The sequence below is a fragment of the Lepidochelys olivacea genome (assembly GCF_965140295.1).
Source record: "Lepidochelys olivacea isolate rLepOli2 genome assembly, chromosome: 2".
Lineage (NCBI taxonomy): Eukaryota > Metazoa > Chordata > Testudines > Cheloniidae > Lepidochelys > Lepidochelys olivacea.
In genome coordinates this window covers 110,479,457-110,536,802 of record NC_140412.1, presented here as the reverse complement: position 1 = coordinate 110,536,802, position 57,346 = coordinate 110,479,457, and the positions used below count along the sequence as shown (strand labels likewise).

General features: G+C 44.1%; 1 long non-coding RNA gene across 1 annotated transcript; it reads left to right on the top strand.

Moving 5' to 3' along the window:
* The first annotated feature begins 8,195 nt into the window (after window positions 1–8,195).
* Window positions 8,196–42,228, top strand: LOC311515489. Its single transcript, XR_014710159.1, has 4 exons — window positions 8,196–8,600; window positions 38,005–38,182; window positions 39,481–39,661; window positions 40,790–42,228. It is a non-coding gene; the product is annotated as an uncharacterized lncRNA (long non-coding RNA).
* The last annotated feature ends 15,118 nt before the right edge of the window (window positions 42,229–57,346 follow it).

The following is a 57,346-nucleotide window of genomic DNA, read 5'->3' as shown; positions in this document are numbered from 1 at the left end:
CTGGACACTACAGTGCTAATAAACAATGGTCACATAAACACCACCCTATACCGGAAACCTACTGACCGCTATTCCTACCTGCATGCCTCCAGCTTTCACCCTGACCACACCACACGTGTCCATCATCTAGTAGATCCATCGTCTACAGCCAAGCTCTGCGATACAACCGCATTTGCTCCAACCCCTCAGACAGAGACAAACACCTACAAGATCTCTGTCAAGCTTTCTTACAACTACAATACCCACCTGCGGAAGTAAAGAAAAAGATTGATAGAGCCAGAAGAGTTCCCAGAAGTTACCTACTACAGGACAGGCCTAACAAAGAAAATAACAGAACGCCACTAGCCGTCACCTTCAGCCCCCAACTAAAACCCCTCCAACGCATTATTAAGGATCTACAACCTATCCTAAAGGATGACCCAACACTCTCACAAATCTTGGGAGACAGGCCAGTCCTTGCCTACAGACAGCCCCGCAACCTGAAGCAAATACTCACCAACAACCACATACCACACAACAGAACCACTAACCCAGGAACTTATCCTTGCAACAAAGCCCGTTGCCAACTGTGCCCACATATCTATTCAGGGGACACCATCACAGGGCCTAATAACATCAGCCACACTATCAGAGGCTCGTTCACCTGCACATCCAAGAATGTGATATATGCCATCATGTGCCAGCAATGCCCCTCTGCCATTTACATTGGTCAAACTGGACAGTCTCTACGTAAAAGAATAAATGGACACAAATCAGATGTCAAGAATTATAACATTCATAAACCAGTCGGAGAACTCTTCAATCTCTCTGGTCACGCAATCACAGACATGAAGGTCGCTATCTTAAAACAAAAAAACTTCAAATCCAGACTCCAGCGAGAAACTGCTGAATTGGAATTCATTTGCAAATTGGATACTATTAATTTAGGCTTAAATAGAGACTGGGAGTGGCTAAGTCATTATGCAAGGTAGCCTATTTCCCCTTGTTTTTGCCTACCCCCCCCCCCCCGGATGTTCTGGTTTAACTTGGATTTAAACTTTGAGAGTGGTCAGTTTGGATGAGCTATTGCCAGCAGGAAAGTGAGTTTGTGTGTGTATGGAGGTGGGGGGGGGGGTGAGAAGGCCTGGATTTGTGCTGGGGGTGGCCCACCTTGATTATCATGCGCATTGTGGGGAGAGTGGTCACTTTGGATGAGCTATTGCCAGCGGGATAGTGAGTTTGTGTGTGTGGTTTTTGGGAGGGGGGTGGGGGGGTGAGAGAACCTGGATTTGTGCAGGAAATGGCCCAACTTGATTTTCATGCACATTGTGTGGAGAGTTGTCACTTTGGATGGGCTATCACCAGCAGGAGAGTGAATTTGTGTGGGGGGGTGGAGGGCGAGAAAACCTGGATTTGTGCTGGAAATGGCCCAACTTGATGATCACTTTAGATAAGCTATTACCAGCAGGACAGTGGGGTGGGAGGAGGTATTGTTTCATAATCTCTGTGTGTATATAAAGTCTGCTGCAGTTTCCACGGTATGCATCCGATGAAGTGAGCTGTAGCTCACGAAAGCTCATGCTCAAATAAATTGGTTAGTCTCTAAGGTGCCACAAGTACTCCTTTTCTTTTTGCGAATACAGACTAACACGGCTGTTACTCTGAAACCACTCTTTTGAAAATGACCCTGTGAAAGTAGAATGAATTATATTGAAATTATAATTCATTAAAGAAATGCTACTTGAAGGGTTTGTTGAAATATAGTTGTCAGGAAGAGAAACATTAAGGAGTGTGAGACAATGAGTCCTCAAACTAATTAACTTAGAGCTCCTACTGAGCTAGGAGATTGGTAAACGTTAGTATGCAAATAAGATATGTATGTATATTTGTCAGTTTCTGCTTCCTTTTGTCTCTTATGTTAAATTGGCTTTGGCTTATTTGTATAAATAAGTTAGCTTGAGCCTCAGAGAGGGGCTCACATATCTGGGTGCATTGGCAAAGTGCTTTGCTAATAAACAGAGTGGTCTGACAAATTATGTGAGTCCTGAATCTGACTTTGACAACCCATACAAATGACATGCCAATTACACTGAGAGAGATTCCTCTGTAGTTGTTGCAATCACTCTGATCTCCTTTGTTTTTATATAATGTTATGATGTTGGCATCCTTCTTGTCTTGTGATGCCCCTCCATCCCTGCAGCAGGCAAGCAAGATATTGTGCAGACAGTTAGTCATAACTCTCCTCCCTGTTTCAGTACTCCAGAGGGAATTCCATCTTTTCCTATAGCAAATCCTGGTGCTAGGGAAGTGATTGCCTCTAGAGCCTTGGGATCACATATAGTGCTACTTTAGAAACAGTGGTTTCATGTGAATAGAGTTAACGATAGTGTTCCACCTAGTGTTGCATGTGTTTGCTTCTCTCGATGATGTCTCCATTAAGAAATTTGAGTCGGGCAGTCTTCTCGACTGAAGGACCTGTTGCTTTCTTGATTTCATCATACATTCCTCTTAGATCTCCATTCTCAAAGGAAGTTTGTATTTTCTTGCATAAATCGATCCAGTATGATTGAGTACATTGCCTTGCTGTTCATTGCAATGCCCTCTTGGACACATGTCTCCAGAGAGGGTCATGTTGTGGTGGAGATGTGCTGTGCCTTTTGCTTCAGTAAGAATTTCTTCAATTTGCTGCAAATCAGTCTTTCTCTTGTACAGTAGTCTAAGCAGAGTCAGGATGAGCTCCACCCTGTGGTGAGTTGTGGCAAGTTGTGGAAAAGAACTTCAGGGGCTGATCTCATTTGCATAGGCACACCCACCCCGCCTAGCATGAGCCCATAGCTACCCAAATGGTCACTTTGGCTGCTGTGGGATCCCCAGTTTCTCTGTTATTGGGACAGGAAGAATAAATTATTATTATCCTGATTATGTGAATCAAGGACAGTGGAACTGTACTTGGCCTTTTGTTATGATGGAGGGACTCACCATCAACTAAGTAGCGCTAGGCAAGGGACATGGGTTCCAAAACTCAGTGAATTGAGAGAGGCTGGGGACAGGTATTAATACCTGGTGGTATGGACCCCCCTGGTAAGGGCCTTACATGCTGATTGCAGTTTCTCCACTGTGGAATATCCTAGCTAATTTTGATTCCATTAGGAGTCTAGTTACAGGCTGCTGAGCTGAATTCACTTTGGGCCAATGGTGCAGCACTGAGGCTCCCATACTATAAGCTGAAATCACAAAAGAGCTAAACTTACTAAGAGCTGAAATTACTGAGTGTTGCGTTAAGTAGTGGGGGAAGCCTGAAGATATATTGCGGAGCAGTTTGCGGGGTGGCTGGCAGAGCAGAGCAGTTTGCAGGACAGCTGGAGCGGCTCATGGGATGGCTGGCAGAGCAGAGTGGCTGATGGAATGGAGCAGTTTGTGGGATGGCTGGTGGAGCGGAGCGGAGTCCCATGGAGAGGTGGGACAATCGGGTTTGGACCCCTTAACCCCCCCATCTCTGTTGGATCATATTAAAGAAGTTCTGTATTAAAATCACAAATGAGTTTGATTCCCCATAGTTTAAATTCCAGGGTATTACTAATTAAGAGGTCTGTTGGTTTTTGGTACTGTTTCTCTCCCTCTATGTGTGAAACTTGCAAGCTGCTAATTGTGTTAGTACATTCTAAGACAGAGTCTGTTCTCAAACCAATTCTTTGTAACAACAACTACTCACACAGAGAGAGACTCAAAGAAATACCCTGTAACAACAGAAACAGCACCCAGAGACTCCCCGCCCTTTTGTTGTATTCATCTTGCTTTGTTAACAATTGTGATTAAAATAGAGATAGAGGATGTATGTGGATGGATGCTTGGTGTGGATAATAACTGAACGATCAGGGAGGTGCCAGCCTAAGAATCCAGTGTCCATCAGCTGAAGAAAGCGTCAAGTGAAAATAAGCAGAGGACCCCCGGAGGGCAGACTGGAATCCACCCAACAGCCTCAAGAATGGGGGAACCAAAGAACAAGATAACATCTGGCAGCACGGAGCCGTCAGGAATGTGCCATCTGCTGATTGATTCAGCAACAGCGTGATGAAGCTATTCCCATAGACTGGCATAGGAATAAATTCCTATAAAAATGGACTCTAGAAAGTGAGAACTTTGGGGTCAGATGAGCATCTGACAAGGCCCTGCTCCCTCCTCATGTCCAGGCCACCTGGCCAGTGGCTTGGCATGAGCAACTCTAAGGCTGGTAACTATGATAATAACCTTGCAGAACCTGTGTGTGTGTGTCTGTGTATGAATGAATATGTGAATAAATATGAAATTGAATGGAATGTTATAGCTATAACTAACTGCTTAATATGATTCTTTCTGTATTCACAATAAATGTGGCATTTTGCCTTTTCCCCTTTAATAAGATCCTGCTGGTTTTTATTTTATTGGTATAACATCTCCACCCAGGTTGGGAGGTAAAACACTGCAGATAAACTTTCGAACTCTGGTGCTGCACTGACCAGGGACAGAGACTTTTGCGTTGTTGGACTTTTGGGACTTTGGGTTGCTGGACTCAAGAACCAAAGGGAAAGGACATGGCCCAATTTGCTTGGGGTGGGTTTTTTGCTCATGGGTTATGTTATGAATCCTGTTGGTGGTGTTTCCCCAACATAATGCCACATTGTTTCTCTCTGTTATTAAAAGGCTTTTGCTACACTCAGACTCTGTGCTTGTGAGAGGGGAAGTATTGCCTCTTGGAGGCACCCAGCAAGTATATATTTGTTCCAGGTCACTGGGTGGGGGCTCAAGCTGGTTTTGCATTGTGTTATTGGAATGGAATCCCTAGATATTGAACCCGGCCCTTGTTGCTGCCAACTCTGATGGGCAGAAGGGTTACAGTAGTTTTACCAAAAGCTAAGGTTGCAGCTATATAGATGCTTATTCTGAGTGAGTTCCATGCTGCATCAGCATTCAGGGGAAAGACAAATGATAGTAGCGAAGTTCCAAGGGAGACTGTGGAATCCGCGTCACTGGAGGTTTTTAAGAATAGGTTGGATAATTTCAGGGGTGGTCTAGGTTTACTTGGTTCTGCCTCAGTACAGGGAGCTGTACTTCATAACCTCTCAAGATCCCTTCTAGCTCTATATTTCTATAAGAAATGAAAGGCAGAAGTACCTCATTATTAAGCCATAGGCCACACAAATGGTAGGGAGAGATGACTGAAACTAATGTAACACTTTCCATTTATTGTAGGATGAGCAGGTTTGGACTTGATCTGAACTACGATGGAGAACTTCTAAGTGAGGTGCTCCAGAAAGTGTGACAATTTAGGCTCTAGTGCTGTAAACATACATGTAATTATTCAACTCACTTGAGTAGGGCAGTGGGAGTGATCCACCCATGTCTTCCCCTCCCGGCTTCTGGTAGTCAGAGGTTTATGGTCGCTGCAAGCATAGGGATGCATCCCTGAACATCTTGGCTAATAGTCATTGATGGACCTATCCTCCATGAACTTACCTAGATCTTTTTTGAACCCAGTTATACTTGTAGCCTTCACAACACCTCTGGCAATGAGTTCCACAGGTTGACTGTGTAAAAAAGTACTTCCTCTTGTTTGTATTATACCTGCTGCTTATTAATTTCATCAGGTGGGCCTCTTGAACCTGGTGTGAAGCAGTACATGCAATTTATCCCAGAGGGTGGTACTTCTCTGGAGTTGTTTACCAATACCATTACTTGTGACATGACATTTAAATGTCACTTAATTGTTATACAGGTTATAACATAACTGTTATGTGTCTACTAACATAACTGTTATACAGGTTATGTTGCTATAACTGTTTTAAATACAGTAAATCAATACCATTTATTTTTGTACATAAGAGGTAGATGGGAATGTTGTGAAATGGTCTAGGAAAAATATTTGGCCTTCATTATAAAAAACTGCCTGCCTGAAGTTCAGCTCCTAAATCCATATTTAGATACTAGAATAAATGGCCAGATTTTCAAAATACTAAAGTACCCATCAGTTCCTACTCGGAGCTTTATGTATAGAGTGGAAACCTGCTGCAGTGGGCGGAGTGATACTACTTTTTAATAATATGCATACAATAAATACCTTTACTCCTTTATCTGACACTGATCTCCTTTGTGTCCTTGTGTGAGTCACTTAATCTCCCCTCCATCAGTTTCCCATCTTTAAAACAGGAATACAAATACTTGCTCATTTACCTCACAGAGGTGTTAAGATAATTAATTAGTTCATGTCTGTTAAGTGCTGAAAAAATTTAAAGCCTCATATAAATGCTAAGTATTATTATTAACATTAGAAGCTTTATACAGCTTTTAAACCTAAATGTCAAAATTGTTGCCAGAATAAAAATCTAAAAATGAAAAAGATAATTGGTTGACTTAATAACACAAATAATTTTCAAAACAGTAGAAAACAGAAAATTATTGATACACTAGGCAATTACTTTATATCATGGTTAATCAAGAATTGCCTAATCTTATAGCACAACTGCTCACTGCAGGTTTATACAGGATAATTTAAACTTGCTTTGATTGTCAAGAATAATTGATTTGTGAAGTGTTTCCTCATGAGATTCTCCTGGACACTAACAACATCCTGACAATATCCTGTGTTTTTCTCCTACATCTATTGTATATTTGTAGAACAGCAGAATATAGTTGCATTCAAACTGTTCATATATATATTTAGGTATTATCATTTATACGAAATAGTAGTAAAACATAAACTGATCTAAATAGTTCCAGCTGCAGCTGCTCCTTCTACTGCAAAGGGCAAAACATAGATATGTATTATATTTCCAACCAAGCACATGCAAAGATCAAACTACATCCTAAAGCTGTAAGATACCCCAGATATAGACCATGACTCAAAACTGAAATTGAACTGGACATTTTCTAAGTAGATGCTACAAACCTTTCATTAGATTATATGCTCCATACATTGAAAATGAATGACAGCACTGAATTCTGGCAACCTTAGCTATCTGTGCTTGGGTGGTACCAGAAAGTGGCTATATATAATGTAACTGGCTCTTATAGGATAAAGTGAAATTCAATCATATACTCTGAAGTTTGGAGATTACTGCATCGTGTGTATTTCAAAATGTACACAAATTAAAGTAAAACCTCTGAAACTGTGTATTCAGGGAAAGCACATAAAGGTGTTATTCAGCAGGTCTGATATTTACAGATAAATCTACTGTCAGAGAGCTCTGCACACAGATCTCAGTACAGCTCTCTTAAGAAATGCAGAGCAGTGGAAATTATTCTGAATCCCTCTTTGTTTGCTGCAAAGATCTGGGTAATGTGGATATGGCTGAGAAATTGGTTTCTAGATCTGCATGGTTCAACACATGGGATTAAATTCTGTTCTCAGGTGCATTGGTGCAACATCACTGCAAACAATGAGGTTTGGTTAATGCAACTATGATAGGAGCAGAATGTGGCCCAGGATGAGCTTTCAGACAATTGCTAGCCCCTTGTCACCTTTGGCATAGTTTTTGTAATGAATAGTGTGTTTGTAGGTGAGTCACTTGTGCAAACATTATGTAACTTGTATTTAAGATAAAGGGACACTGTCACTTTACCATTTCCCCCTTCATTTAGGGGTATTTTCCCTGATTCTGCAAACCTTTATTCACAGATACTAGGCCTTTAGATTTTCTTACACAATTATAATAAAACAAGGTTTTACTAAATCTAACAGCAATAGAAAAGTTTCCATACCTATTACTGTAATCAAACAATTCAGCGCTGAGAATCATTACACCAGCTGTAATTCAAAGTGAAATTCACCAAATTAATTTTCATTGTCCAAAATGAAATACATACATGAAGTAAACAGTGTAAGGAGTGACAATCTGGATTTTAAAAAAGTTTTTAACATTTATAATCTAAGGTCTGATTAGTAACAGGGACAATAATAAGTGGTTTGTTGACAATACATGATTTAAGTTGACGTTCTCCAGAATACAAAAGGCTTTTCTTTTCAGAGTGAGCCTCTTTCTTTCTGCTCCCCCTCAAACATTCAATAGCTGTGGGACTCCTCAGACACTGACTCCTGGCCTGGTTTCTATACTGTACTCATGAAATGTAAAAATGAATTTTCCCTTTGTAAGAAGAGAAGGAGGAGGAGGAGGCGGTGCTTTCAGACACACACTGCATGTATGAATTGCAATGAGGAGACTTTGGGTTGTGTATCCCTTCCCCAGACTTGCTCAGGGCACAATCTTAGTCCAAGCCGGAAAGATGTATGTGGGCAGAGGTGGTCCTGCAGCTGCCCACCCCAGCTCCTGTCAACTGAGATCCTGAACTTGCTGCTGTTGCTGCTAACATCCTCCTCTGGAGAGGAGAAGAGAGAAGGGAGGGAGCTGAGTTAGGGAATGATAGAGGAGAGAAAGAAGTGAACAGAATAGAGGAGTGAGGGAGAAGGAGGGGTATCTGCAAGAGTGAGGTTTTTCTTTTATTACCTGAAGCTGTTGTCAGTTCTCTCCTGTTGTTACACATCAAGCAACTATTGAAATTGCAAGATAACAGGAGCTGGTTAAGGAAGAAACAGCCTCAAAGCTTAAAACTTCATGCCATCCCCTAACTGCTGGGATAGAGGAAGAAAGGTAAGAAACTAACTGGGGTTATCCCTATGCAGCTGGGCATTTTGTTCTAATCTAGACCTTTATACAGGCTTTTCCAGAGCTGCTGTAGTATGACCCCCCCGCCCCGTCTGGAAAGCTCCCTTTTGCAGCATGTCCGTTTCACACGGCATCGGAAGACATTGCATTCATATTTGTGGCGAAGTGAGTTCGTGTGGCGGAGGGGTGCAGCGGCTTGTTACTGTTACACCACTGGCTTAGTGCTGCAGCTGCGCCCACAAGCGCCTGCCGCCTGTGGTGTCAGCGTTTCCATTATAGGCCATGGCTGCTACTCAGCACACACACAGCGTCAAGCCAGGATTTTCTCATGAATTGGTTGAAGGTAGGTAGGAAGCCAGGGAAATTTCTCTCTTCATTCTTCCCCCCAACAAACAAACAACTTTCCCCAGGCTTGTAAGTAAATAGTCAGTGATTTCCTATTGAAGGAACGTGTGTCCCCCCCGCCCCCCCCCCCCCGGCCCCAAGATTTCTCGGTGGTTTGCATTATTAGCAAAATATGTGTCTTTTCTATGGTCTGCAGCTTGGCGATCTTTGCACAGCTTCCCCCTACTCTAGGAATTTTGCAAATAAAAGATGGATTTTCGTTATTTCTCTTATGAATGCCTCTATAGGCTCTTTCTTTTTTAAACCAGTATACTGATTTGGCGATTTTATTCAGGTGGGAATTTTATTTTACATATTTATAACAAAATATTTACATTTAAGTTCAGTTTAAAAATAGCTTTGATTTAAAGTCCAGTTACATTTTGAAACACACATTTAAAAACATAAAAGACAGGTATTTTAAATGTGGTTGGGTATGCACTCCCTGCCTTTTCAGAATGCCTTTGTTACTGCGTGCACAGTGCCAAGTTAGGACCTAATCCTGCAAACACTTCCTATCTGGGTGAGCAGCAGACACCACTGTTTTGGTCTGCTTAATGTATCCTCTCTACACATATGCACACCATATATGATTTGAAAGCTTATTATGTCTATTTTAAGATGATGGTGGAGTTGTTAACTGGTGCTGCTACCACAGAAACGGGGGTAAACAATGAAACCATCAACATGTTAAAAATGACCATTTTGAAATATTTGCATACATTTCCATTACTTTAATGACTACATATATTTCAGGACATAAAATTGGATTTCTTTGTGACCCCAAAATACCACAACAATATAAAGGCTAAAAAAAAATTAAATAATAAATTTGTATTGGTATCATTGAATGTATTAGTGCTGGTAACATTGCTAGTCAACATCATTATCATCATCTAGTTCATCATTATGATCTCTGCCAAGAATGCGTGGGTTACCACAGTTTTCATTGTCTTGGCACGTACACAGTTCTGTGCAGAGAAGATTGAACTGACTACAGCAACAGTTGACTGTGCAGTGATCCCTACTTCAAGAGGCACAAAAAGGGTCTTGTAGAGGCTCAGAGGCCATTGGGCCTTGAACAATACAGCAAGTAGCTCATCATCCATATTTTCCCACCCGAGTTGAAATGGTGATCCAATATCTGGCTTACCTATGGCAAGAACATCCAAATCTTTGTTTGCCAAGATACTCTTTTGACATGCTCTTCAAAACTGTCCTCACGCAGTGGGTGTTTGGCCACTTTCTTGTCCTTTTTGATAGTTAAATTGAGATGCAAACAATTCAGGTCTCTGTGGGGCTCCTTTTTTTCTCATTCTGGGCATACAGCACTGCTACCAACTTCCTTGCTGGAGAAATTGCAGTTTGTCAGTTACCCTCTCCCAGTTTGGCAAGATCTCTAAAGAGGTAAGTTCCCTTCATTGTGACAACATTAAACACATTTTTTTTTCCAGTACCAAATAGGGATGACACAGAGTCAAATGCTGTTAATGAGTGTACAGCAGGAAGTATGTTACAGTAGTCAGGAGTGAGTGCATCACAAATTGCATGCACAGGTATGAAGCAATGCTTGTCAGTTGTGCTGGTAATGGTGCCTGTTTCAGTCCACATGTTATCTAAGTGTTCCATATTTGAAAAATAGTGAACAGCAAAAACCAACATCTTTCTAAGCTGATCTAATTATAGGGTGACCAGATAGCATGTGTGAAAAATTGGGATGGGGGTGGGGTGTAATAGGTGCTGTATAAGACAAAGCCCTGAATATTGGGACTGTCCCTATAAAATCGGGACATCTGGTCACCCTAGCTAATTACTATGGTTCCTTTGACACCAAGAGCCCCAAAAGCCATATCGGCACATCCCGCAGGCAGAAGCATCCTTATATCCGCTTTCTCTTGAGTACTGTACAAGTCTTGGGCTTCTTCAGCATCTCTACTGGTGATGGACTTTGCTACTGCACCATTAGAAAAGCCTCCAGCAAGAAGGAGTGTCTATGCTGGGAGTGCTCACCTGTTCTCAGATGCATTTTGAACATATATTCACAGAAGAATTTTACAGCAGACTGCTTATTGGATGTCAAGTTTAGAAACTTTTTCCATGGAGACACAGGGTGTCCGTCAATCACCTGGCATTTCTTCCGTCCAACCTTAGATCCTAACCGGTGCTGTCTTTCTTCAGTTTTCACTAACAGTTGTCATATCTGTCAAAAACTTCAGTTACAGAATTAGCTTTGTGAAATCCTTTAGGACCTGCCTCAAGAACTCAGCAGCCAAATTCCAATGTGGTGAATTTGCTTCCAGCCATCATCATGGCACTTCTGATGTACACTGTGGTTTCTTTGTTACATACTCTTAGCTCATGGATTCTTTCAGTTTGAGCTTCCAGCTGATGCCCTAATTCAGCTTGGTCTGTTCCTCTCATTGTTCCATCAGCATGGAAGAGGGACATAGGCACAGGTCCTTTTGGGTAACTAATAACACTTGTCACTGAAACATCATTTCTGTATCTTGCGAAGGAAAAGTTTATGGAGTGATAGCTGTTCTGATTGTCCTTCCCTTGTTGTGGTGTTTAGATGTTGCTTGTAATTATTAGAATTGGGAGCACTAGCTGTTGGGAGTCTGGAAGGACAGAAAACAGGAAGGAGAAGGGAGGAGTTGAGAGGCTGGGAGAAAGCTACAGAGGGTGCAGCGGCAGCTTGGTAAAGAGGTTTCCACTTTAAAAATAAAGTCCTGATGAAGCTTGTTAGTACCTTGCCTGGTTGAGAGGCATTTTGAAGACGAGGATGGATCTTCTGCCTCTGAACCCACCTGCACCCTTTCTGCAAAGCCCAGGTAAGCCTCCAATTGCTTTTACTACCTGGATCCATGTGTTTGAGACTTATCTGCTTGCAATTAGTGCTACAGAGATTTCTGAAGTAAGAAAGCGTGCTTTGCTAATCCACTGCCTTGGAGCTACACTTTTCCCCTTGCAGATGATAAATATGAGACTGCACTCACTGCATTAAAGAATTTTTTTGTGCCAAAAGTGAATGTAGTAGCTAATCGCTACAGATTTCACCAGTGTGGGCAGAAAAAAGGGGAAACTATAATACAGTATATTGCTTCCCTGAGGAGTCTGACTGTAATTTGTGACTTTGGAAATATGGCAGATGAGATGATTAGAGACCAGCTCATTGAGAAAACAACCATGCTTCACGTAAGAGAATGCTTACTTCTAGAACCACAACTTGCACTGGAAAAAGCAATAACCATTGCTACTCAGATTGAGCCAGCTACAGCTGAAGCCAAAATAATGAGCATGGATACAGGAGGCACAGTCCAGGCTGTGACTCCTTTGAAGAAAAGTTCACTACCACTGCAGACACACAATTGCAAGAGGAAAAGTAATGAAAAACCACCAAATCAGCAAATTCAAAATACAGTAAAAGCATGTTTCCGCTGTGGATCCCCACAACACCTTGCAAGCTACACAGGATGTCCAGCAAAAGTAGCTCAGTGCAATCATTGCAAAAAGACTGGACATTTGGCTAAAGTATGTCGCAGTAGCCAGTTCAATCAACAGGTGCATGCAGTTACAATACCAGATGTTACTGTGCTGAGCGTGGACAAAATCACTACTGCACATATTTCAGAACAGATAAAGTGCACGGTAAACGTTTCTGCTACACCCTCAAGCAAACCACACTCTATTCAGCTAACGTTGGACACTGGCTCAGCAGTATCTATACTACCTGATTCCATCTATTTGCATTACTTTAAAGATGTGCCTCTTACTGAACCCAAACTTCACGTGGTGTGCTATTTGAAAAACCATATTCCAGTACATGGCTGCCTGCCAGTAATAGTTACTTTTGGTGATTGCTGTGTAACTGCAGAGTTCTACATTGTCCACAAAGGCACTCCTATCCTTGGCAGAGATTAATTGGCTGCTTTAAATCTCAGGGTAGTTAATGGACGAATTGATCTTCCTCAGCAAAGCACTGTTGCGGTACACGCACCAGTTTCAGCTGGGACCCAACACCAAGTTGAGAAGAAACTCGGCTGTGCTTATGGGTTTCTGCATAAAGTTAAATGTGGAATAATGTGATGGCTGCATGACAGAAGTTATGGCACTTACCATTTTCAGTTAGGGAAGCTGTTTCAGAGGAACTTAGAAAACTTGTTCAAAAGGACATTATTGAAGAGATCGACTCCTTGGAATGGGTTTCACCTATGGTAGTGACGCAGAAGAAGGGTGGAGGCATTCGCCTTTGTGTGGACTTAAGGGAGCCAAATAAAGCTATTGTAATTGACAGTCATCCTCTTCTTCACATAGAAGAAGTATTTGCAGAACTCCGTGGAGCAAAGATGTTTTCTACTCTTGATTTGCAGAGTGCATACCATCAGGTTATGTTGCATGAAGATAGCAGACACCTCACAGCATTTATTACACATGAGGGACTATTTCGTTTTAAACATGTTCCATACGGTCTCACATCTGCCCCAAGTGCCTTTCAAAAAATGATGTAATTGATTCTGAAGAATCAACATGGAGTTCAGTGCTATCTGGATGATAGTATCGTGTTTGGAAATACTTCTGAGGAGCATGACAATAACCTGCAGTCTGTACTAAACTGCATCAGCACAGCAGGCCTCCAGCTCCATAGGTCCAAATGCAAATTTAGACAAACTGAACTCTCCTTTCTGGGACATACTATTTCACAGACTGGACAAAAACCTGATCCAGATCATATCCTGGCAATTTCAAATGCTCTTCCTCCAACAGATTTGCAAACCTTACATTCCTTCTTCGGTCTTACCTCCTGGTATGCAAAATTATTTCCCAATTATGCTTCTGTCATTGAACCGTTACGGGAATTACTAAGAGAAGTTCAACCTTAGTGTGGACAACAGATGCACAAGCTAGTTTCAAAATGGTGAAAGACTTGATTGTACATAGTCCAGTACTTGCACTATTCAGTCCTGCATTGCCCACAATTATAACTACTGATGCTTCTGATTATGGACTTGGGGTTGTTCTCACACAACTGCATGAGGATAACACAGAGAGGACTGTTGCATTTGCTTCAAGGACACTAAGTAATGCTGAGAGAAAATATTCTACAGTCGGAAAAGAAGCACTTGCTTGTGTCTGGGCTACTGAAAAATGGAGAACTTACCTGTGGGGCCGCACGTTGAAGTTGCGCACAGACCACAGCCCTTTGACGACGTTGCTCACCACGAAAGGACTGGGAAGAGAAGGATACCATATTGCTCGATGGTCTGCAAGACTACTCACTTTCAATTATCAACTGGAATATAAGCCTGGAAACCAAAATGTGGTCGCTGATTGCCTTTCTCGCCTGCCTTTGCCTTCACCAGATGGTCCACTGGAGGATGAGGATGTAGTGGTTGCACTTATTACAAGCACTCTCACTGCAGTTACAAGAGAACAATCTCAAGCTGCTTGTTCAGCGTGTCCAATTCAACAAAAACTATGGGAATTTCTGACAAAGAGATGGCCCAGTCACCCTAAAAACTGTGACCCAGTCTTGCTGCCTTACTTTAGAGTTTGGGATGAACTTTCTTTGTTTGATGGCTGTGTGCTACGAGGTACACACCACCTCCTTGTGCCAGAAGAATTACAGTCATAACTCATACACCTGGCACATGATACTCATCAAGGAATTGTCCGAACCAAACAATGACTACGGGATGTGTATTGGTGGCCAGGGATAGACTCTCAAACTGAAGCACTCATAAAATCCTGTTTCAGAGAAACAGCCATGTTAGTCTGTATTCGCAAAATGAAAAGGAGTACTTGTGGCACCTTAGAGACTAACCAGTTTATTTGAGCATAAGCTTTCGTGAGCTACAGCTCACTTCATCGGATGCATCACGAAAGCTTATGCTCAAATAAATTGGTTAGTCTCTAAGGTGCCACAAGTACTCCTTTTCTTTTTATAAAATCCTGTGTCACTTGCCAAATGCATGATAAGACAGCAGTGACATGTACCTCTCCATTACAGCCTGTTCCTCTTCCTGAATCTACATGGGAAAAAGTGGCGATTGACATTGTAGGACCCTTTGACACTGCTCCTATTGACTGCCGTTATGCCATCACTTTAATAGACTATTTCAGTAAATGGCCTGAGGTAGCATTTACATTGCAAATCTCTTCTGCTACAGTAATTAAGTTCCTCTCTTCAGTTTTTAGCAGAGAAGGTAACCCCAAAGAACTGGTTTCAGATAATGGGAGTCAATTTACTTCCCTGGAGTTTGAAACTTTTCTAGCACAGAGGAACATTTTACACAGAAGGTCATCCCTATATTCCCCTCAAGCCAATGGGGAAATCGAACAGTTTAACAGAAGTTTGAAAGAGAGTTTGCAAACGGCTAAACTGGAAGGGCGATTTTGGATACCCTTCAGTACTGATTTCTTGCAAGCATACCGGGCTACACGACATGCCACAACACAAAGATCTCCCACAGAGTTACTGCATGGGAAACAGATGAATACTAAACTGACCATTGCTGGATTGTTAAAGGCACAACCTGATGCCCCAAATGAGGATGATGTGAGAAAAACAGTTGAACAGAACCAAGCAAAGTCTAAGGCTTTCACAGACAAGCAGCGGGGTGCTAAGGAACCAAAGTTTGAGTGTGGTTCCTTCGTTAGAATACGAAAACCTGGAATTTTACGCAAAGGGGACCATAAATTCACAGCTCCTCTTAAAATCATAGAGAAGAAGGGACCTTAAACCTATCGACTTTCTGATGGGTGGGTATGGAATGCTTCTTATCTTGCACCTGCCTATGCGCCAAGAGGAGATTATACCAACACCCAGTCTGCATTGGATGACTTCACCGTAGTACCAACATAACAAGACATTGCACTGGACCCGGGGCTTGAGAGACAGCCTGTCAGACCCAGACGACCACCTGTCTGGACTAGAGACTATGTTATGTAGTATCTACAGTGTTTTCAGTGTAATATTTCTGCCAACAGTATAGTGTCTTGTTTCATATTTGTTTCTGTGGTTAGAACAATAATGTTTATTTTAATTGGGAGAGTTTCTTAAGAGAGCAGGGAATGTGGTGTTTAGATGTTGCTTGTAATTGTTAGAATGATGTAAGCAGTGTCAGGATGAGATCCACCCTGACATCTGGTGGTGAGGTGTGGCAAGTTGTGGAAAAGAACTTCAGGGGCCGATCTCATTTGCATAGGCACACCCACCCCGCCTAGAATGAGGCCATAGCTGCCCAAATGGTCACTTTGGCTGCTGTGGGATCCCCAGTGTCTCTGTTATTGGGGCAGGAAGAATAAATTGTTATTACCCTGATTATGGGAACTGTGCTTGGAACTGTACTTGGCCTTTTGTTACGATGGAGGGACTCACCATCAAATAAGTAGCACTCGCTAGGCAAGGGTCATGGGTTCCAAAACTCTGTGAATGGAGAGAGGCTGGGGACAAGTATTAATACTTGGTGGTATGGGCCCCTTGGTGAGGGCCTTACATGCTAATTGCACTTCCTCCTCTCTCCACTGTGGAATATCAGAGCTAATTTTGATTCCATTAGGAGTCTAGTTACAGGCTGCTGAGCTCACTTTGGGCTAATGGTGCACCAGCACTGAGGCTCCCCACTACAAGCTGAACTCACCAAAGAGCTGAACTGACTAAGAGCTGAAATCACTGAGCATTGTGTTAAGTAGTGGGGGAGCCTGAAGATATATTGTGGAGAAGTTTGCGGGACGGCAGGAGTGCCTTGTGGACCGGCTGGTGGAGCAGTTCGTGGGACGGTGGGAGCTGCTGGTGGGCCGCGGAGTGGAGCGAAGCAGTTTGTGGGGCGGCTGGTGGAGTGGAGCGGAGCGGAGCAGAGCGGAGCGGAGGCCTATGGAGCTGTGGGGCTGTCAGCTTCAGATCATGTAAGGTGCCTTTTACCCCTGCCCCCATCTCCACCCAGGTTGGGAGGTAAAGCTCTGCAGATAAACTTTTGAACTCTGGGGCTGCCCTGACCAGGGACAGAGACTTTTGGGTCATTGGACTTTTGGGACTTTGGGTGATTTGGGGTTGCTGGACTCAAGAACCAAAGGGAAAGGGCATGCCCCAATTTGCTTGGGGTGGGTTTTTGCTCATGGGTTGTGTTATGAATCCTGTTGGTGGTGTTTCCCCAACATAATGCCACATTGTTTCTCTCTGTTATTAAAAGGCTTTTTGCTACACTCAGACTAGGTGCTTGCGAGAGGGGAAGTATTGCCTCTTTGAGGCGCCCAGCGGGGGTGGTATATATTTGTCCCAGGTCACTGGGTGGGGGCTCGAGCCGGTTTGCTTTTTGTTATGGAATGGATCCCCTAGATATTGAACCCAGCCCTTGTTGCTGCCAACTCTGACGGGCAGAAGCGTTACAATTGGGAGCACTGGCTGTTGGAAGTCTGAAAGGACAGGAAACAGGAAGTGGGGGGGAGGAGTTGAGAGGCTGGGAGAAAGCTACAGAGGGTGCAGCAGCACCTTGGTAAAGAGGTTTCCATTTTGAAAATAAAGTCATGTTGAAGCTTGTTAGTACCTTGCCTGGTTGATACAACACTTGTCAGACTTAAATTTGGTCTTCTTGGCCATCTCAGCAAATGTTTTTATGCCAGATTTCTTGGCTGGGCTGAAGAAGCTACATGTCCTATCAGAAACAAGTGCACCACTCACAAATGTCTCCATTTGTTCTTCACCAACGTCTGCTATTTTCACTAGACACTCTTGTACATCTGATGTTACAGGCAGTCCAGTAGATATGTTGACAAGTACCTCTGGATGGGATTCAGGGTCTGGGTTTGTCCAGTGGCGGATTAACACATAGGCCCGTTGGCCATGCCCAGGGGCCCCAGCCAATTTGGGGGCCCCCACAGGACTGCCAGAACCTATGTAGAAGTGTGTGTGAGGGGTCACTGCACCAGAGCTTTGGCCCCAGCCACACTCCTGGACCTCTTCTTATCCTGGGATCCTGCCCCAGCTCCTCCTCTTCCCCCAAGACCCCACCACCAGGCCAGAAGTTGGAGTCAGGTGCGGGGCTGGGGTGCCCAAGAGTAACCCCTTGCCTGTGTCCCTGCCTCCTGAGGCATGCCGCCCAGGACAAGTGGAGGGTCTGGGGCACCTCACAGCAGTCCGGGGTCCCTGGGTGGCTCTTAACACACAACCTTGCTCCAGCTTCCAGTCTGGCCAGGGAGTGGGGCTTCAGGAGGAAGAAGAGGAACAGGGGGTGGGGCTCCAAGGCAAGAGCATTGTGAGGGGCCCAAAAGTTCTTTGTGCCTAGGGCCCCAATAAATCTTAATTCCCCTCTGGGTTTGTCATATTGTTGATGAGATCTGTAACATGCTCCTCATCCCTTTTCAGTGCACAGGCAAAGAATTGCTTATTGACTTTGTCTTTGCTACTTGTTGTTAGGCCACTTCTGTCTCTCATAACATTTTTCATATTCATAATATAAAGCTGTGTATTCCCATCTGTAACATTAATACTGACCTGTGCATAAGTATTACTAAATTAAAAAAATAGTTTCTAGAATATTTCAAAGGCTAATACTGCATGCAAAGGCAATTACAAATGAAAACAGTGTATGTTCAAAAGCTTACAAATGGAGAAGCATTACGTTAAGAATTCACATACATTTATATCTACCCACTATGCAATATAAACTATGGGCATGCAATCTACCGCTGCTGGTGCACACCCTTCAGTGTGAGCCTGATCTGATCAGCAAATTTCAATTGAAAATGTAGAAAACTATTATAATCACTTGTGAGATACTTTAACATTTAAGAAAATGTGATGTGAAAAAACTTAATGGTAGTATTTTGCAAAATGTTGATATACACCATTTTTGCCACATGCCAAAAAGTTTAATCGTTTCTGAAAAAAATACCTGCCCATGCAAATTCGATCAATTTTTTTAATATATAGTTGTTTGATAGCTTTAACCAATAAACACCATATTAAGGTATTGAAATGAACTTAAACTCTAGTCATAGTCATGTTGCAGTGTGTCTGGAACTGTGCAAAAAATGACATTTTCTCATTTTGGGTTCCATTGTTTCACCTCTCCTACAGGCTTACAGTACCATTTGACAGCTCCACTTCATCTAAACATACATAAAACAAGCTTTCAAATTATATATGATTTAGATGTGTGTAAGGTGGATACATTAAACTCCAAAGATTTTTGGAGAATTGCCACATACGTACTCAGGCAAAGAGTTTAGTGCTATGACTAGTTCCAATGATTTTGCAGGACTGGGCTCTTCGTGTGCATTCAGAAATATAGAAACAATAGATAGTGACAGATGTTACAGTCTCTTAGTGTTTAGTGTCAACATTCTGAATAAAAAATGCTTACTAAGATTGTCTAAAGGCACACAATATGTATATAAACCTATATATGATAGATTGTACATGCTTCTTTAGTAACGTCATGGCCTGTCATATACATTTTCATCTGAGTCTTTTTTTTAAATTAATGCAGTTTCCCAGTGGATCTGTGTTCACTCACATACTAAAGTAATTTTAATGGTTTGGCAAAGAAGTCAAAACAGTGTCCTTAACTTACCTTTTTGTACTATACCTAAGATTTTGTTTTTAATATATTATGTAAAGTTATCCATTGTTTGATGACCCTTTCAGTACTTAGATTCAGTGAAGTAAACTAAGGGTAGTCAGACAAATTCTGCTCTCACTTCCCATGGTATAAATCTGAAATACTGTAACTCCATTGGTTTCAGTGGAATAACGCTGGATTTACACTGATGTAACTGAGTGCAGAATCTGGCCCAGAGCTTCAGTTTTCTGGATTTTTGTCAGTTTAAGACAGACTCTTGACATTATTTTAATATAGGATTTATCTGTAAATTGAGTAATCCATGAGTTGACTGGTTCTCCTCTTTGGTAGTCTGGAACTTACATAATTGTGAGTACACATGCAACACATGGTTTTAATAGGGACAAAAAACCACAATATTGTTTTGTGTGGCTAAAAGCTACAAGCATTCTTTTCTGAATACTTTTCTTCAATGGAAACTCTGATATGACAGGACTAAACACTTTAGGGAAACTATTATATATATTTTTGTCTGAAGAGAAAAAAGCCTTGGCAAATCCACATCTAGCAAATCAAAATGAGATGAACTCTTAAAATATAAGAGGTTCTTGGAGAATTATTATAATAAGATCCTAGAATAGAGAAGTACCTGAATATAAGGAGGGCCACATTTGCCTTGGTAACTGCTGCACCTCAAAAGCTTCACAAATTTCTGACATCTCACTGCCTCATGGGCCTCTCTCTATTTTGGAAGCAGTAGAGTTTCTCAAACAGTGGATCAGCATCCCCAAGGATGTTATGGTGGGTCTCCAGGGACCTGGATCGTGAGATAAAGTCGCAGAGTTCAGAGTCTTAGAAATCAGATCCACTTTTTGGTTCCTGTTCTATATTAGTTTGTCTTTAAGAAGTGCTCAGATACTACAGTGATAGTACCAGATAAGAACCTACATAGGATATAGGACCAGAAAGGATTTCCTGGGTCATCAAGTCCAGTGAGCTGCTATCACAGGCAACCCTGCCATATAATCCTGTTTGAAAATGTGTCAGGATCCATCTTAAAACTAGTTAGGTTCTTTGCCCCCACTATGCCTATTTGGAGGCTGTTCCAGAACTTCAGTCTTCTAATTTGCAGCCTACATTTATTCATAGCCAGTTTCTACTTGTTCTTGTGTGAATATTGTCCTTAGGCTTAAATAGCTCTTCTCCATTCCTGGTGTTTATTCTCCTGGTGTATTTAAAGAGAGCAATCATATCCCCTCTCAACCTTCATTCTGGTAGACTAAACAAGCCAAGCTCTTTTAGTCTCTCCTTGTAAGATCTCCATTCCCCTGGTCATCCTAGTACCCTGTCTCTGCACCTGTTCCAATGTGAAATAATCTCTCTTGAACATGGGTCATGAGAACTGTAGACAGAATTCCAGATGAGGTTTTACCAGTGCTTTGTACAATGGTAGTAATACTTCCCTATCTCAATTGGAAATACCTCTGATGATACCTCCTAGAATCACATTTGCTCTTTTTATAGCCACATGACTTGTGTTCGACTAATACATCCAGGTCACTCTCTTCCTCTGTCATTTCCAATTGATAAGTTCCCAGTTTATAGCAAAAATCTTATTAGTCCCTATGTGCATAACCTTGCACATTGTACCATTAGATTTTATCCCATTTCTATTATTCCATTTCTCTAGGCCATCCAGTTCTTCCTGTATAATATCCTATCCTCCTCTGAGTAGATAATGCCTTCCAACTTTGTGATATTAGCATATTTAATGAGCACACTCCTATTTTTTGTGTAAATGTCATTAAAGGAAATATTAAGTAAGATTGGTCCCAAGACCAATCCTTGATGAACTCCACTAATAACTTCCCTCCAGATAATTTTTTCTTTTTTAAAGGAGAATCTAATTTATACTTTATTTAGAAAATGAGATATGTGACTTTACTTGGCACAGGAGATCACAGATCTTGGCTCTTCATCAGGCCAAATAATTCATTTGAAAACTGGGCCTAGTGAATGAACCGTCTTTGTCATTGCTATGAACTCTGTACAAAAACATTAGCCTGGAAATGCAGTCATTGTACACTTCTTCATAAGACTCTGCTTGCCTGATGGATTAGTGCTAAAAATTGCTTCTCTGTCTTCACTGAACTTTATTAGGGAACTCAAATTAAAACTGGATTAACTGCAATTTCTGTCTGCAGATTGAGAAACACTGGACTGTTCTCACCTGAAAAAAAAATATGTAAGTTTCATTATTTTTTTTTTAAAAACTAAGTACGTGTTCTCCTGACACAGTGAATCTTTCTCTATTCATTCAGGGGCAATATGCCCTTGAATATCATTACAGTATTTCTAAATACTTCGAAAGCCCTTTAAGAATGTCCTTGGCTAGTCATTAGCTGACTTGCTATCTGCCTCAGGATACTCTTCTTCCTGGTGTTGCTATCACTGAGGTCATCAAAGGCGTTCATTTGGGGAGACCGTTCTGCAGATATTTTTTTAATAGTGACAGTAGTGCACAGAAGAGGGAATCCCAAATGCATTTGATGGTGTAGTAAAGGGAAACACTTTTTTCCTCTCTGACACTGTGATTAAGTTCCACGCCTGCTGATTTGGGGAAAACTGTGGCGCTTCCATGGCCAGAACCCACACAGCTATAAAAAATTTGTACTTTTCAAAATCGGTATGTATTACCACTACCTCAAAAGCCTTCATAACCTTGATGTAGGCAGACATAATCTTACTGTCTTTTAGCATTCTATTTGAATCCAGCCCTAATCTTCTGGAATTGGTCACAGCCTTTGTCAATTTTGAGAGCTATAAAATAAACTGCAAAAAGTCCAGATTTATGTCACGTTAAGAATTTCTGACGCTTCTCAAATAAAATACTTTCTGTGAATTAGCCAAACAGATCACATTCTTTGGCATAAAAACTTATTCCTCATCTCAAAAAACCTTCTTTCTATCAACATCAACTCCCACTTAAAAATAAAGCTATACGGCCTGGGGCTGAAGTGGGCTCTGTAGCTGTGCCAGAAGATGTTGGTTTGCACCTTCTTCAGACGGTGCCTGGCTTTTCTGCAGCAGGTAGCTTTTGTGTTCATCTAGAAGAACCACATGCAGTATGACTGCAGTAATCAGAGTTATTTTTTGTTCCTGTCAATAACATTTCTCAACCTTTCAATAGGAATGAACTTTTATTTCACATCAACTTTTTTTTTTTTAAATCACTCTGGTACGCATTAGGTCACATTCTGCCTTCATTTACACCCTATGCAGCCTAAAGTGAGAGGAGAATTTGGCCCATTTTCTCTTTCTACAGACTATTTGTCAATAATTTTGTATACTTAAGTAACTAGATTTTAGTTTTCTTATTATTTGAAAAATACTTGTTTCATGTATAGGTTATTTTAAAATACATGTACTGTTGCTTATTATTTGTATTACAGTAGGGCCTGGAGGCCCTAGCCAAGAATAGAGACTCATTGTGTTAGGCCCTGTATATATACAGAGCAAGAGGCAGCTGATGCCCTAAAGAGCCTACTGTCTAAATAGACAAGACAAAGTTGGGAGAGGAAGCAGCCACAGAGAGGTGAAGTGATTTGCCCAAGATCACATAGCAGCAGATCCAGGAAAATAACTCAGGTCTCCTAACCCCTAGTCTAGTGCCCTGTGCACTGGATTAGGTTTTTCATTTACATTTTTAGTGAAAAGTACGAGTAATATTAAACTGTCCCCAAAGTGGGAGAATTTAAAATATAAAAACAAAGTATACAGTGGAGGACTGCTAATCCACTGCAAAAATACACTAAACTACATTTTTCTGATGACTGGCACATTATCTGAACTTGTCGTATGCAAGACAAGTCTTGCTGATTTTTCATCTGTTCTCCTTCATTGCTCACATTTACCAGTCTACTTAGGCACATCTATCTATTTCTGCCACCTTCATCACTGGAGTATCTGAGTCGCTCCCAAATACTTAAAAATAGAAATAATTAATATGAGTAAAATGGCAGTTAAAATGGGCCTTTTCCCGCTTCACAGTTGGAATTTCTTGATTATAAAGTAGCGTTCTTTCTCCCCACATAGTGGTAAATGAGAAACAGAGTGAAAAATCAGAGTTCTGAAGCAAACATTAATAATATAAAAATGATAAAACATGATCTTTGGAGCTATTCAACCATTTGATGTTTCAGTTTTTTACCTCTGTTATGAAACGTTTCCTTTTATTCTCTGTAAAATCAAGGTTTGTGCCTGAAATGTTAGGAGTACAACATTTTGCAATGTGCAAACAGATTTTAAAATGCATTTTGACTCTCTGGGCTGACTTTTCAGGGCTTCACAAAGAACCTGAATCAAATAATTCTGATTTCTATTTTGTTCATTCAGATTTTGAAATGACATATTTGAGACTTTTTTATTACTTTTTTAAAAAAGAAAACTGATTTTTAATGCAAATCATAACAACATTTATGATTTCTGAATAGGTTTATATTACACGTTAACTGATTCATAGGCTTATCAAACTTAGTGACTATCCCTGCTGAGTAGTAAGTAAACAAAATTACAGTTGCAAAATACTACAAAATATGTGTATTTAAAGAAGTAATACAGTAGAAAAAGTAAAAACTTGCGGTGTGTGCTCAACTTCAGCACTGATTTGGATTGCTTTATTCATCACCTCTCAGTTTTCTCATTTTGTTTGTATACAAGGCTCCTGTCCTATAAAGACTTATGCATATGAATCAGTGGAATTACTCACAGGCCCATTTCAGGAATGCACTTAAGCATGGGCTTAAATCCATCCTTATTTGGAAAGGCGTTTATGCTGAAGCGTTTTCCTAAATGTGGATGCTTTGCTGAATTAGGGACACAGGATGTGAAGTTAAGCCTATGCGTAAGTTTTTTGCATGGTCTTTGTCAACTCTTTAGAGTAGGGCTCTTGTCTTCATACCTTCTGTAAATCACCTAGCACTATATGAACATAAGGTATCCAATTTCTGATTTCCCTGCCCTTTCACAGTTTTGCCTACATTTGGGTCTATTTCAACATCACTGAAAAACCCTCCAGAAACAAAGAACATTCCCTTTTTGGAGACTTTTTAGAGAAAATGTTCATTTTTAAATTCTTAACTAAAGTTTTCCTTTTGAACCAATAGGAAAATTACAGTTCCCAAAATTCTCAGCACCAATATAACTCACTGTAAAAACTGATTAAAAAACAAAACAACTTTGTTCAAGAAGATGTCAGGTTGCAAGTGTGTTACAAGAGAGTCCTGTTAACAACCCAAAAAAGTATGCATTCTTTATAAAAAATTTACTCCTTTTAGAAAAACCCCATATACTAGAATGTCTGGAAATGAAGAGTTAAGGGATCCAGCCTGGTCCCCATTGTCATATAATCCACATCACTCACTGTCACCCAACTTGAAGAATAATAAGGTTCTGACAGCCCTTTGTTCTCCCTTGGTACTGATAGGCCTTTGTTCTCCCTTACGTGGAGCCTCATGATTCTGGTTTTCATCCTCTGGTTTTTCAACATGTATATGAGGTTGCTAGAGCACAAGATATGTGTGTGCGTGGAGTTACCATTAGTAAGCTGATAGTTCTATGCCTTCATTAGTACCAGTTTGTTGTGTGTCTCTTTCTGGTTCTCTGACAGGGTAGCAGACATTTTTGCTTGAATGTAGAACAGTTGGCTCCTGCTCCACTCAGATAAATCTGAGTTAATGGTTGGGAAAAGTGTTTTGAAGAACTAATGAGTAGCTTGTTCGCTACCATTATTCAGCGGCTGGCGCTAATTCTAGTACAATGTATTAGTACCAGTGTAGAGAGGGCCAGTGTTGTTTTTAGCACAAATTTTTGAGACTGGTGTTTTTTGCTGTGCTGTGGGAAAAGAGGCAGTAGCTTCCCTAGTGTATTGCTGCTACAGAAAACTGAGGGATTTATGTTGTGATTCAATAATGAATAGCTCTGTTATAAAAAAAAATCACCATGTCAGCATGGGATACAGAAATACACAAAGAAGTTACTGTGAAATTAGACAACTTTTCAGACCACGTATTGCACTTTTCATTTCAAGGCATAAAACAGTAACTTTTGAGCAGAGAAAGCCAATCTGTATCAAGAATACTTTGACAAATAACATTATTAATAGCAAATGTCACTTGCTGAGGTTCATTAGTTTTAAGTTATAACATATTGCAGCTACTGGACATTTTTTCTTTCAGATCATATCAGTGTTAATAAATGTGTGCTTTGAAAACAGGAACATAAAACCCAGACATAAAGGTTTGAGCACATTTTTACAAGAAGTACAAATATAAACACAAGGATGTTATCAGGCCTTGCAGCATTATTTAAAATTTAGAGACTGTGTCATATATTGCCCCATATGTCATATACTGCCATGAGGAGGAACATTGTGTATGAAGGGAATGAAAATTACACTGATCTGAAATCTGTACCCTGCTCTAGTCAGCCTCTGGACCAGTGCTAAAAACCATAGCTGGACCAAGAAGCAGGGACCATTTAGAAGACTGATACCACACGCACACCTTCTGAAACAGAAGGCTTTGATTTATAGAATCCCAGGTGCATATCATTATTATTATAAGCCTTAGAAGATCATAAGATGTTAAGTTTTAAAATCACTTATTTCGTTCTTATTTCAGAATTCCCACTTGAATTCTGCTAAGGGTTAGTGGCTGCTGATTCAAGAGCTGCTATGAATAGAAATGAATGCTCTGTATCATTGGAAAGCTGGTATCTGGAGTTTCTCATGATATCAAACGTTTCATAAAATATCTGTTGCTAGAATTATGTTTCAACAGAAATGGGAAGAACTACCCCACCTCCCCAAGTTGGTAATCAGAATAACATGCTTTTAAAATACTATGTGGTCTTTAGGGGGGTAGGAACATTTGAGAACACCAGTGTAAATACTCATAGGACCAGTAAACTTTTTCTAGAATTGGTCCTGGATCACTGATAGGAAAGAAAATATTCTGACCCCTGAAATGTCTTTTGGAAAGAGGGGAATGAAAAACACAGTATGACTCATGTTGTATTTGGGGTTTGAAACACATAGTAGTGGGTTTAGATCTGGACAATGACTTCTACTTACATGTATTTCAAAATAATTAAAGAGTGGAGCACTATTTATCTTTGTAGTACTCATATTACTGCTGGTTTTCTCTTTACATTATAAACAAATTACTTACACTATTCATCCTAAATTGATTTCATTTTTAAGATGAAAGAAATCTGCTTGCTTACTTTATTTGCTGGTTCAAAAAACACCTTGCACGGATCTCTAAAACATGTATTTCCATCTTTTCCCAGTCTGTTATATTTGAGAGGAGAATAGCATCAAGTATTTATTTAAAATTCTTCATATTCCAAGGTACAAACTAGGTGATAATTCTGGGCTATGTCAAATTTAAAATGAAACCTGCATTTGTGACATGTGACTTGTAACAGGTGTATGATATCAAGTCATAGAAGGTATTTGAAAATGTTCCTTTCAAATACTACCTTGCAGAGTTCATTCCTGACCTTAGAGAATAATATGTATTTTAACAGCATATGCATCTTGCTTCTACAACCTCATGAAGGAGGATCAATATAACCCTTCAAAGTCAATCTGTGAAACCCTTCTAAATTTTCTTTTTAGACAGGATTAATCATAACTAAAAAAAACTCTTTAATGTTCCTTAGAATTTCAAGGAGGTGGGGGGTGTTGATATTATAACAATTCTGTTGCTTACCTCCTACAATTTTTTAATTTACTTAATCTTTTGTTAGTTTTGTGTAAATTCTCTTAATTTCACAGCAGCTGTTTGATACTATGATTTGTGATCTTTGCTATATTTGTAGCATAAATCAAGTGTTTTAACATTAAACAAATTATTGCAAAAGAAAGAAAATGGCACCATTATTATTGAAAGCATTAAACTAAAAGCTTCACTGAACTTGATCTTTTCTTTCCTGTTTCATCTATGAAATGTTTGGTTTCACAATCAACAAGAGATGATCTTGGAACGAGAAGGTAAAGATTGTGACCCTTCTTCACTGATTTACTTAATATCTATCTTCACTAACTGGTAATAGATTAAGCCCCTATTCACCAAGCATTTAAACCTATGCTTAGGGGTCGGGTCCATGGAACAATTTAAGCATGTGCTTAAATTAAGCATGTGCCTAAGTACTGTGCTGAATAAAGATAGATTGCTGAACTGGAGCCTTGCAGAATAAAGTATTTTATTAATTAATCGTTGTTTAATGATTTTGTCCCTGCTTCAAGTATTCATTTGCTTAAGATCCAATTCGTGGTTTCATAAAGGTACAGTTGAGGCTCTGGAATCTTTATAATTTCTTTTGGCATTGTAGTCACCTCTATTAAATATGCATCTCCATGGTATGGATTTATCTGTATTTTATTTCCACTGAAGCTACTTGATTTTACCAGCTTGGAAGCACTCAGCTGAGCTGTACTAACATCTCCATGGCACTACACAGGTAACTCACTTGAATGGAGAATGGGGCAGCAGCGCAGGGTAAAAAAAGTGGCTGTGAAGACGTACTGCTCATTTTTGAAGGGTCTCTGTGGCTTTCCACCCTCAGAATATTTTTTCTCCGATAGGACTTATTTCAAACAGTGAATACTTTAAATACACTTCTTTTTTTCTTCATCTGTAGAACAATAAATATTGAAAACCAATTCTTGTAAATTATTCTCTCCTTCTGAAAAGCTACTGTTAATTCTTCTTTAAATATGTAATATATAAGTGGAATGTTAGCCATTACAATTTTTCACCATAAAAGAGAGTTATTTTCCTCCTTTTTATATCCTGACCTTTAGAGAATTAAAAGCTAATAGAAAGTAATAGTTCATATAATAAAACAGAAATTCTGATCTATCATGTGGAAACATCATAATTCTTTTGTTCTAGCATCAGTCGACATTCTCCCACACTCATACTACTCTTTCATTTTCCAGCAGAGATTTCAGGACTAGCATCATAACATGAATCTGTTAGCTCTATCATAATTTACATTGTAAAAATATAATAGTTATAAAGTAGAACTGAATTTCCTCTGGGTATACAAGCTTACTTTTTTGGTTCTATAGCCATTCATAAATTTTGTGAGCTCTGACCTTGTGGTTAATGACCACAACAGAGCCCTCTCACAGATTCGTAATCACTCCAGGGCTACATATATTATTCTTGCATGTTATGCCATGATAAATATTTTTATACTGGCGGGAAACATAAATTTGGTTTACATTTTGATAGTGAACTTGCATTAAATCTAGGAAGATGAAAGTCTGAAAGCTATTGTAGAAGTGCTACATAATCCAGGTAATTGAATTCCCATTTTTCACACTAAAATGAGTCAAATCCTACTTAAAGCACAAGCAGCACACATGTAGCCTCCCAGATCCCTGCAGTTAGAATCCTTTAAACAAATGCCTGGGTGTTAAGATACTATCTCTCTTTTTCACTGTCCCTGATGGAAGAATGAGCAAGTAGTTATTTAAATACCCTTCATGTCTCTGGCTTACTGAACAGGAGCAAGATGAAGGCTCATGTTATGTTACTAATCCCATGATTTTAGCTATATTGCTGGTCATGCATAATGTATCATTAGGCTGTACTGAATTCTAAAGGATATTTGCTCCCGAGCAGTAATCTTCAATATACTATAAAGCATCCTGGAGGGAAATATTCTTGTCACGGGGATATCTTTGTCATCAGACTTTTAGACTCAAAACCTCTTACCATGGTAAAAAAAAAAAAAAGTAGTTAGAATAACCGATCATCAATCTTTATATCACTATTAAAGGCGTGAAATTTTATTTCACTGCAAGGTCACAATTCTTATTCATTCACAGCTGCGAGTAGCATGCAATGGGAGTTAAGAAATAGTAAACATTATAAGGAAGAGTGGAAAGATGAGTTTAAAAGCCACCCTTGCTATTTCCTGAATTATCTTATTAAAGAACAACCTTTGATGCAGCCAGAGAAATGACCCTTGTGCTGGGAAGCCACAAGGACACAGAAAGAGTGATTAAGTTCATCATAGGTGAGGATTCCAAGTAAAGGCATTACATCATACTCATAATATAGATAAGAATCCTAGAGGAAAAAAAAAGGTTAATGCAAAGTTAAGGTTGAGAATTTAAATTTAAATCTGTACTAGTGAATTTGAACTGTTCCTAATTAGACTGGAGGGATAGTATTGGTGTGTAAGCATTGTGTCCATACTGGCCATGTTGTTCCAGGACACTACAGTTTTTGACCTCTGCAGACACTGTTGCTCTTCACTGTTTCAGCTGCCCTGCTCTCTAAGTACAAATATGATACAGTTCCAGGCACAGCTCCTGGAAGCAATGGCTTCTGGGAGGTTTCAAAATGAACTGTGGTATACCTCATGGCACCCAGGGGAATTGTGACAGAAGAGGTAAAACTCCCATGTTTTCCTGGGAAACTTCCATAATTCCCCTGCGGATGCTACTTCCAAGCCTTTTTCTCAGAATGGAGGCCAAGGTTAATGTTCAGCTCATGCTTCTTTCTCAGTAAGAAAACTTTCTTCTGGAGTTTTTGAAAAGCTATTGTGAGGCATTTGAAGTGTGTGCGGCCAGGCAGTGGAATGTTCCACAGTGCCTGCGGAGAGCCAGAAAATAAGATGAGCTCATCCGGGCTGTATTTGTAAGTGAAGTGCACCAAGTGGAGCATTACCACAGACTAGGAATCTGCTGCCTCTCGGGTGAGTGCTCCAACCAGTGGGCTACAGAATCTCTCTAACAATGTGTCTGGCTCAACTAATATTTAATTATTCAAGTGTGTAATTAAAGTGGAACAACTTCAACAGGAGACACTAAGAGAGACTCACATCAGAATATCCCATACCTGAGTGGTTAAGGCACTTGCCTGGGAGGTGACAGAGCCTAGGGCAAATCCTTTCTCCTCATTAGCTAGAGGGAGGCATTGAACTGACAGGGGCTTTCTCCCACATCCCAGGTGAGTTCCCTAACTACTGGGCTAAAGATTTTAAGGGAGGTCCTCCTTCCACAGCTCTTATGTGGAGTTAGGAGGCCTCTGATTGCACCGACTGGATTGGGCCCCACGTGGAACTTAGGTGGCCAAACCCTTATCTTCCCCTAGTTCATGGATTGCTAGCAGAGGGAGGTGCTGAATTCGGAGGGGGCAGGGCTTAGCACACACCCCTCTCACCAGCAAGGCCGGATTTACACCTTCCACGTCCCTAGGCACAGCATCTGCAGCGCCCCATTGCCTACAGCTGACCTTCATGTTACACTCAGTTTTAGAGAGGTAAGGCTGGCGCCCTCGGCATGTGCCTACTGTGCCTAAATGGAAATCTGGCCCTACTCAATAGCATCTTCCATTGGGTAGCTTAGGCAGCTCCCTGCCTGGTGTGCTGGTTTTGTGGATCACAGTGTAGGCACTATCTCTTCTCGTTCATTGTATAGGGAGCCTAGGGTGGCCAGGTGTCCGGTTTTCAGTGTCTGGTCAGATCAACTGACTGGACACCCAGAGTTTGGTTACTGCTAGCAGGAAAGATGGGAGGTACCGCATCATCACCCATGGCAGCCCCTACTCAGCTAGGGCCGCCTTCTGCCTTGGTTGGGAGGGGAAAAGCAGCGAGTGATGGGCGGAGAGGGGAAGAGGAGTGGATGGGGTTGGGACCTCAGGGGAAGAGGCAGGGCAGGGGTGCTGGCTCAAGGGAAGAGGTGGGGCAGGGGAGGTTCCAGCACTCCTGCTGGAGTGTCTGGTTTTTAAATGTTAACAAGTTGTCAACCCTAAGGGAGCTTAGGCAATGAACTCAGGCTTTGTGGATCACTTAGGTTTGCCAACCCTCCAGGATTGTCCTGGAGTCTCCAGAAATTAAAGATTAATCTTTAATTAAATATTATGTCATGTGATGAAAGCTCCAGCAATATGTCCAACCAAAATTGGCAACCCTAGCATTGTTCCTGTGATTTTCTAGGTGTCTAAAAATTAGGTGTTGCAAGACATTTAGTGTCAGAATACCTAAGTTCCTTTTGTGGGTCTGGGCTCTAGTGACTAGGCGAGAGAAAGGCCTACAGGGAAGTCTTAGGAATAACCAAGCTTGGGGGAGAGAAAGTTTAGGTTGAGGTTTATGTTTTGTTATACTGTCTGTATGTATTATACAGTCTGTATATATATTATATATTTTAAGATCTTTCCTTTCATGAACATTAAAGTACCTGGTGTGGCCATATTTGTTGTCAGAGGGCTTCCCCTGGTCCTCTGTACAAGTACTCTTTGAAAGAGACTTATTAGGCCTCTCTCTCCCTGCCACCTTAGGGATTCTTGTTGGGAAATGACTATGCCTTTTTACTGGGGTTCAGGGATATTCTGATGTGGGACTTTCCCAATCTTTCTTGTTCAAGATGTTCCACTTTGTATAAATCATTAATATGCATTGGACCAGACAAAAAGTAAAAATGAGTTTGTATCAGTGGTGTAGCCAGCATGGGACATTTGGGTGGGCCCTAACTTCAGGTGGGCAGGCAATGACAGGGGGTCAGAAAGGATCAGGGGGCCAGGATGGATCAGGGGGCCCACCTCCCTCCTTAGCCCCCTCCAGCTGGCCTTGTGGGGGGCAATGGATGCGTTAGCCAGGCCCCCCCCCATGGCCCTGCATGCACACCCAGCTCCAAGAGGAGACACCACTCTCCAGGGCGCATGGGTCCTGGCACCCGTCCTCATTTCACCGTCCCACGCTGGGCCCGGCTCCTCCTGCTGTGGTATGTATGCATGTACGGCGTGCTTGTCTAGCCCTCTAATGCTGTGCCGCTGCTGTCCCTCCCCCTCCAGTTGGGCCGGGGGTGTGGCATCCTCCAGTCTGGGCAGGGCTAGCATTGGGGCCAGAGCAGAATTGGGTTGGGGTTGGGCCTGGCTGCTAAGTGAGTGGGCCGTGGCCCACCAGGCCCACCCGTGGCTACGCTTCTGTTCTGTATTCCAGTGGTTAGAGTAATCACCTAAGAGGTGTGAAACGCATGGTCCTCGTCAGGCAGAGGGGGGAACTGAACTGTAGTCTCCCCAGAGCCTGGATGAGTATCCTTATCACTAGCCTAAAGGTCATGAGGGGAGTTGTTCTCCTTCTCTTCCCCCAGCCAGGCCATTATATGTGGAGTTAGGCCTGCACCGCTGCCAATCTTGCTAAGGTGCCTGACTCCAAGAGAGGGTTTGTGGCTCTGGATCCCAAATGGAGATAGGTGTTTTGATTAAGGTCCACTTTTAATCCTATAATTATATAGTCTTGGGTATGATTTTGAACATGGGCACTATCACAGTGTCCATGAAATCATATACAATAGGAATATATAATATTCTGGGGTACAGATAGCCTCCATGATTTCATGATTTAAGGTGAGACCAGTCTAGTCTTGCAAAATCATTATTCAAATTTATCATCACCCAATGTTTACAATCTACTTTCCCTCCCTTAAACTAAGGATACTTTCCTCACTTCAAGAGAACGAGTAAGTACAAATTTGCAAGGAGGTTGTAGTTTACCATTTGAAATGGTTGATAAAGAACTCTATATGTGACCACTAGAGGGCTCTTTAGACTAATAGAAAGTAGTAGAATGCAGTGTTTGCATATAAAACTCTCACACTCAGAAAGAAAAGGAGTACTTGTGGCACCTTAGAGACTAACCAATTTATTTGAGCATAAGCTTTCGTGAGCTACAGCTCACTTCATCGGATGCTGTAGCTCACGAAAGCTTATGCTCAAATAAATTGGTTAGTCTCTAAGGTGCCACAAGTACTCCTTTTCTTTTTGCGAATACAGACTAACATGGCTGTTACTCTGATATCTAACACTCAGGTGACACTCTGAGTACTGTACTTTTCCCAGACCTGAAGAAAACCTCTGCATAAGTTCAAAAGCTTGTCTCTTTTTCACCAATAGAAGTTTGTCCAATAAAAGATATTACCTCACTCACCTTGTCTAAGAAAAATCTAAGGCATTTTCTCTCTTGCATATTACTCTCAATAATTCAATAGCTAAATGATAATGTAATTAGCCATCTATACTGATATATAATTATCGTCTTTCATTTTCAATAAAAACAAAATCATGGTATTTGAGTAAAGGAAAGAATGGACTTTGTTGTCCTGTAAACAAATTATTTTGGGGATGTTAGAGCCACTATATATGCTAACGGATTTATTTGGACATAAGCTTTCATGGGTAAAAAACCCACAGGAGCCAGGAGGAGCACTGTGCCAGGGAGGAATTGCCCGAGAAGGACAGGCTGGAGCTGGACCCAGTATCACTGCTGCCCAGAGCTGCATGGGGCTGTGAGTACTGGGGCTTGCAACTCTGCATTGAGAATAAGGAGGGAGGCTGCTAGTTAGTTAAGTGGGGAGGTTGTCGCTCTGTGTGGCTTTGCAGAGAGCTGCAGAAGAGGGCACCGGCGGGGTTTGTTGGGGAAAGTTCACTGGCGCCGAAGACGACCAGGAGCACCCAAGACTCACCATTGGACTGGAACTTTGCTCAGGACTCCTGAACTCTGCGTGCAGACACATTGCGCAGTGTCTGCCCTTCCAGACTGTGCTACCACTGGGCCTGTGGGGCTTTTGTTTGGATGCACCCCTGTTCTACTGCTCCCCCTACCTTTCCCCTTGTTGTTTTTCTCCTCTCATCCCTCTGCAAATAAATATCTCCCTTTGTTATATCCATTGTACTTTTCCTGTGGGTGTGTGTGTTCACTCTGGGGGTTTGGAACAGGTGCCCCTTGGGTGGAAGGGATTTTTCTTGCTGCATTCCTGTGCGCACCATCTCTTGGCCAGAGTTGCCTGCAGGAGCAGTCTCCATCTTGGCCCCAAGGGCGCTAAAGTTACACACATGATAGGAGTTGTAGAGGATCATTTTGCATTGAGGCCCTGGACACGTTTGTGTGTGTAGACATCTAACCTGCAAATGGCCCCATTCAGAGTCCACCATAACAATTATTCCTGCTGGTGTGTGTATGTGGCAGCTTAGTGTCAGACTATACTGCTTTTGCAGTGTAAACCTGAGTTCATTTGGGGATGTGGCTAAACCCTTTTCCTTGCATTGGCTGACATTTTTTTTTAAATCCGACTAGCATTCTTATACAGGCCTTTTTCGTAACAGTCTGACAAATCACATTCATCCATTCTGTAACTGAGTGGTTAAAGGGTAGCATTAGTTTAGATTGTTAACAGTATATTTCCTCACAGTGCTAGAATTGCAGTAAAAGCTGTGATTATTGAGATCTTCTTATAGCAGCGGGTTTCCTTGTTTCATTTTTATAACAGTAAATATGTAAGGGGACTGTTGCCCCCTTACTAACATTCAGTGGGGGTGTTTTAGTTGCTAGCTCCCAGTACTAAAAAGGGGGAAGGGTCGATGGGGAATCAGGACACTGAGACTGAAAGCCCCCAGGAACAATGAGGAGAGGCCAATGCTCCAGGTCAGCCTGAATGACAGGGAGGGCAGGCTAATCAGGGAGTCAGGAGGCCAGGGAGGTCCCGTCCTCCGTGTGAGCTGGATTTGCCTGGGTCAGACAGAGAGGGGCTGAGCTAAGGAGAAAGCAGGGGCCCAAGCTAAGCTGGGGAGCAGAGCTGTGCCAGATCCAGAGGGACCAGAAAAGCAGCCCAGAGAGAGCAGACCCTGTCCTGGGAGCAGAGCTGCAGCCCGAAAGCCAGATGCACAGCCCAGAGAGAGCAGACTTGCCCTGGGAGCAGAGCTGCAGCAACCAGAGCCAGAGGGGCCAGACAAGCCGCCCATGAAGCAGGTCAGTGCTGGGAGCAGAGTCACAGAAGCAGCCTGCAGAGCAGACCTGTCCTGGGAGCAGAGCTGCAGCAACCAGAGCCACAGGGGCCAAAGAAGCAGCCCAGGGAGGTGGGGGCAGAGCAGCAGCAGCAGTGCAGAGACCGAGTGGTGGAGCTGAGGCAGGAGCAGTCCGGAGCTGGGTGCGGTGAGCAGCTGGGGAGAGCGAGGGGGACCCTGGGCAGCAGGCCCAGCACAGGGAGACGCCTCAGCCAAGAGGCTCTGCAGGCCAGGCTTGGATCGTAACCCCGACAGGGCGGGGGCGATACTGGGAAGAAGGGTCCTACCACTTAGAGCCTGAGAGCGTGTGGCCACCACCAGAGCAAGTGTCTAACCCACAGCATCCCTGCAGCAAAGCCAGGGCCTGAGAAGAAGGCCTGGGACTTACAAGGAACAGACTGTGAACTGCCCTGACATTCCAGAGACACTGTGTGTGATGTTCCCTGCACAGAGCAGGTTGATTTGTTTCCCTTAACCTTTCCCATTTTTCCTTATTCTTTTTAAAATTAATTGTTGATTAAATAACTTGCATTTGCTTTAACTTGTATGTAATGGTCAGTGGGTCAGAGAAGTGCCCAGTGCAGAGAGAGTACCCCGGAGTGGGGACTCCCTAGCCCCTGTCCTAGGTGACCACAGCAGGGTTGGGGGTCAAGCCCCCAAGGAATCCTGGGCCCAGCCTTGTTGGGGTTATGAATACTCTATCAGACAGAAGAGTGGAAGGGGAGTCCTCAAGGGCAGGGAGGCCACTGGGTAAAGGAACTGGGAGCGAGGACTCAGATCCTTTTGCTAGCCCACTTCACTGGGGTAGTGCAGAAGCCAGGAAAGTTCCCCACAATAGCGGGTCTATGCCCCCCCTTACAAATAGTTGATTACCGAGGTCATTACAATTTCTCTTTCCCTATATACAATTGAGGTCATGCCTGACAATTTCCACCTACAAAGCACTTTCATTTCTCTTAAACAATTAGTGCAGGGGGTGTGGGTATGTGTAAAATACACTTTACTGGAACCAAAAGGATTCAAGATATCACTCTTTGTTTTTTTGGTTATGAAGTCATATGAAAACTGTAGGATCACAAATTTGATTCAGCCTGTACCAAGAGAAGGGCAGCTGTTATATTTCTACTTGTCCCCAAATGATTAAATGTGGAGCAAGTGATGACTTAGATTAGAAAATGACAGGCTTGGGTCTGTCTCAGATGGTTCTTCTAGCCGTCACAGAACCAAAATAGTATGCATTGTGATACAGTTCATAAAGCTGTATAAAACCCCAAACAAACAAACAAACAAAAACTTGCCTAGTGAAAATGCCAATCAGTATCAAATCATTTGGCAAGTTGAGGCCTCTGTGGCATAATCAATGGTTGGTCCCATGAATGCTTAGGCCAGGATTTAGAGAGACCCTTTGAGGATACAAAATTTGTATCCATATCCGATTTGCAAACATGGTCTGCAGATATCTGCAGATGTAAAGCAGGTATCCACAGATTTGCAGGGCTCCTCTACCTGTGTGGTCATATTAGACAGGAAAAAACAACCAGCAGGGGGCATCGTGTTTATGAGTGAAGACAATGGATGTGGGGGGGGGGGTATACCCTGGATCCTTCACCTAGAGGACAAGCTGCCAAGATGCTTTTCTTAGGATTGGATGTCACAGCCAGTGGCCCATGGATTGGGGAGCTGACCTAGCTCTATTTGATTAGCTTTAGATTGAATACAATAGGTAGAGGTTTTAGAAAGCTTGAGCTCAGAGAGTTTAACCCTTTTCAAGTTTTGCTAATGTCAACTAAAATACACACTCTCCATTTGAAATATTTAAATAACTTTATTTTTTGCACTTGTATAACTCAACAATCAGCCTCAGGAATAGATTTTAAAATTGGCAGGAATTGTACTTTTCTCCAGGAGGAATGTAAATCAAGCCATGATTGGAAAAAATGTTCAGAAATTTTTAAATGATCATTTTAAATTACATGGTCAGAATGAAGAGCCATGTAATTATAATCTGCTAATTTGTTCCAGGACTAGTTAACAAACCTACTGTGCATCATGATTTGGCACAAATTACTTATCATGCATTAAGTAATGCCCACTCTCCCTTCATGGAGGAAGAGGAGTCTCTGCACTGCTTCTTCCAAACCTGGGATCACATCTCAAAAAAGGTTAAAAATTATTTTAAAAAAGCACCTCTCCACCGACTATGACAATTCCCCATCTAGGGAATCCATGCCCACTTGTGCGGAATGGAAGAAAAGCTCCTCTGTGACAGTTTTCCTAACCGTTGACACAAGTGGTATAAACATACAGAATATGGAGGGATGGTAGTGGGGTGCATGAGTCCTGCCCAGATAAATAGGATAGTATGAAGCTACCCTTATTCTCCCAAGAGGTTGTAACTATGAGTGAGTTAATCACCTGGCTGACACCAATAGGTTTGGCTCAATCATCAGCATAAGGAAAAATGACAAGCATTCTAGGAGGTCTGTGAAATTCATTAGGAGCCTTTTTTTAAAAGTTAGGGAATCTCTGTTTTTTCCTCTCTAAATTGTAACACAACTTAACCTTTAATCTTTTGATTTTCAGGACAACTATTACTACCGTTGTCTTTTGAGAACATGTCTTTCTTGAGCAGGCAAGTTAATGCGTTCTACAATTGCAGAAAAAGAGTCAGGAAGACGGTTTGTGTCTTGGTTTTGATGCATGTATGGTGCAAAGCAATGTGTTCAAATTGGGCCCTGACTACGTGCCTACAAAACTGGAGGTAGCTGTCAAAAAAGATTTCCTATTACTTTCATATTTACCAGCGGGAATGGAAAGGCTAAATGAGTTCTGTGGTTTTGATGATGTTCGTCAAATCTATCAGTATCCACTGGGTCATATGAACAGCAATGATTAGCACTAACCCTTCACCACTCAAATGCAGCTTTTTGAGGCTGTTAAGAAGCGAGTGTTGGCTTCTTTATGTAGAAGCTAGGGGAGTGAGCCACAAAGGTAGGCACCACTGTGATCTACCAAAATTCTACTCAGCTGCTTCCTAACCCTGTAGGTACCTAGCCTCCTAAGGCTATATCTACACTGCAGTTAGACATCCATGGTTGGCCTGTGGCAGCTGACTTGGGCTCCCGGGGCTTGGGCTAAGGGCTGCTTAATTACAATGTAGATGTTCGGGCTTGGGCTGCAGCCTCAGCTTTGCGACCCTCTCACCTCACAGAGTCCTAGAGCCTGGGCCCCAACCTGAGCCTGAATTTTTGCCTCTGGGCGTGCACCATAGGCGCTGACTTAGTGGAAAAAAATTAGTGGGTGCTTAGCACCCACTGGGAGCCAACTCCCTTCCCTCCCACCCCAGCGCCTCTCACCCGCTGGCGGCCCTGCCAATCAACTTCTCCCTGGCCCTCCCAGCGCTTCCCAGCTGCCGCAGATCAGCTGTTCTGCGGCATGCAGGAGGTGCAGGAATGGAGGGGGAGGAGCGAGGACAGGGCGCACTCAGGAGAGGGTACTGAACAGGCTGGGAAGAGGCAGGGCAGGGGCAGAGTGGGAGCGGGAAGAGGTGGGGTGGGGTGGGTCTTTAGCGGAAGGGGTGGAGTGGGGGCGAGGCCTGGGACTGAGCTGGGGTTGAGCACCCCCGGGGAAAGTTGGAAGCCGCTGCCTGTGATCCTCTCAGTGCAAAGCTGTGCAGGCACTTGTCCTATCTAAGGCTGGGAGTGGCCTCTGTGGCCATTTCTCTGCTCTTGCCTTCTCCCACCCACTACTTCCTCTTTGAGGGATGAGTTGGCCAAGCAAACCAAGTAATGCTGGATTCCTCTGACCTCTCCCCCAAGTGGCCATTATATATGACTGTGCCAAAAACACGTTTGTTTATTTTGACCTACATTCTCATTTCACAGAGAAGCCCCTCTCCTTTGCCCTAGGCATTCCTTGGTCCAGTTTAAAAATGCAAATATAACACCTGACTATTCCAAGAACCCCTTTGATTGACAGTTAACATATATCATAATGCAGGAGTCAAAAATGTGTTAAAGATCTTTATAACCTCCATGCACCGTTCTCCCAATCTGTCAGAGCCACGGAGGAAAAAACCGGCTTTTTCAGGAAGCCCTGAATCCTCGAGGGACTGTGCAATCCTCCTTCTCCCATGCAACCACAGCTATTCCATCATACTGGGGCCATTCACCGTCTGTGGAAGATGAGGCGGAGGACTTGAGTCATAATGAATGCACAGCAGTGTGCAGCTGGTCTTAAGGTATGTCTACACTACGAAATTAGGTGGAATTTATAGAAATCATTTTTTTAGAAATCGTTTTTATATAGTTGATTGTGTGTGTCCTCTAAGTGCATTAAGTGCATTAACTCAGCGGAGTGCTTCCACAGTACCAAGGCTAGCGTCGACTTCTGGAGTGTTGCACTGTGGGTGGCTATCCCACAGTTCCCGCAGTCTCCACTGCCCATTCTGGAATTCTGGGTTGAGATCCCTTTGCCTGATAGGGCAAAAAACATGGTCGCGGGTGGTTCTGGGTACATGTCATCAGGCCCTCCCTTTCTCCCTCCCTCTGTGAAAGCAACAGCAGACAATCGTTTTGCGCCTTTTTTCCTGAGTTACCTGTGCAGACGCCATACCACGGCAAGCATGGAGCCCGCTCAGCTCACTGTCACCGTATGTCTCCTGGGTGCTGGCAGACGCAATACTGCATTGCTACACAGCAGCAGCAACCCATTGCCTTGTGGCAGCAGACTGTGCAATAGGCCTGAAAACCATCCTCATCGTGTCCGAGGTGCTCCTGGTCGCCTCGGTAAGGTCGGTCAGATATGGGCGCAGGGACTAAATTAGGAGTGACTCAACCAGGTCATTCTCTTTAGTCCTGTAGGCAGTCCTATTGTACCATCTTATGGTGAGCAGGCAGGAGATGAGGATGGCTTGCAGTCCTACTGCACTGTCTGCTGCCAGCCGAAGATGTAAAAGATAGATGAAGTAGATCAAAACAAGAAATAGACCAGATTTGTTTTTTATTCATTTGTTCCCCGCTCCCTTCCTCCCTCCATCCCTCTGTGAAATCAACGGCCGATAATCATTTTGGTGAGGTCTGTCAGGGGCACCTTGAAAACTTTAATGGAGATTCAGTCCTGCCTGAAATACCAGAGGGAGGGATAGCTTAGTGGGTTGAGAATTGGCCTGCTAAATCCAGGGTTTTGAGTTCAATCCTTGAGGGGGCCATTCTGTGTGACAGTTGTTTTTGTTTCTCCTTGATGTAAACCCACCCCCTTTGTTGATTTTAATTCCCTGTAAGCCAACCCTGTAAGCCATGTCGTCAGTCGCCCCTCCCTCCGTCAGAGCAATGGCAGACAATCGTTCTGCGCCTTTTTTTCTGTGCAGATGCCATACCACGGCAAGCATGGAGCCTGCTCAGCTCACTTTGGCAATTAGGAGCACATTGAACACCACGTGCATTGTCCAGCAGTATATGCAGTAGCAGAACCTGACAAAGCGAAACCGGACGAGTAGGCGACGTCAGCGCGATGATGAGAGTGATGAGGACATGGACACAGACTTCTCTCAAAGCATGGGCCCTGGGAATGTGGTCATCATGGTGCTAATGGGGCAGGTTCATGCAGTGGAACGCCGATTCTGGGCCCGGGAAACAAGCACAGATTGGTGGGACCTCATAGTGTTGCAGATCTAGGACGATTCCCAGTGGCTGCGAAACTTTCGCATGCGTAAGGGCACTTTCATGGAACTTTGTGACTTGCTTTCCCCTGCTCTGAAGCGCATGAATACCAAGATGAGAGCAGCCCTCACAGTTGAGAAGCGAGTGGCGATAGCCCTGTGGAAGCTTGCAACGCCAGACAGCTACCGGTCAGTCGGGAATCAATTTGGAGTGGGCAGTTCTACTGTGGGGGCTGCTGTGATCCAAGTAGCCAATGCAATCAAAGGTCTGCTGATCTCAAGGGTAGTGACCCTGGGAAATGTGCAGGTCATAGTGGATGGCTTTTCTGCAATGGGATTCCCTAACTGTGGTGGGGCCATAGATAGAACCCATATCCCTATCTTGACACCGGAGCACCAAGCCAGCGAGTACATAAACCGCAAGGGGTACTTTTCAATAGTGCTGCAAGCACTGGTGGATCACAAGGGACGTTTCACCAACATCAACGTGGGATGGCCGGGAAAGGTCATGACGTTCTCACCTTCAGGAACTCTGGTCTGTTTCAAAAGCTGCAGGAAGGGACTTTATTCCCAGACCAGAAAATAACCATTCGGGATGTTGAAATGCCTATAGTTATCCTTGGGGACCCAGCCTACCCCTTAATGCCCTGGCTCATGAAGCCGTACACAGGCAGCCTGGACAGTAGTTTGGAGCTGTTCAACTACAGGCTGAGCAAGTGCAGAATGGTGGTAGAATGTGCATTTGGACGTTTAAAGGCGCGCTGGCGCAGTTTACTGACTCGCTTAGACCTCAGCGAAACCAATATTCCCACACTTATTACTGCTTGCTGTGCGCTCTGCAATATCTGTGAGAGTAAGGGGGAGACCTTTATGGTGGGGTGGGAGGTTGAGGCAAATCACCTGGCCACTGGTTACGTGCAGCCAGACACCAGGGCGGTTAGAAGAGCACAGGAGGGTGTGGTGCGCATCAGAGAAGCTTTGAAAACCTGTTTCATGACTGGCCAGGCTATGGTGTGAAAGTTCTGTTTGTTTCTCCTTGATGAAACCCCCCACCCCTTGGTTCACTCTACTTCCCTGTAAGCTAACCACCCTTCCCTCCTCCCTTCGATCACCACTTGCAGAGGCAATAAAGTCATCGTTGCTTCACATTCATGCATTCTTTATTAATTCATCACACAAATAGGGGGATGACTACCAAGGTAGCCCGGGAGGGGTGGTGGAGGAGAGAAGCACCAGGAGGGGTTGTGGAGGAGGGAAGGACAAGGCCACACAGCACTTTAAAAGTTTAAAACTTTAAAACTTATTGAATGCCAGCCTTCTGTTGCTTGGGCAATCCTCTGGGATGGAGTGGCTGAGTGGCCGAAGGCCCCCCCACCACGTTCTTGGGCGTCTGGGTGTGGAGGCTGTGGAACTTGGGGAGGAGAGCGGTTGGTTACACAGGGGCTGTAGAGGCGGCCTGTGCTCCAGCTGCCTTTCCTGCAGCTCAACCATATGCTGGAGCACATTAGTTTGGTCCTCCAGCAGCCTCAGCATTGAATCCTGCCTCCTCTCCTCATGCTGCCGCCACCTTTCAGCTTCAGCCCTCTCTTCAGCCCGCCACTTACTCTCCTCAGCCTGCCACCTCTCCTCCCGGTCATTTTGTGCTTTCCTGCACTCTGACATTATTTGCCTCCACGCATTCGTCTGCTCTGTCAGTGTGGGAGGACAGCATGAGCTCAGAGAACATTTCATCGCGAGTGCATTTTTTCCACCTTCTAATCTTCCCTAGCCTCTGGGAAGGAGAAGATCCTGTGATCCTTGAAACACATGCAGCCGGTGGAGGAAAAAAAAAGGGACAGTGCTATTTAAAAAGACACATTTTATAGAACAATGGGTACACTCTTTCACGGTAAACCTTGCTGTTAACATTACATACACAGCACATGTGCTTTTGTTCCAAGGTCGCATTTTGCTGCCCCCCACCATGTGGCTAACCCCTCACCCCTTCCCCCTCACCGTGGCTAACAGCGGGGAACATTTATGTTCAGCCACAGGTAAACAGCCCAGCAGGAACGGGCACCTCTGAATGTCCCCTTCAGAAAAGCACCCTATTTCAACCAGGTGACCATGAATGATATCACTCTCCTGAGGATAACACAGAGAGATAAAGAACGGATGTTGTTTGAACGCCAGCAAACATACACTGCAATGCTTTGTTGTACAGTGGTTCCCGAGTATGTGCTACTGGCCTGGAGTGGTAAAGTGTCCTACCATGGTGGACGGAATAAGGCTGCCCTCCCCAGAAACCTTTTGCAAAGGAGAGCCGCAAATGCTAGGGCAAATTAATCATTAAACATGCTTGCTTTTAAACCATGTATACTATTTGAAAAGGCACACTCACCAGAGGTCCCTTCTCCACCTGGCGGGTCCGGGAGGCAGCTTTGGGTAGGTTTGGGGGGTACTGGCTCCAGGTCCAGGGTGAGAAACAGTTCCTGGCTGTTGGGAAAACCGGTTTCTCTGCTTGCTTGCTGTGAGCTATCTACAATTTCATCATCATCATCTTCTTCGTCCCCAAAATCTGCTTCCGTGTAGTCTCCATCTCCATTGAAGGAGTCAAACAACACGGCTGGGGTAGTGGTGGCTGAACCCCCTAAAGTGGCATGCAGCTCATCATAGAAGCAGCATGTTTGGGGCTCTGACCCGGAGTGGCCGTTTGCCTCTCTGGTTTTCTGGTAGGTTTGCCTCAGCTCCTTAAGTTTCACACAGCACTGCTTTGGGTCCCTGTTACGGCCTCTGTCCTTCATGCCCTGGGAGATTTTGACAAAGGTTTTGGCATTTCGAAAACTGGAACGGAGTTCTGATAGCACGGATTCCTCTCCCCATACAGCGATCAGATCCTGTACCTCCCATTCGGTCCATGCTGGAGCTCTTTTGTGATTCTGGGACTCCATCATGGTCACCTCTGCTGATGAGCTCTGCACTCACCTGCAGCTTGCCATGCTGGCCAAACAGGATATTGAAATTCAAAAGTTTGCGGGCCTTTTCCTGTCTACCTGGCATCTGAGTTGAGAGTGCTGTCCAGAGCGGTCACAATGGAGCACTCTGGGATAGCTTCCGGAGGCCAATACGTCTAATTGCGTCCACAGTACCCCAAATTCGACCTGAAAAGGCCGATTTTAGCACTAATCCCCTTGTTGGGGGTGGAGTAAGGAAATCGATTTTAAGAGCCCTTTAAGTCGAAAAAAAGGGCTTCGTCATGTGGACGGGTGCAGGGTTAAATCGATTTAACGCTGCTAAATTCGACCTCAACTCCTAGTGTAGACCAGGGCTTAGGCAGCACACTAGTGACTTCAGATGACTTTTGGAAGACTGTCATAAGCAACCCTCATCCAGGGTTCCTAACTGAGTTGGTAATGCCCAGAACTCATCACATGCTCATTGGCCATTTTTTCTAAAGTCAAGCATGAGCACAAGCCTCCTGAGATAGCTGTGGGCCAACACAAAGTCATTGCATTATGACACTGAAATGCAGATGTCCTGATAACTTTGTGATGCTGATGTGATTCCCTATATGGCATTCTGAATATGGAAATGTTTTTACTACGTTTTAAAATTTCCATTGCATGTCTGAATGACATTGTATGTTTTGTTTGGCCTTGTAGAAAAGTTTACTTGGGGTCACTGAGCGCATGAGCTGGTATAGAGACCTAGAGATTATTTAAGAAACTGCACTGGTACTTCATGTAATCTGTCTAATACATATATCTAATCTATTGGCATTAGCATTTCAAAGACAACAAAGTTAAAAGTCTACCCAGATGCATTGGTGATCTAAAGGAACCTACTGTTAAAGCACTAAATTAATTTTTCAAACATTTGCATGTTTCCTAAGATCTGTTGCCCACATAAAATATATGTAATTGCCTTAACATAAAACAAACTATACCCAGCTGTATGATATGATTGTAATTTAGTTAAATGTATCTGAAGCCAATATACAAAAAACTTAGCTTCACATTCTCAGTTATTGACAACATCTGTTGTATGATTCAGCATTCTGATCATCTTATTGGTTACCCAAACAAGTACATAAACAAAAACATGTTCTTTATTCTCCTGTTCTGACTCACTGGTTACTCTGTAACTCACTCCTGAACAACTAGACAGTGTCATCGAACTGTTAGCAGGCTCCAAGGGTTTTAAACCTGAAGTTCCTCTTCTCTGTGATGAAAACAGTTATTTACTTTAGTCAACAGAAGCCAGATGATGTTATTTCAAACACAACATTTATGTACAAAGTCTCAAATATCTATTTAGGAAAAGTTATAACGTGCTCAAATGTGTTTGATCTTCTTCTTGCCTGACAGACTTCCCTGTGTTATGTGTTTGATCATCATTTCCCCCCCTCAGTAAACACATATTGTATATTTATTTGATCTCCGGTTTCACTGGCAATATAATATGCTTGGCTGAAATATGTTCCTGCTAGTCATTACTGCATATGTGGGGGATTATTTGAAATGATCTCCGTTAACTAATACCTTTTTGGTAAACCTTTCATATCTGTTGGATTTTGTGTTGAAACTCCTACTGTAAGAATGGAACCAGTGACATAGTACATAGCAAATTATGAAGTTGTGAGAAAGTAAATGAAATAGGACACATATACTCGGGATGGTTATTACCATTATTTATTATTTTATATTTATCGTAAGGGTTTTCTTTGGGCCCCATGTGCTAGGGTTCACACAAACATATAAGAAGCCATAATCTGTGTCCTGAAGAGCTTACAGTCTAAATTACAAGCAGAGGCAACAAGGGAATTTAACAAACAACAGGAGACCAAGGGGATGGGAGGAAAAGTGTAACCGTAATAAGATTGTATGTTTCCATAGACTAGCTTTGTGCAGAGAGTAATGGTTCAAATGATTTGGAATTTGTTGTCACCTACTAAAAAATAAATAGCCTCTCTCTTTGATTGCTGCTCAATCTAGTTATCCTTGTTGGCTGACTTTTTGTAGGCATCACACTAAAAATGAAGGATTTGAAGGAAGAGATGGTATTGGCTTTATGAATTAGTATTGAGAGGGTGCTTGCATAAGGGACAGTTTAGTAAAAAGCTTGTAACCATGGGAAGGGTGGACAAATGGGAGTTCAAGGCAGGCATCACTGGTGAAGAGGGCAGCAATGAGTTGTGAAGGACCTTGAAAGTGACAACGAGAAGCACAAATTCAATGCAGTGGAAAACAGGAGGCCAATGGAGGGATGTAAAGATTGTGTTGGTAGGGGTATGTCATGAGGTCAGAGAGACGAAGTGTAGGTTTCTCTGCTGAGCGTTACCTGTAAGCTGATGGAAAGACTAATCCTGATGCTGATGGATGAGGTAGTTGAACCTCAGCTGCCTTGTGTTCAGATTAGATTCAGGTGGAGTTGTTGCACCCGAGATCAGGTATGTCGCCTGACTTAAGACATAGAAGATGTATTTGAGTGAGGAAATAAAGTTGCCATGGTCTTTATTGATCTGACAGCATCTTATGACGCTGTGTGGCACATCAGGCTGACTACCAAGATGCTGCAAGTTATTCTTTGTAGGCTGGTGGTGCAGTTCATCCAAGAAATGACTAGCAACCAAAGTTTCATCCTGAAAGACCGGGAGAAAATCAGTCACCTTAAACGACCCCACAGTGGCTGTCTATAAGGGTTGGTTTTGGCTCCCCTTTTGTTCCATATATACACAAATGACCTTCCTGAAATATAGGCCAAGAAGTATATGTATGTTGATGACATCTGTATTGTTGACAATGGAAACGACATCCACAGGATCAAAGGGAATCTCAGACAAGATATGGCTACTTTGATCACTTACTTCCACCAATGGAGACTAATTCTCAATGAAACCGAAACAGTGGCAACTGGTTTCCAGCAAAACAATCATCTTGCCCATGAGCCCATCTCGATCCGTGTCCAAGGACAGCTATTGCCATTCCATCAAGTTTTGTTACATACTTGGAAGTAAAACTCAACTGTAGCCTGACATACCAGCCTCACCTGGAACACCTGAAAATGAAGATTTCCTCCCGTACCACCTTGCTTCAAAAACTACCTGGAACCTCCTAGGAACAGACCCTTCAGTGCTTCGTACACCTGAACTTGCCCCCCAAAAACCTGGAAAGTTTTAGAGTTTAATGTACATTTCTGTACACATAAGCAATATTTTCAAAAGTGATTAATGATTTTGGAGGCCTCCATTTTTTTGTGTATTCCCAGCTTGAAATACATTTAAAAATGTCTAATTTTCAGAGGGTGAGTGCTGAGCACTTTGTGAAAATCCAGGCCCCTTTTAAGGCATCTCAAGTATCTTTCTATGGGTCTCTTGGTGCTTTCAGGCTCTTGGACTCTCCCACAAGCCCCAATGTGGGATACTTCTTCCCACCTAACTAGAGATCCCACTGTCTGCTTCATCCAAAGAGCCATACTTCCTGCTTTCCCATCCTGTGTCACTGAGACTTACCCTTCCTAAAACCCTCACTCCTTTCCACCAATCCACAGACCTATAGAAACAAAGTCAAATCACTGAATAGTTCAGATATGGAACACTCTTTTTTTTTTAAAAAAAACACCTTGTTTTAAATAACAAATATAGTATTGCTTTGCATTTGTTTGTTGCATTGTCTTCCTGTGGTGGGGTGTATCAACCCCGCACTGGTGATGCAGGGGTTGGCAAACTGCTTTGGGCTCAAGAGGTCACACCCCCTTGCCCTTGCTGGGCATGCTCCCAGTGGAGAGAGCATATAAAAGGAAGTCTGGGCTGACTGAGGAGGAGAGCAGACATGTGCTGCAGGCTCCTGATGAGAAGCTGATGGAACTCCAAACCACGCAGGGTGAGCACCTTGACTATGCTGCAGGAGCCCAGTCAACCGCGGGGACTGAAGGAAATAACCAGCTGCTACCTGCAGAGGAGATTCCAGAGCAAAGACTAAGGGTAGGAAGCGACCCAAAAGACACGTTTGGGGATATGGAGCCCTGCAACGTGGTAACTGGTTTTGAAGGGCCCTGGGTTAGAACCCGGTGGAGTAGTTTGTGCCAGGGTTCCCCTACCTTCCCCGCTATTGCCATCAGGCATGACTGCCACTAGAGAGCGTGGCTTCTTGGACTATTGCCATCAGGCACTACTGCTGTTAGGGAGGGCGAATTTTTGGACTTTTGCAAGTAGGCACTGCTGCTGCCAGAGAGAAAGCGGCTCCATGGACTCTTGCCACTAGGCATGGCCGCCGCCAGAGAGAATGCGGCTCTAGAGACCTTCGCTACTTACCCTGCCAGAAAAGGTGCCCTCTTAGATTCCCGCTGCTGGGGCGCTGATGTCCCAAAGCCACTCAGCGTCTCGGACCCCCACTGACCCCCTGACACTTCCAGCCAAGAATTTCAGAGTAATTTACAATCATTAGTTAAATGAGCTTCACAATGCCCTTGTGCGGCAGGTGAGTATTATTATAACCATTTGTAACCCTTCTGCCCGTCAGAGTTGGCAGCAACAAGGGCCGGGTTCAATATCTAGGGGTTCCATTCCAATAACACAATGCAAACCGGCTCGAGCCCCCACCCAGTGACCTGGGACAAATATATACCACCCCCGCTGGGCGCCTCCAAGAGGCAATACTTCCCCTCTCGCAAGCACATAGTCTGAGTGTAGCAAAAGTCTTTTAATAACAGAGAGAAACAATGTGGCATTATGTTGGGGAAACACCACCAACCGGATTCATAACACAACCCATGAGCAAAAACAACCCCACCCCAGGCAAATTGGGGCATGCCCTTTTCCCTTTGGTTCTTGAGTCCAGCAACCCCAAAAGTCCAATGCCCCAAAAGTCTCTGTCCCTGGTCAGGGCAGCCCCAGAGTTCGAAAGTTTATCGGCGGAGCTTTACCTCCCAACCTGGGTGGAAATGGGACGGGGGTAAGAGGCACCTTACGTGATCTGAAGCTGACCGCCCCATAGCTCCATAGCGGCGCTCCGCTCCGCTCCGCCAGCCGCCCCACAAAACTCCTTCGCGCAGCTGCACTCCGCTCCACCAGCCGCCCCACGAACTCCTTCACTCAGCTGCGCTCCGCTCCGCCAGCCGCCCCACGAACTCCTTCGCTCAGCTCCACGGCCCACAAGCAGCTCCTGCCATCCACACACTGCTCCGTGTCGAACTGCTTCGCCAGCCGGCCCGCAAACTGCTCCACAATATATCTTCAGGCTCCCCCACTACTTAACACAACACTCAGTGATTTCAGCGCTTAGGTGAATTCAGCTTATAATAGGGGAGCCCCAGTGCTGGTGCACTGTCAGCCCAAAGTGAGCTCAGCAGCCTGTAACTAGACTTCTAATGAAATCAAAATTAGCTCTGATATTCCACAGTGGAGAGAGGAGGAAGTGCAATTAGCATGTAAGGCCCTCACCAAGGGGCCCATGCCACCAAGTATTAATACTTGTCCCCAGCCTCTCTCCATTCACACAGTTTTGGAACCCATGACCCTTGCCTAGCGAGTGCTACTTAGATGATGGTGAATCCCTCCATCGTAACAAAAGGCCACGTACAGTTCCAAGCACAGTTCCCATAATCAGGGTAATAACAATTTATTCTTCCTGCCCCAATAACAGAGACACTGGGGATCCCACAGCAGCCAAAGTGACCATTTGGGCAGCTATGGTCTCATTCTAGGCGTGGTGGGTGTGCCTATGCAAATGAGATCGGCCCCTGAAATTCTTTTCCACAACTTGCCACACCTCACCACCAGATGTCAGGGTGGAGCTCATCCTGACACTGCTTACATCCTCCCCCCAGCCGAGACTTTGTCGTCCCGACAAATCACACTCCCTTTATACCAACTCATTGGTTTCCTCCAAAGGGCCTCAGGAAGCCCACTTTAGCTTCCACAAGCCTGTGTGCTAAATGTATTGGCTCCTCACTAGTCACCCCAGGTGCATCATAAGTTAACCGTTTCACTGGTCTTATCACCCTGTCTCGTCTATTGAGAATCTCTGTTGCCGAAGTAAGGGGAACATCCTCTTGAGTGACGGATGGAGAGGCTTCCCTGGAGGGTCCCTCGGCTACTGGCGTAGGCCCCTGCACTCCTAGTTCTAACGCTGGAGGGTCCAAGGTGCCCAGGACATCCTCTACCTGTCTGTCCCCATTGTCCAATAAGCTGTGTGTGTCATCACAGGGGGGTCTCATCAGCAGCACCGGGGTATCAGAAAGGGGCCTAAATAGTTCCGCCATTGGGTTTAGGGCGGAAGAGGGAAAACTCTCGTTTGGTTCAGCTGATCGAGACTGAAATCTTGTCTCCATCCCAGGATACACCAGGGTTGTGTCTTCCTCCTCAGACTCACTCTCAGATGTGCAGAATAGGGGTAAGTTAGCTGCAGGGGGCCCACTGTCTGTGTTGGATGGCGGCTTTGGTCTAGCACCTCTGTTCTGCCCGGCGGCCCTGCCGTGGCCCATCTCACAAGGGGTGCTTACCAATTCCCCCACAGGGAGCAAAAGGTTTCTATGCACCGTCTTTATTTGCCCTGGACCGTCTTCAGGTTTGATCTTGTAGACCGGCAGATCTCCCAGCTTTTCCATCACCAGGTAAGGTATTGCCTTCCATCTGTCAGCTATCTTGTGTTTGCCAGCAATACCCAAATTTCGCAGCAGGACTCTGTCCCCCGGCTGGAGCTCCTGCGAACGCACTCTAGCATCATATCGATGTTTGTTGCGGTCTGCGTTCTTCCGAGCCGCAGCGGTAGCTAAGCGATAAGCATCCCGCAGCTTTTCTCTTAGTCGGGATACATATTGCTGATGAGTTTCATAGCTATCTCCATCCTCTGATACACCAAAGCACAAGTCTATGGGTAATCTTGGTTCTCGCCCAAACATCAAGAGATATGGGGTGACTCCCGTAGCATCGTTCTTTGTGGCATTGTAGGCATGCACCAGAAATGCGACATGCTGGCTCCAGGTTGCCTTCTGCTCTGGTCGCAAAGTTCCCAACATATCTAATAGGGTTCGATTGAACCTCTCTGGCTGAGGATCACCTTGGGGGTGATAAGGCGTTGTCCTAGACTTTTTAATTCCTGCTATCTTCAGCACCTCCTTCAGAAGGTGACTCTCAAAATCCCGCCCCTGATCAGAGTGTATCCGAGCCGGGAATCCATAGACTGAGAAATATTTGTCCCACAATACTCGAGCAACGGTGGTGGCCCTCTGATCACGTGTGGGATATGCTTGTGCATACCGTGTAAAATGGTCAGTCACTACTAGAATGTTTCCAACATTCCTCTTGTCTACCTCTACAGACAAGAAATCAATGCATACCAACTCCAAAGGTTTGTTGCTGGTGATGTTCTTGAGATATGCAGCCCTCGTGGGCAGAGTTTTCCTTTGAACACATCGAGCGCAAGTCTCACATTTCCTGCGAACATCTTCAGCCATTCGGGGCCAATAGAACCTACTACGAATAAGTTCCAGGGTCCTCTCCATCCCTAAATGCCCAAAGTCATCATGCAGGGCCCTCATGGCCAGGGCTCTGTACTTTTTTGGCAGTACTAGTTGTGCTCGTTGTTTTTGTAAAGGGTCAGTGGTCATTCGGTGTAGCACTCCCTGAATCAGTTTTAGTTTGGTCCATTCTCTCAATAGTAGTTTACCCTCCGGGTTAGGTGGGACAACCGCAGTTGGGCTTCGCCCCTCCCTTTTGGCAAGTAGTGTATCACGAATGTCAATATCTTGCCGCTGGGCTTCTTGCCAGTCAGCCGCATTGAGCATGGGCAAAGGAGATTGGTCTAATGCAATATAGTTCACCGAAGCAGAAGGCATGCATTCAGGGGGCAGGCCCAAAGCTTCTGCAACACATCCCTGAAAGTCTTCACGGGCCTCTGGCTCTCGGCGACTCACACTGCAAATAGCTCTCACTCCATCTGTGGGTATCACAGCAACTTCTGGAGCCTGCGGACGCCTGGACAATGCATCTGCATCTACATTGCTTCTCCCTGATCGGTACTGAATGCTGAACTCATAGCTAGCCAAGGCGGCCACCCATCTCTGCCCTGTAGCATCCAGCTTAGCACTTGTTAACACATAAGTCAGTGGATTGTTGTCTGTCCACACCTGGAACTGAGCACCATACAAGTAGTCTCGAAATTTCTCAGTGATGGCCCATTTCAAGGCCAAAAACTCCAGCTTGTGGGTGGGATAGCGAGTTTCACTATCAGACAATCCTCGGCTGGCAAAGGCTACAGGTTTACATTTGCCTTCCACTTCCTGGTACAGGACTGCTCCCAGACCCTCCAAACTGGCATCAGTATGCAGGATAAATGGTTTGCTTGGGTCAGCAAAAACTAGGACTGGAGCATGAGTTAGGCAAGTAATGATTTCTTGAAAAGCCCTTTCACATCTCTCATCCCACCGTGGCCCAAATGGTGCAAAGGGGCCATTGTGTCTCTGCACAGGAGGCTTTGGGGACCTCCCCTTATTCTTGGACTTAGATTTGTTCTTGCTGGACTGATGTCCCCTGGTAAGATCATTCAGAGGCTTTACAATCGTAGCATAGTTTTTCACAAATCTGCGGTAGTAGCCACTAAATCCAAGGAAGGTCTTGAGTTCTCTGTAGTTACTTGGACGTGGCCATGTAGTGAGTGCTTCTATTTTATCAGGATCAGTACTCACACCTTCTTGGGACACAATGTGACCCACGTACTTCACTGAGGTTCTGCAGAACTGGCATTTGTCAATTGAAAGCTTCAGACCATAATCCTCCAACCTATCAAGCACTTTAAGAAGTCTTTCTTCATGCTCCTCTAAGGTTCTTCCAAACACAATCAGGTCATCCAAATAAACTAACACTTGCAGTAAATTCATGTCTCCCACAACTTTCTCCATGAGACGTTGAAAGGTGGCAGGTGCTCCAGAAATCCCTTGGGGCATGCGTTCGAACTGATAAAACCCTAATGGGCAGATGAAGGCTGTCTTCTCCTTATCTTCTTCTCCCAGAGGGATCTGGTAGTATCCACTTCGAAGATCCAACACAGAGAACCACTGGCTTCCCAGCAAACAGTCTAAGGCGTCTTGCACTCGAGGCATAGTGTACTGGTCGACCACCGTACGGCTGTTTAGGGTGCGGTAGTCAATACACATCCGGATTTTCCCATTCTTTTTGCGGACTACCACGATGGGTGAGGCGTATGGGCTGCGGGACTCTGTAATGATGCCATTCGCAGCCAGCTCCTGAAGATGATGTCGCACATCTTCCATCTCAGAGAGAGCAATCTTCCTAGATCTCTCCCTGAAAGGTCGAGAGTCATGTAGTCTGATATTGTGCTCTACTCCTTTTGCACATCCCACATCCCACTCATGCAGTGAGAACACCTTGGATCTTTCACAAAGTTTCTTCCTCAGGCGATCTCTCCAGTCCTCGGACACTGGTGAATCTCCAAAGTCAAACTTTGCTGGGTCTATTGCCGGAACTGGAGTTTCATACTGGGGTTTTACAATCGACTCAGGCTCAAAGAGGTCTGCTATCTTTTGTCCTTGCTTCACAAAAATATCACGACTCGTTTCATTAGCAATCAGTATAGTCACCCTTTCCTGGGCTTCAGCAGGTAGGGTTATGACTCCACTGGGGACCAGCACTCCTTCAGGGAGCTCTCCTCCCATCGGCTGCTCTATCATTGCTAACGTCCCTTTACTGCCTTTCAGACAGGTACTCATGACAAGCACTTCTTGCTCCGTCCTTGCAGGCACTACTAAGGGGGTTGTGCCCGCGTACTTCAGTGCCCCAAGCGGTAGCTCAGATGTGTCCCTTTTAGCGCTCTCAATTTTCCTATAGGCTTCAGCACAAAGCGTATGGATCATCAGGGTATTCAGGTACTGGTCCCCAGCCCGCCTTCTGCAGTAATCCGCGAGTACCTTGAAGAGACTGGAGTTGGTCCCTATCAGCACAGACACATCAGAAGTCCCTTTAGGGTCAGGGCATATTAAGGCAGCTGTGTCTACCTCTTCTCTCACCCCAGCAACCTCCTCTGGGAATTCCAGGTGCACTATGACATACCCTTGATAGGGGTATTCATCCATGCTGAGGCCACATAGGCCAAGGCCAGTCAGTGGCTGTATAGGCAGGTGCCTAAGCATCTGTTGGTAGAATGACTGAAATATAATAGTCACTTGAGATCCAGTGTCAAGCACTGCTTTACACTCCACCCCTTCGATCCTCACCATGACCTCTGCTCGAGGCCCTATCAGTCCTGCAGGGATCCCAGCTGGACAGTCTTTTCTGGGGGAATCTTCAAATCCTGCAGACCTGGGGGGTCCCCGTCCCCAGACCCTCTGGCAGCTACCGGATCTCTCCCAACTGATCCTCAGCTTTCCATACACTAAGGAGGGGTTTTCTTCATTACGGCACTTGGCAGCACTGTGTCCATCCTGACCACATCGGTAGCAGAAGAATTGACCTTTCCCCCTTCGCCTGGGGGGGATGGTGGCTCTAAGTGCGGGCTTCTCAATCGCCACAGTTTGAGGCTTCTTATTCCTAGAAGTCTTAACTCGGTCAACGGTACTTTGCAGCTCAGCTATCCATTCCGTCAGGACCTGCATTTGTTGGGCAAGTTCCTCTCTGGTGCTCACCATCAGTACACTGGCCATTTGCAGTGGTGTTGTGCTGGCTGGCTCCGATGTTTGGGCTTCCCAAAACTCACTGGCAGCCTGCCTTTCTTCCTCCTCTCGGACCTCTTTTATCAGCTGGGAGTAACTTGGGGGATGTTCCCGTCGTTCTCTTAGCCGGAGATGAAGTAGAATCGGGTTCTGATACTGAGTTCCTCTTACAATTTGAGCCAGTCTGGTCTGATCCATCTGCTCAGCAGTCACTGCTCCCCTCATGACAGCTCTCTGAAGCAGTCTCTCCAGTCTCTGTATGTAGGCTGAAGCCTTCTCGCCCTTTTGTTGTCGGGAATTAAGGAACTTACAGTAGCTGTCTTCAGGGCCCTCTATGCTCCCAAAGTTGTGTTCAAGGGCCTCTAGGCAGTCCTTCACACTGACCCCAGGGTCAATGAGCTTCAGGGTGCGAATCACATCTAATGCTGGGCCGCCAAGGCTCTCTATAAGGCATCTTCGCTTTTCTGCATCTGGTACGGCCCACTCTTGCAGCATTTCAGTGGTATGCTCTAACCAGGGTTCAAACTCCTCCTCCCCAGCAAATAATCTTAACTTACGACAAGAGTCTGACTCAGCATGGGGCAGCACAACCTTTTCCAATATTTGCCCCATAGCTTTTGTCCAATCATCAGCCGAGGCTGCAGCCTCCGAGCTAGAAGCTGCTGAGCCAGGGCCCAACAAACCTGACATATTAGCCATTATACAAACAGTAATTTCCTCAAAATATAAGCACAAACAAAAAAAATATATAAATTGTTTCCCAATGTAGTGGATCACTCAACAGGTGCTTGCGAGGGGTACTGACCCAGGCGATCCCGGACGAGCCCCCAAAAATGTAACCCTTCTGCCCGTCAGAGTTGGCAGCAACAAGGGCCGGGTTCAATATCTAGGGGTTCCATTCCAATAACACAATGCAAACCGGCTCGAGCCCCCACCCAGTGACCTGGGACAAATATATACCACCCCCGCTGGGCGCCTCCAAGAGGCAATACTTCCCCTCTCGCAAGCACATAGTCTGAGTGTAGCAAAAGTCTTTTAATAACAGAGAGAAACAATGTGGCATTATGTTGGGGAAACACCACCAACCGGATTCATAACACAACCCATGAGCAAAAACAACCCCACCCCAGGCAAATTGGGGCATGCCCTTTTCCCTTTGGTTCTTGAGTCCAGCAACCCCAAAAGTCCAATGCCCCAAAAGTCTCTGTCCCTGGTCAGGGCAGCCCCAGAGTTCGAAAGTTTATCGGCGGAGCTTTACCTCCCAACCTGGGTGGAAATGGGACGGGGGTAAGAGGCACCTTACGTGATCTGAAGCTGACCGCCCCATAGCTCCATAGCGGCGCTCCGCTCCGCTCCGCCAGCCGCCCCACAAAACTCCTTCGCGCAGCTGCACTCCGCTCCACCAGCCGCCCCACGAACTCCTTCACTCAGCTGCGCTCCGCTCCGCCAGCCGCCCCACGAACTCCTTCGCTCAGCTCCACGGCCCACAAGCAGCTCCTGCCATCCACACACTGCTCCGTGTCGAACTGCTTCGCCAGCCGGCCCGCAAACTGCTCCACAATATATCTTCAGGCTCCCCCACTACTTAACACAACACTCAGTGATTTCAGCGCTTAGGTGAATTCAGCTTATAATAGGGGAGCCCCAGTGCTGGTGCACTGTCAGCCCAAAGTGAGCTCAGCAGCCTGTAACTAGACTTCTAATGAAATCAAAATTAGCTCTGATATTCCACAGTGGAGAGAGGAGGAAGTGCAATTAGCATGTAAGGCCCTCACCAAGGGGCCCATGCCACCAAGTATTAATACTTGTCCCCAGCCTCTCTCCATTCACACAGTTTTGGAACCCATGACCCTTGCCTAGCGAGTGCTACTTAGATGATGGTGAATCCCTCCATCGTAACAAAAGGCCACGTACAGTTCCAAGCACAGTTCCCATAATCAGGGTAATAACAATTTATTCTTCCTGCCCCAATAACAGAGACACTGGGGATCCCACAGCAGCCAAAGTGACCATTTGGGCAGCTATGGTCTCATTCTAGGCGTGGTGGGTGTGCCTATGCAAATGAGATCGGCCCCTGAAATTCTTTTCCACAACTTGCCACACCTCACCACCAGATGTCAGGGTGGAGCTCATCCTGACACTGCTTACACATTTATAGATAAGAAAACCAGATCATCAGGGAAACGCAAGCTCTGCTTCTTTGCTTATTATACGGCGACTATATGTGCAAAACCCAAGTACAAATACCCAACATAATAGCTATGGGCATAAATAGCTACAAGTCTAGTCAGCACTCCCTTCAGTAAAGATTACTACATTACAAAATCACTTAGCTTTTTCATCTTTATTAGCAATGCCAAATCATTTGCTTAAATCAACCTTGGGATCAAGCCCTTAAAAATTGTGAAACTATTGTTGTTGATATTTAGTTTTATAGAAAAGTAACTACATCATCAATAAATCTTCAAGCCTGAGGGAAATACCTTCTGAATGAGGAAACTCTCGTTCATTTCTTTTACTGCCACATTTCCAAAAACGCTTGGATGCAAAAATATTAAAGGGTTTGATTTAATTTTGTTAGCATTTTGTACCATTTTTTCCCCTGGGAACTTCAAATCTGAA